This window comes from Procambarus clarkii, chromosome 78 (genome assembly GCF_040958095.1).
Source record: "Procambarus clarkii isolate CNS0578487 chromosome 78, FALCON_Pclarkii_2.0, whole genome shotgun sequence".
In the NCBI taxonomy this organism is placed as follows: domain Eukaryota; kingdom Metazoa; phylum Arthropoda; class Malacostraca; order Decapoda; family Cambaridae; genus Procambarus; species Procambarus clarkii.
This window is the reverse complement of record NC_091227.1, coordinates 8,142,201-8,213,686: the sequence shown is the minus strand read 5'-3', so window position 1 is coordinate 8,213,686 and position 71,486 is coordinate 8,142,201. Positions and strand designations below refer to the sequence as shown.

At 44.5% G+C, this 71,486-nt stretch overlaps 4 protein-coding genes across 14 annotated transcripts in view; 3 read left to right on the top strand and 1 right to left on the bottom strand.

The window, feature by feature from the left end:
- inc (BTB/POZ domain-containing protein inc) overlaps positions 1-2,609 on the top strand; it is a 42,988-nt gene extending 40,379 nt beyond the window's left edge. Inside the window, exon 5 of the mRNA XM_045727471.2 lies at positions 1-2,609. This exon is cut by the window's left edge and continues 1,210 nt beyond it. The gene's annotated coding sequence lies outside the window, so the exon portion shown is untranslated.
- Positions 1-8,072, bottom strand: part of cold (coiled) — an 11,263-nt gene extending 3,191 nt beyond the window's left edge. The window contains exons 1-4 of the mRNA XM_045727473.2: positions 7,791-8,072; positions 3,632-3,754; positions 2,948-3,126; positions 1-2,793 (exon numbers count right to left, since the gene is read on the bottom strand). The exon at positions 1-2,793 is cut by the window's left edge and continues 3,191 nt beyond it. Of these exons, the coding sequence (XP_045583429.1) occupies positions 2,710-2,793; positions 2,948-3,126; positions 3,632-3,754; positions 7,791-7,842 (438 nt within the window). The 5' untranslated portion in view covers positions 7,843-8,072 and the 3' untranslated portion in view covers positions 1-2,709. The remainder of the gene's footprint in view (positions 2,794-2,947; positions 3,127-3,631; positions 3,755-7,790) is intronic.
- An 8,992-nt stretch (positions 8,073-17,064) lies between these two features.
- Nf-YA (nuclear factor Y-box A) lies at positions 17,065-40,999 on the top strand. 11 transcript variants are annotated; one of them, XM_045727463.2, is made up of 12 exons: positions 17,065-17,216; positions 18,330-18,405; positions 23,916-23,975; positions 25,562-25,699; positions 26,081-26,216; positions 27,826-27,938; positions 29,097-29,264; positions 29,427-29,503; positions 32,190-32,237; positions 32,927-32,966; positions 37,118-37,220; positions 39,540-40,999. In XM_045727463.2, exons 2-11 carry the CDS (start codon positions 18,376-18,378, stop codon positions 37,190-37,192), a joined length of 885 nt encoding a protein of 294 aa, XP_045583419.1. In that variant the 5' UTR covers positions 17,065-17,216; positions 18,330-18,375; the 3' UTR covers positions 37,193-37,220; positions 39,540-40,999. The 11 variants fall into 11 exon arrangements, with proteins under 11 accessions (XP_045583419.1, XP_045583416.1, XP_045583421.1 ...); XM_045727460.2 differs by having other exon boundaries at positions 17,066-17,216; positions 27,811-27,938; XM_045727461.2 differs by lacking the exon at positions 17,065-17,216 and adding an exon at positions 17,227-17,382 and having other exon boundaries at positions 27,811-27,938.
- Positions 41,000-47,315: 6,316 nt separating this feature from the next.
- On the top strand, positions 47,316-48,077 carry LOC138357436 (spore coat protein SP85-like). Its single transcript, XM_069314288.1, has one exon. The coding sequence runs from the start codon at positions 47,316-47,318 to the stop codon at positions 48,075-48,077; it is 762 nt and encodes a 253-aa protein (XP_069170389.1).
- Positions 48,078-71,486: the final 23,409 nt, after the last annotated feature.

The following is a 71,486-nucleotide window of genomic DNA, read 5'->3' as shown; positions in this document are numbered from 1 at the left end:
ATTAAGAATTTTGACATTTCATCTCTTATTTGCATGGCATATATGCATTGAGTTGGCCACTGTGACTGTCAGAGATTTGTTTATTGTGATGTTCACTGTTACGGATTCATAAGTGTAAACAACACAAGAGAATGTATGGAAGGTGTTTAAGTTTGACACTTGTAGGAATTTGAAGAGCGGAGCTGTATGTTATCTGAAGACGTAATTTGTTATAGTTCAGATAGCAGATTTTTTGCTGGATGACAACGGGTTGGACAGAGGGTATGGTATGTTAACCCTTTAGATGCCATGTATGACCATAAGGTTTATATATCTGATAACATTTTGCCTTTCCAATTTAACACAATTATTTTTTAATATTTAATTATTGTTCCTAATTTACTGTTAATAAATACATTTTCAATGGGTGTTGGGTTGCTGCTGTAGTGTATTCATGTCTTTTTTTAATGCTTGGTGCTATACTGTACTGTATTATGAATGATGTAATGAGTGTACAACTAATATTTTTTTTTTTTTTATTTAAAATCGGTAACCTTTATTCTCTTCTTTGGGCCGATGCCACCACACTCCACGTGTGAGAAGGAAGGTAATGATAAAGTACTTTATGTATGTACAGTATGTGTAAATTTTAGGTACTATACTATGTTTAAATTAGTAGACAGCACAACTTCTAGCAATTTCATAAAACTATATATTACTTAAATATATGGTACAATGTACAGTACAGTATCTGGTACTGGTATATTTTCCTTGACAGACAAGTCAGGTGGTAAATGAGGAACACCATCCTGTACATTTATACAATTTAAAATATGATATTGCTGAAGTGAAAATAATTACCAAACACTTACAGACTCGATTGTTTCTCCTTCATATGGGGTAAACCCTAGTATGGAATTACACACATAAAGCTCTCTTATTTGGGCAATAGTAAAATGCCCTCCAGAGAATTACAGGTGAGCTTAATGCACATTTCAACATTCGATAATTTTAGTGACCAAAAAAAAAAAAGATACAAATACCCAATGATTTTTCTACTTCTCTAGATCAAAGTCAAATTAAGCCCCAAGTGGAACTCAAATGCCATTCAACAAGTTGCATTAGGCAGCAAAAAGGTTAAAATGTTAATTCACTAACATATTATATACCAATTGTTAAAGTATTGCATTAAAAAAAGCCCAGAAAAACCTAAATTAAAAATTATCATATACATTCTTAGAGTATCACTTTGGTAATTGCAAATCACTTTCACATGTGTAACATAAGATAAGAATCAAGTTAGCGAGGTAATCACACACTATACCACACAGGTGACCACCTAAACACCCATTTATCCCATGTTTGAAGATAAGAGGTTTATGTTATCAGCCAAATTTTCAGACTCAAAAAGTACAATATGCACAAAACTATAATTAAATTTTTTGTCGATGCAAGAGAAAATACCAGATGCTAATACTGAATGTATATACTATATTATTTATTGGTCAGAAAATGCTAATATAAAATACATTTACAGCACAGGTCTTAATATTAATCAGAAAAGTTATTATAGTTAATATAACCATCCAATTTTCTGAGACAATACTTAACATATGGACAGTACATAGTTTTCCCTCTAAAATATGACTCTCAATTATTATAAACCCAAGTGTTAATTATGGTACAAGTTAGAGGGTGCCCACTTTTACTACAAGTCATAACTTACATATTTAGAACAAACTTCACGTGCACATTTAGTATTCACATCATACTTTAAACTGCAATAAGTGATGAGATTCCTATCACTGGAACAACAAATAAAATCACTGTAGCCAACATGCAGAAGCTACCTATGAAACCTCCATGTCTTGCTGCCTCTATTGAACAATTTTCACAATTTCAAAATCAATTCTTTACTCGGATATAAACAAATGTTTATAATAAGGAACAAATATAGTGTAGCTAGATCTATACACTCACTATCAAATGTATCCTTCATTTGATGTTTAAATATAACTCTTCTAATTTTTAAGTAGAAATAATTAGTAATTCACATTATATTATTTCACTCCTCTGCTTCTCAGATAAAATAATTAAAAAAAATTAATTTACATATATTATTAGTTTTATAAATTTCATTAACAGTTACTTTGAAGTTCTATAACAGTTAAGTGCAGTTCAGTACAGTATATCCATTAAAGGCATTAATATATCAAGATAATTAAATTGGAAATTTGGAAATTATCATTATTTTTGCAATTTTCATTATAAGAAAAAAACAAGATATGCATATTTATATATTTTAACCCCAATATATCCATTATCATATATTAAGAATGGTGTAGCAATGATGATGATAACAGTACTGTATTTGTTATACTGTACATCATTATGGAAATCTTAGTTAAGCATTTAATAGAAAATACCATATACTGTACTACATTGTTTATATTTGATAAACATTAAAACATCTGTTATAAAAATATCTCTAAATTCAAATGAACACTTGAGAACATTTGCAATACAAACACAAAAATATTAACTTATACTTAATATGTACACCAGAATGCTGGACGGAAATGGTTGTAAATCACAATGTGTCCCTGAATAAATCTATCTAATGGAAGGTATATATGCAGCTTTTTTCTTACAAGTTACATCACATTTTCTTAGCAGATCTGGTAACTTTTTCACACGCCTGCCAAAGGAGAGTTATATGAAGGCTGCTGCTCACGTAATCAAAGGAAGGGCAGCTGTCAACACGCCAGCCACCAGTATTAAAATCGCATTAGAGGTTGGTACAGCCGCGTCCAACTGTAAATCCATCAAAAGATTATTACTAAATAAAAGAAACAAGGGTAGAATAAACTATCAAAATTTAAAACAGACTTTCATAACTAGCAATTGCTGTCTCAAGATACTTTTCAAACATCTCATATTTAAAACAAATTTTTTTAATTAAACAAACCGTGATGTAGTAGTTGCAGCGATCTCCCTTGCAGCACTCTGCACAGGTCCAATCTTTCCACCAAATTCGCAAGCAGTTAGGCATATACCTTTTTATGGTTTCAACACAGTCCTCTTTAGTAGCACAACGCTTGCTGATGTAGTGCTGCATGGGAACACCAATTTGCCAATATGGTGTGCCTGTAAAATTGTATTTTTATGTAACAGATTTTAATGCAAGCATCAAACAATTACAGTACAGTATTTAACTTTAAGGTATAAGAGTGTTGAAAATCTAAAGTTTGACAGTCTGAAAACTAACAAAACCCTAAAATGAATCCTAAATCAGAATTAAATTTTAAAATTTTAAATTTTTGTACTTTTTGTTTACACCAATACAGGCATCACGAACAATTAAATACCTTAGTGAGGTGAAAGGTTGGAGTAAGAAAGGTGGGTGAGGGGTTGGAGGAGGACAAGGAGAGAGAGAACAGGGAAGAGCAAGTGAGAGGTGTTCCGCTTCCCTTCCCACTTCAAAGCTAGAGAATATCAAATTTATTACTAAATCAAACAAAATCAATATACTGTACTGTAGTGAAGTTAAAAAAATTAAATAATGAAAAATCTGAAAAGAACCTGACTAACCATTTTAGATTTGTTATGCTCAACTGCATCAACACTTTTCCATGACAAATAATCTACTCACTTCCCCATTTAATTTCTGAAAGGCAGTAATCTTCACCAAAGTTGCAAGATTCCACAGTGGTTGCACACTTTCCTGTGTTCTCGTCTTGATCCTTACATACATAACATTTTTGTCCCATAACACCTGAAATAAACAAGAATGCTCTATTAATTGCATAACATTTAGTAGGTTTTTGTTACATTGAGAAGCAGCAAAGATTATACCCATTCTTTCATTACTGTGTGACCATATCTTAACTAAAAGGTCTAAGAGATTGCTACCATAATAGCAAACACATCTTGCCCCATTATCTCAGTGGCCTTGTAATTACAGTATATTAACCCTTGCACTGCTCACCTATTTTCGGCAAAAACGTTTTGGTGCAATTGACAAGGACATATTTTTGTTATTTTTACAAATGTTCAGGTAAATTTAATGTCAAAATGTTTCCAAAGTCAACTATTTCCATTTCAAAACACAAATAGTAATGAAAACATTAAAAAACATTAAAATATAGCCAAATTAAAAAACAAAAAGCACAACTCTCTGAGCGCCTAAAGGCGCTTTGCGCAGTGCAGTGGTTAATTATGGTGAAACACTGGTAAAGGGACTTAAAATGGTTTATTTTAAAGTTTAAAGTTTATTAGCACAGACAGGACTAAAAATTAACACTGAGTAGGATTTTTTGAGGTTCAGTTCCTGAGCCCATTATGTCTAACAGTTTATACTGTGCCACCCTCAGGATGGGTATGGGGTCCACTACTGCCCACTGGTTGTGTATGGGGTCCACTTCTGCCCACTGGTTGTGTATGGGGTCCACTACTGCCCACTGGTTGTGTATGGGGTCCACTACTGCCCACTGGTTGTGTATGAGGTCCACTACTGCCCACTGGTTGTGTATGGGGTTCACTACTGCCCACTGGTTGTGCATGGGGTCCACTACTGCCCACTGGTTGTGTATGGGGTCCACTACTGCCCACTGGTTGTGTATGGGGTCCACTACTGCCCACTGGTTGTGTATGGGGTTCACTACTGCCCACTGGTTGTGCATGGGGTCCACTACTGCCCACTGGTTGTGTATGGGGTCCACTACTGCCCACTGGTTGTGTATGGGGTCCACTACTGCCCACTGGTTGTGTATGGGGTTCACTACTGCCCACTGGTTGTGCATGGGGTCCACAACTGCCCACTGGTTGTGTATGGGGTCCACTACTGCCCACTGGTTGTGTATGGGGTCCACTACTGCCCACTGGTTGTGTATGGGGTTCACTACTGCCCACTGGTTGTGCATGGGGTCCACTACTGCCCACTGGTTGTGTATGGGGTCCACTACTGCCCACTGGTTGTGTATGGGGTTCACTACTGCCCACTGGTTGTGCATGGGGTCCACTACTGCCCACTGGTTGTGTATGGGGTCCACTACTGCCCACTGGTTGTGTATGGGGTCCACTACTGCCCACTGGTTGTGTATGGGGTCCACTGGTTGTGTATGGGGTCCACTACTGCCCACTGGTTGTGTATGGGGTCCACTACTGCCCACTGGTTGTGTATGGGGTTCACTGGTTGTGTATGGGGTCCACTACTGCCCACTGGTTGTGTATGGGGTCCACTACTGCCCACTGGTTGTGTATGGGGCCCACTACTGCCCACTGGTTGTGTATGGGGTCCACTACTGCCCACTGGTTGTGTATGGGGTCCACTACTGCCCACTGGTTGTGTATGGGGTCCACTACTGCCCACTGGTTGTGTATGGGGTCCACTACGCCCACTGGTTGTGTATGGGGTCCACTACTGCCCACTGGTTGTGTATGGGGTCCACTACTGCCCACTGGTTGTGTATGGGGTCCACTACTGCCCACTGGTTGTGTATGGGGTCCACTACTGCCCACTGGTTGTGTATGGGGTCCACTACTGCCCACTGGTTGTGTATGGGGTCCACTACTGCCCACTGGTTGTGTATGGGGTCCACTACTGCCCACTGGTTGTGTATGGGGTCCACTACTGCCCACTGGTTGTGTATGGGGTCCACTACTGCCCACGGGTTGTGTATGGGGTCCACTACTGCCCACTGGTTGTGTATGGGGTCCACTACTGCCCACTGGTTGTGTATGGGGTCCACTACTGCCCACTGGTTGTGTATGGGGTCCACTACTGCCCACTGGTTGTGTATGGGGTCCACTACTGCCCACTGGTTGTGTATGGGGTCCACTACTGCCCACTGGTTGTGTATGGGGTCCACTACTACCCACGCGTCCGTCTAATTACCACAAGCTACCACAAGCTACACAAGCTTCGGAAAGCTTCCTAGCAATACGTTAGTAATGAATAAATATGATATGTTAGGTTAGGCTAACCTAACCTAACCTAACCTAACCTAACCTAACCGACGCTTGGATCGTCGACTTGATTTGGCGTCACCAGCTTTTTATTTTCGCCTAATTTCTTTATAAAAAGATACTTTTTCAGATTAAAATTATGTTTTTTCGTGTTGTACATTCAGCACCAACAATATGGATTAGGGCATGGCTATACCAAAGGAAACAGAGAGCTAGTATAAATGGAATCAAGTCAGAGTGGGAAAATGTTGTAAGTGGAGTGCCTCAAGGCTCTGTCCTGGGACCTCTGTTGTTTATAATATATATAAATGATTTAGATTCAGGGTCGAGTAGCAACATTTGCAAATTTGCCGATGATACGAAAATCGGTAGGGAAATTAATTCGGAGGAGGACTCACTATCACTTCAAGTTGATCTAGATAGGGTTTTGAAATGGTCAAAGGATTGGCTGATGCAGTTTAATGCTGATAAATGTAAAGTTCTGAGGTTAGGTAATGATGATAGAGTTACAAGATACGAGCTAGATGGTGTTGTGATTGCGAAGTCGGATTGCGAAAGGGATCTGGGAGTTATGATTAGTAAGAATTTAAAACAAAAGGATCAATGCATAAATGTTCGTAATAAGGCAAATCGGACACTTGGATTTATTAATCGCAGCGTTAGTAACAAGACACCTGGTGTGGTTCTCAAGCTATATCTTGCTCTAGTTAGGCCCCATTTAGATTATGCAGTTCAGTTTTGGTCGCCATATTATAGAATGGATATAAATTCACTTGAACGTGTCCAGCGTAGGATGACTAAGTTAATTCCCCAAATTAGAAATCTTTCATATGAAGAAAGATTAACAAAGCTTAAGTTGCATTCACTGGAAAGGCGAAGAGTTAGGGGTGACATGATAGAGGTTTACAAGTGGATGAATGGACATAACCGGGGGGATATTAATAGGGTATTAAAAGTATCAACACAGGACAGAACACGAAACAATGGGTATAAATTGGATAAGTTTAGATTTAGGAAAGACTTGGGTAAATACTGGTTCAGTAACAGGGTTGTTGATTTGTGGAACCAATTGCCGCGTAACATTGTAGAGGTGGGGTCCCTCGATTGTTTCAAGCACGGGTTGGACAAGTATATGAGTGGGATTGGGTGGTTATAGAATAGGAGCTGCCTCGTATGGGCCAATAGGCCTTCTGCAGTTACCTTTGTTCTTATGTTCTTATGTTCTTATAATGAGTAAATATATCATATTTATTCATTACTAACGTATTGCCAGGAAGCTTTCTGAAGCTTGTGTAGCTTGTGGTAATTAGACGGACCGCTGCCCACTGGTTGTGTATGGGGTCCACTACTGCCCACTGGTTGTGTATGGGGTCCACTACCACCCTCAGGATGGGTGTGGGGTCCACAACTGCCCACTGGTTGTGTATGGGGTCCACTACCACCCTCAGGATGGGTATGGGGTCCACTACTGCCCACTGGTTGCGTTTGGGGCCCACTCCCACCCTCAGGATGGGTGTGGGGTCCACTACTGCCCACTGGTTGCGTTTGGGGCCCACTCCCACCCTCAGGATGGGTGTGGGGTCCACTACTGCCCACTGGTTGCGTTTGGGGCCCACTCCCACCCTCAGGATGGGTGTGGGGTCCACTACTGCCCACTGGTTGTGTTTGGGGTCCACTCCCACCCTCAGGATGGGTGTGGGGTCCACTACTGCCCACTGGTTGTGTTTGGGGTCCACTTCCACCCTCAGGATGGGTGTGGGGTCCACTACTGCCCACTGGTTGCGTTTGGGGCCCACTTAAGTCATTCCTGGCTGCCACATTTAACTTGTATAGATTAACAATACCTGACAGAAACAGGACCGCCAATATCAAACTTGAAAAGGGCGTTTTCGCCATTGTTAGCAACTTCAATGCTGATGCTCTTAGCTCCTAATTTGGGGTCCTCTGTACCGAGAGCGTTTCAGTGTATTCTTGTAACACAATCTTCTTATCGGTTACTTTTGTATCCGTTAAGTCTGTTGAAAAGACAGCACACTTCCTACGTTATATCTTTACACGGTAATTGCACGAGAACCAACGTCTTTTGTTGTTACGTGACCTGAGGCTAGCGACCACTACTAGCAACCACTTCCAGCGACCACTGCTGCAGCGTACTGCTCCCCAGCCTAATTTGGGTTTAATAATACAGTAATTCCTGTTATTGGATACAGTGTATTCCTGAAGTTGTCACATTGCTGAAAGAAAGAAAGAAGCCAAGTGTTCCACGAGACCCTACATAAATATATATATACCTGTATATGATAGTGTCAAACCACGGAGGAAGAATTGAAACAGGAATTTCCTTAAGTACTTTTGTATTTCCTTAAGTACTTTCGTATTTAATAATACTGTACATCTTCAGAAGGGGTGAAGACCCTTCTGAAGGTTATGTCCAAAATGTTGCGCGTAGGCTTTATTGAATATACAGATACTGTACCTTCTGAAAAACAACTAGTATATTATCTGATTCTTTGAATATCTCATAAAGTATTAATGACTATTTCTTTTAACTAAAAAATACTTTTGACGAGAGCCCAGTTTTAACAATAATAATAACACATTGATTTAAATAATAATTTATTAAATACGTTTCAATAATACATTTTTTATTGTTAAATAATATAAAGTATATATAAGTATTATACGTTGGTAAGAATGTTCGCTGGGGAATCCTCACGGTTTATTAAAACTGCCACACCTTGGGCGAGTCCAAGGTCAAGATTACAGGGGAGTCTTCCTGACGAATTACAGCATTTGTTTATAGATTTTTAATATTTTATTTATATATACAAGAGTTCTTACATTCTTGTAAAGACACTAGCACGCATAGCGTTTCGGACAGGTTCTTAATCCTAATTTTCCCAGGGAGTACGATCCGCCAAAGAGGTTTTCTCGGCTGTAGGTGAGGATATTTCCTTGCTCTATTGTAATGTACATATTGTATTTTTTTGTATTTTAAATAAAAGAGAGAAAAAGTATCGTTTAACAACCAGGTACCCATTCACTGCTGGGTGAACAGAGGCGTACAGTTAAGGACTGGCGCCTAGTCAATCCTCCCTGGCCAAATCGCTTGAGATGCGCGGGGCGAGTGTCATGCCACTCCGCCTAGGGGACTGACTAAAAAAATTACATTATTTATTTATTTATTATTTTTTGTTTTGTTTTTTCATTTATATATACAAGAGTTCTTACACTCTTGCACTCTTACATTATATTAATGCGCTGCACGTCACACTTATGCCCTTAGTCCTGTGTCAAGTTCAAGAAATCAAGTTCAAGTTCAAGTTCAAGAAAGAAATACATCTCAAAGGGATAGAGTAGCTTAGGCTATTTCTACCCCCCCCCCCCCCCTCTACTTCAAGTCCCTCAAGGGGCGCACAAATTCAATGAGTACAAATAGACAATAACAGTACAAGAATCCCATTAACCATTGCAGGTTATTATAGTAAGCACCGCATATAATTAAAATTAAGTGTTACACTCTTGGGGGAAGTATACCTAGGTCATAAAAGTATTTGTGTGTACGTCTGATAACATACTACTTGTGAGGGAGGAAATGTAAGAACATAAGAACATAAGAACAAAGGTAACTGCAGAAGGCCTATTGGCCCATACGAGGCAGCTCCTATTCTATAACCACCCAATCCCACTCATATACTTGTCCAACCCGTGCTTGAAACAATCGAGGGACCCCACCTCCACAATGTTACGCGGCAATTGGTTCCACAAATCAACAACCCTGTTACTGAACCAGTATTTACCCAAGTCTTTCCTAAATCTAAACTTATCCAATTTATATCCATTGTTTCGTGTTCTGTCCTGTGTTGATACTTTTAATACCCTATTGATATCCCCCCGGTTATGTCCATTCATCCACTTGTAAACCTCTATCATGTCACCCCTAACTCTTCGCCTTTCCAGTGAATGCAACTTAAGCTTTGTTAATCTTTCTTCATATGAAAGATTTCTAATTTGGGGAATTAACTTAGTCATCCTACGCTGGACACGTTCAAGTGAATTTATATCCATTCTATAATATGGTGACCAAAACTGAACTGCATAATCTAAATGGGGCCTAACTAGAGCAAGATATAGCTTGAGAACCACACCAGGTGTCTTGTTACTAACGCTGCGATTAATAAATCCAAGTGTCCGATTTGCCTTATTACGAACATTTATGCATTGATCCTTTTGTTTTAAATTCTTACTAATCATAACTCCCAGATCCCTTTCGCAATCCGACTTCGCAATCACAACACCATCTAGCTCGTATCTTGTAACTCTATCATCATTACCTAACCTCAGAACTTTACATTTATCAGCATTAAACTGCATCTGCCAATCCTTTGACCATTTCAAAACCCTATCTAGATCAACTTGAAGTGATAGTGAGTCCTCCTCCGAATTAATTTCCCTACCGATTTTCGTATCATCGGCAAATTTGCAAATGTTGCTACTCAAACCTGAATCTAAATCATTTATATATATTATAAACAACAGAGGTCCCAGGACAGAGCCTTGAGGCACTCCACTTACAACATTTTCCCACTCTGACTTGATTCCATTTATACTAACTCTCTGTTTCCTTTGGTATAGCCATGCCCTAATCCAGCTTAATATAGCACCCCCAATACCATGAGACTCTATTTTTTTAATCAGTCTTTCATGTGGCACTGTATCAAAAGCTTTGCTAAAGTCAAGGTATACAACATCGCAATCCTTACCACTATCAACTGCCTCAACAATGCTAGAATAAAAAGATAACAAATTTGTTAAACATGAACGGCCATTTATAAAACCATGTTGCGACTCAATTATTAATTTATGTTTTTCAAGATGAAGACGAATTTTATTTGCTATTATAGATTCGAGTAACTTTCCCACAATAGACGTTAGGCTAATTGGTCGATAGTTAGACGCAAGTGATCTATCTCCTTTCTTAAAAACTGGTATCACATTAGCAACTTTCCAAAACTCTGGCACTCTGCCTGACTCTATTGATTTATTAAATATGGTTGACAGTGGGTCACAAAGCTCCTCTTTGCATTCTTTAAGCACCCTAGCAAACACTTCATCCGGCCCTGGGGATTTGTTTGGTTTGAGTTTTACTATTTGTTTAAGAACATCCTCCCTGGTAACTGCTAAACTCGTCAACCTGTCCTCGTCCCCACCCACATAGACTTGTTCGGCTGAAGGCATATTGTTAAGTTCCTCTTTAGTAAATACAGATACAAAATATTTATTAAAAATACTACTCATCTCTTCATCACTATCTGTTATTTGACCTGTCTCAGTTTTTAATGGACCTATCCTTTCCCTAGTCTTAGTACGATATAACTGAAAAAACCCTTTAGGATTTGTCTTTGCTTGCCCTGCTATGCGAACTTCATAGTTTCTTTTTGCTTTCCTTATCTCTTTTTTAACATTTCTAACCAGTTGTACGAATTCCTGTTCTAAAGTGACCTCCCCATTTTTAATCCTTTTGTACCAAGCTCTCTTTTTACCTATAAGGTTCTTCAAATTCTTTGTTATCCACTTTGGGTCATTAGTATACGATCTATTCAATTTGTATGGTATACTACGTTCCTGTGCTTTGTTTAGAATATTCTTAAATAAGTTATATATTGAATCCACCTCGAAATCCCCATTTAAGTCACCTATCGCTGGGTTCATGTCTCGCTCCAAGACCGGCCCACACCCCATACCCAAGCCATTCCAATCAATTTGACCCAAAAAATTTCTTAGGCTATTAAAATCAGCTTTTCGAAAATCTGGCACTTTAACAGAATTTTCTCCTACTGGTCTATTCCATTCTATGCTAAATCTGATTTCTTTGTGATCACTGCTCCCTAGCTCACTCCCTATTTCGATGTCATTAATTTGCGTTTCCCTGTTAGTTAACACTAAATCTAAAATATTATTTTCCCGTGTTGGTTCCTTAATGTGTTGCGTAAGAAAGCAATCGTCAATTAATTCTAGAAAATCTTCTGCTTCACTATTCCCTGTTTTGTTCAACCAGTTTATTCCGCTAAAATTAAAGTCACCCATGACATAAATACTGTTAGATCTAGATGCTCTAGATATTTCATCCCATAGATGCTTTGCTTCCATTCTGTCTAAATTTGGTGGCCTATATATTACTCCTATTATAATATTATTAGCTTTTTCGTTTAATTCAATCCAAATAGTTTCTGTGTGTGGCTCTGTTTTGATTCCCTCTTTGAGACTACATTTCAAATTGTCCCTAACATATATGGCTACTCCACTCTACAATAAACTTATTTCAATTTCAATTTCAATCTCTTGGGGGAAAATTCTTGTAGCTCCTAAGTATACTGTCTATCATACCATTATTACACATCCAAACAATTTGATGTGGTACACTACTTATATTTCCTTATTTCTACAGTTATCAATAAGTTGACACTCTAATACATAATGTTCTAAGGTGTGGGCGTGCGGCATATACTACATAATTTACACTCCTTATCTTTTTCACTGACATCAACACCGTATTGCCAAATATATTTGTATCCTAATTTTAATCTCATGTAAATTGAATCCTTCCAAGTAGATTTTCCTCAACCATAGGTGAAGGACGAGTTTATATTTATTATTGAATAATTCTTAAGTGTTACTACTGTCCACCATCGCCATTCTCTTTACCATTTCTTCACCCTCTTGGATCATCTTGATTCTTGTTTTTATTTGTTTCAAGGTTATCTGACATACAACATCAACAAGAGGTTTTTTCCGTGGCTCTCTTCGCTATGTCATCAACTACCTCATTCAACAGTATTCCCACATGTGAAGGGATTCACATGAATCTTACTTTATACCCAGTTTTTATCATTTCTTAACATTCTCTCTACACTCTATCACAATATTCTGGTATACTGGGCGTCTGCTATTTAAAGACTCTAACGCTCCCCTGCTGTCAATAAAGAAGCAAGAATTTTTACCACATTTGACTACTTCCTGTAATCTTGCTAATACACCTTGGAGTTCAGCCTGCGTTGAAGAGACATTGTCAGTTAAGCGGCGTCCAATAACAGTATCTACAGTGCCGATGTCAGTGTACTCCCTGATCAAGACTCCACATCCTGCCTTCCCATCCCTAGCTACTGACCCATCACAATATACATGTAGAGTGTTTTCTGTAGGTAATTTTTTAATTATACAATCATATGTTGCCCTCAGCTCTCCTATTTCAGACATATTGTTTTTCTTTTGCAAGGGAGTAATTACTACATCTACATTACAATCCTCCCGTGGTGGTGTAAATTGTCTCTTGGGCACAGCAATACACTGTGTAATAACATCATACTTTATAACATTAGAACATAAGGTACTCATATATGCTCTCTTCTTCGTCATACATTGCTCATTACTTCCCACCTTTTGAACCGAGAGGATTACTTCATTAGCTCCCCCACCTCTCATTAATCTAATTTTTTTTTTATAGATTCAGCTACTCGGAACAAGTTCCAAGTAGCACGGGCTATGGTGAGCCCGTAACTTACCTGGCACAGGAGCGGGGCAAATAGCACGGGCTATGGTGAGCCCGTAGTGGACTTACCTGGCACAGGTACGGTGCCGTCTGTCATTAATCTAATTGATTGATGATTGATGAAGATTAAGCCATCCAAAAGGTGGCACGGGCATGAATAGCCCGTAAGTGGTGGCCCTTTTGAGCCATAACCAGTATCAGTAGATGATACTGTAGATCTGTGGAGGTGCGACTGCACCCTGCGTGACGGGAGATGTCCCCCGTCATTAATCTAATGGCAGTGGCTACATTTATCTCTGAAATTCTATCCCCAATACTCTGCAGATTCAACTCCATCCTCATTATCTCAAGCATTTCTTGGGCATCCTAAGATAATTCTCATGGCTTCATTTTGTGTGATTTGTTGCTTCCATGTACCAGTAATTGGTCAATTATTTAAGGTTGGCGAATAAGCCTATGCATTTCTCCTGAAACTTAATTTCAGGAAAAGATGGCGTCTTTGATGCTGAGAAAAGCTATTTTTATTTTTTTATTATTAACAAGCTTGTGTATGTAATAACATAGACGACGTTCGTCTCGTTTAATAGACGTTTCTTTTGGTGTATGGAGAACTCTTCGTGGGTAAGTTAGCAGTATTCTTGCTCTTGTTGTAGATTGTGAACTACTGTACGTACATCTTCTGATTAGTGTCGGTTGGGGTCACGTTTCTGTAGGTCACTACAGGCGGAAAGCTATGACCTGGAATGGACATGGAGCCTCTATTGCCGTGCTCAAAATGATGTACACAGCCTATGTGCGCTCCGTCATAGACTATGCCGCACCAGTACTGTGCACCTACTCCCAAAGCGATATGAAAAGGCTTGAAAGCATTCAAAATGAAGCCATGACAATCATTCTTGGAGTCCCAAGAACTGCCAAAACGTCTAATCTACGAGAGGAGTTGTCCCTTCCCAGTATTAAAAGCAGAATTCAGGAGCTGAATGCTAAGCTTGCAATTAGGATAGCCAGAGATCCCCATTACAATGATATTGCCAAGAAAAAACTGAGCTCTGTGCTACTTTCAGGGGGAAACAGGAGAAGCAAAAAATGGCATCACAGATCAGTCTGCTACCTTGAAGAGCTTCACCTGCTTGAGCAAGCCCGTGAGCTCCTGCCTGTAGAGAGGTTACCTCCCTGGGAGGATGACTCGTGCAAGATCATCATCAATGAAATGGCAATGAAAAAATCCAACATGATACCACAAGAAATGAGGCACAAGTATCTCGAGGACATTTATAAAGAAGCCGGAGATGAATTAGATCAAATCTACACTGACGGGTCAACTAATCCTATCAATGGCAGGGCTGGTGCAGCATACACGGTAATCAAGGATAATACCTTCCAACGCAGAAATGAAGAAAAAGCACGTATTGAGAACTATGCCTCTTCAACGCAAGCAGAGCTAACTGCCATTGTTATGGCGTTAAGGTTTCTTGAACGGAACACTAATGGTGCAGTGATTTGCACCGATTCAAAAGCAGCACTGCAAAGCCTAAGTAAAAATCAGCGCTGAAATCAAGAGAGCTGTGAGAGTACTTACCAACCAGGGAAGAGTCATCAAGTTTCTGTGGATCCCCTCCCATGTTGGAATATGTGGGAATGAACGAGCAGATGTGCTGGCTGCTGAAGGAGACCATATTGAATACTTCATACCCAAGACTCAACTACAAATTAGAGGTATTATCAGGCAACATCACCGTGACAAGGTAACTGAGGAAAGGAGGATAGAAGCACAAACCAGTGAATCTGTACGATGGTACAACATGGTTGCAGCTGGCAATCCCAATCAGTATGGCCGAAGAGGACGACGAGGGAGAGAATCTGTAATAGCGAGAATCCGTCTTGGATACAAATATCCATGGAGATTTGGAATGGAAACAACAGTTGATCAGCGAAGTTGCAGAATCTGTGGTGAGAGTGATAGACACCGCCTTGACCACTATCTACGTGAATGTGAACACCTGAGAGACATTAGGAATAACTGTAGAATAATAAACCCCACATTGTTTGAGTTAGGAAAACACTTTTTGTCAAATGTTGATACTGTTCTTAAAAGATTTCCCCATTTTGCACCCGCAAGATAACGTAAGCTTTTAAGGGTTGATAAATGTTAATCTTCTTTCCTTCCTTCCTTCTTTAGCAGTCTCCGTGGCGCAGTGGTAAGACACTCGCCTGGCGTTTCGCAAGCGCCTTGCCTTAATTGGGTTCGAATCCTGGCCGGGGAGGATTGACCGGGCGCCAATCCTTAACTGTAGCCTCTGTTCACCCAGCAGTGAATGGGTACCTGGTTGTTAAACGATTCGGCGGGGTCGTATTCCGGGGAAATTAGGGTTAAGGACCTTGCCCGAAACGCTACGCGTAATAGTGGCTTTACAAGAATGTATGTAAACTCTTGTATTCTTGTTTGAGGAGCTGTTCACTTGAGACAGTTAAGCAAGTCCCAGCTGTGTCTGGGTACAAGTGACAGGATGAACAACCTAGCGGGGTTTCTTCCTATTGGGGAGTGTTGTACATTCTGCTATGGCGGTATGTTCACTCACAAGATGAGTGGCGCTGCCCAATAAACTCGCCCCTCGGGGCAAAATTTAAAAATTTAATTTAGCATTTTTAATTTTATGAATGCGTCTTTGGGGTCGACTGCTGGATGGAATGGACTTGGTCTGATGACGGGCTACCGAAACGCTATGCATACTAGTGGCTTTACAAGAATGTAAGAACTCATGTATATATAAATAAATAAATAAATAAATAAATAAAATTATAATAATTGTACGGCGTTTCGAACAGAAGTGGAATAGCTAGTGTAAATTTTATTTTGTCTCAGTTCTACAAGGCATTTGTTGCCGTTCTCGGTGTATCATTGGTCTCAGGCTGCTAAATAAGTAATCGCAGGTTTTTGTTACATTGTTCATATTTGGCGGGTGTTGTGTTGCCAGCAGCCGGCCTCCTTGTGGTCCTTGGTAACACTGCGCGGGAGGTTGAGCAGCTGGGCCGCCGTGACAATGACACTATTGATTTTTTTATAACTTTTTTGATTTGGACTAAGCTCATTAAGGAACACTGATAAATATTTTTTCCAATTTACTATAAGCGTGATATAAAAACTCTTTTCAGGGATAGTAAACATAATTTTCTTAACAAAATGAGGATTCTGGAAGTTTTATTTTGTTTTGAAGATACTTTTCTTTTAAAATAGGTAAAGCAAGTAGATTAAAGCCACAAAGTTGGCCGTATATGGCAGAAAGTAGCTAATTAAGGTAATATACGCCAGGAATGCGAGATGTGGCACCGCTGAAAAATCGCCACGCCTGGTCTTGTCTCATTTGCTGGAGCTCGAAAGCGCTTTTGTTGATGATTTCTTCAAGATTTAAATATGTTTCGTTTCAAAATAAACATTTATGACCTTGGTATTAGTGGCGATGAGAATGATCCGCCCTAATACTCCGCAAACAAAATTAAAATATAGAAAAGGCAGGTTGCTTATTGTTAAAATTGAAGTAAGTTGGAGGGAAGATACATATTGAGGGGAGATGTGAGCGAAGGTTGTGGGAGCGTGAGCGAGGTGGCGAGGGCGGCCGAGGCGAGGCGGCCTCGGCTGGACCAATGCGGAGCGGCGGAGGGAGGCTCGGCGTTCATTGGTGTCGCACTACCAATCATCGGAAACTGCTCGCTAATACCCAATGTAAGTCCACAAATTATACTCTATTGCTTCTTCCCGCTCACGTTTGATTGGGATTCGACATCAACCGGGCTAGAAGAGTCCCAGATTAGGCGAGACGCTACGAGTGAAGATATGTCGGGACGTCATCTGCATTTACCAGACAAAGAAAAGGAAGCCATGTTGAGATGTAAGTTATGTGAGAAGTGAAGTGCGCGGGCTTTCTTCCCTCACCTGTGTTTACATGGATCAGCTGGACTTGACACGGGGAAATGAATTTACTAGGAAATGCGCACCCATCTTGAGCTATACTAGTGATTTCAGTATTGGTGGGCTAATTAAGACTGGTGTGTTGGCAGGCGTGTTCCTTGGGTGATCCAGCCCTGGAATAGCTATGAATAGTGGGTGCCAGTCCCATTTACTTGCTAATGTTGTTAAATTAGTTTTGTGTAATCTGTGGCTCCAGAGGTCATGCAGTTGTATACAAGTTTAATCATTGGTTTATCAGTGTGTGTGAAAATTTCTGACCGTTTTTGAGGTAATTGTTCATGTTTATGTCAGCTTGTCCAGTCTACTCCTTGCTAATCATACAAGTCGGTCAGGTCTTGTCATTACATTGTGTAGATTAAGATAAATGTGTTTGGGCTTAACATTTAATTTCATGATTTAATGGTTTACACTTAAGGGGACAAAATTGAACACACTCGCTTAAACAAATTAAGTGCCTATAAAAAGCATAAGATAGAGGTAAGATTGTGATCCACAGAGGTGTGGATCACAATTTTTATTATCTCTTAAAGAGTGTAACATTCCAAGATGTTCCACAATAATCCTAGGTCCACTAATTACAATTTACCTCTTCCCAAGTGTACAACTAATTAGTTAATCTCTTCCCACCTTGCTACATTTTGGTCAGTTTGGCTAGGTGAGAAGCTATATAAGCTGTCTACAGCAAGGCATTATCAGTCGGTCTAAACTATACAACAATAGCTACAAGAATAACTCTGTATGAAACGCTTGTAAGATGTGCATTACCAATATAAGATGAAGATAGAATAAACATTTTGATGTAGTATTAGTGGACATGCAAAAGTTATAACATTTTTGTATGGCATTCAATTAATTTTGTCTTTTCAGTTGTTATTGAAGACACGGGTGAAAGCAGTCTTGGCATCAGGGCAGGATGCAGGCTGTTCAACAGGCTGCAACGCAGGTTAGTCTAACTTTTGGGGTTTATAATACAGTAATTGTATCTTATGTTAAATCTTTTGTGTGAAGCGCTGAAAATGGTTAGGCAAATTTGGTCAAAAACTGAGTGGAGGAGAACCTGGAGCTACATTGCTTTTTCCCAGCGGACTGGCTGCACCATTAAACTTGATTAACCTAAACATTTAATTCTGCTTTGAAAGGTCACTTTCATGCACTGTAATTTCAGTTGTGCAGAAAAACGGTATGTAAAAAAAAATCTGAAGCACAATGCAATCTTGCTTGAATTGAAATTGGTAGACTGTAATCCTTTGTGGCCCAGAAAGAATGTTATTTGACACTTGGCAAATCTGAATATGGTGTCTGGTCAGAGCGGTCTTGGTAGACTGGCTAGCTTGATTGTTGCAAGAGGCTCATCTGATTAAAGACTCCTTTGAACCTTTATCTCGGGAAAACCGAGGGTTACACAGAAATGTTGCATTTGATTATTTTTAATGCTATGTTTTTCCCATTGTTGTGCATATTGATTTTGTTGTATGCATGGAGACTGCATGCCATCTTGATTATTATTTTTAACATAGCTCCCACTTCTAATTTTGAAACCATTTTGTTTACCTTGGTAATATCCACATACAGTATGTTCTCTATTCAGTGTAGCAGCCAAATCTAGTTTTATACAATAAAATAAACTGGTTTATTTTATCTACACTATTCAACTAACATTTATTGGAAGTAGTGTGTCCATAAATGCTTCACTGACCTTCTGAAGAGTTTTGACCTAAAAAATACAAAAATACCGTAGTTCCTAGAGCATCTTGGTGGGCAACTATTCCCAATTTGAAAGCTAAGGTACTACAAAAATTTTCAAACCTTGATAAACAAGACTGGCTGAATCTGAACCTGGTCTAGCAAGGTTCTGGGGCATCTTAATAGATATGTACAGTATGTAGATGTCAAATTTCAGAAAGAATTTTGTCCTGCTTGAACTGCCATTCTTATGTCTAATATTTGTAAAAATCTACTCTATAGACCCAACATTTAGATCTCTCCCTTGAGCAACATATTAACACTTTTTCGCTGTGAGATAATGATATTTTCGTCCTAAAATCAATATACTGTACGTAGGTCTGGGGAGGCCGATAATGCCGTCCAAAATTTAAATATTTGTGAAAATTCCATTTGTCTGATTACTATGGGACTTGTTTTAATATGCGCTCCGTCTTCCCGTTATCTCTCTACCCCACGTAGCATCACTACACCACTGCATGGGTGGCCACTGACCCATCCTACCCTAGTCAAAAACGTGTGCCCGTTCTGGTTGTTTTACCTCTGGTATTTTTTTTGTTACTTTATAAACAAGAAATAACACAAACGAATGATAGTGTAACAAATAATGTCGGGAATGAATAACGACTAAAAAAAAATGATAAAAAGCCTTTTTTTTTTTTTTAAAAGACTATGTACTTTATCTTATTTTATTGGTGGTGATCTTATATTTGCCTTATATGCATATATGCCTTTAGAGCATTCTGGTGTGAATAATTTGATACCAAAATGAACGACGTAGCATGAAAATTGAGGGGGAGAAAATCGTAAAAAGTATAAACATTGAAGTGTGGTTGTCTGCTCGGGCAACTCGGCCTACCTTGCGGAACGCTGTGGGTGGCCCGCTGGGCCGGGCAAAGTGTTAAGGGGTGACAACAGCAGGTCCCCATGGTGCAGTGGTAAGACACTCACCCAGTGCTTCATGGGTGCTTTGGTCTGGGTTCGTATTCTGGCCGGAGAAGATTGACCGGGTGCCAATCCTTAACTGTAACCTTTGTTCACCTAGCAGTGAATGAGTGCCTGGTTGTTAAATGATTTAGCCGGGTCATATTCCAGGGCGAATTAGGATTAAGGACCTGCCCGAAATGCTATGCGTGCTAGTGACTCTACAAGAATGTAAGAACTCTTGTATATTTGAATAAAATTGAACAAAAAAAGTTTCTCCAGGAGAGAGACATCACAACACAAACCTTTCACTTTCAAACTTTAACCTCTTCCCTATGTACCCTATATCCTTTCGTATACAGTAATGTTCCACTGTTTCCTGTCAATATACTGGTTATCTGTATCTATGATGTAATCTTGTTCATCTTTGAACGTGCTTTCTGTTAAAATGTGTCGTCCAACTAATATGTCCGTATGAAATTATTATTTTTACTGTCACCACTCCACCACTTGATATTTAATTCTCACCTCTCACAAATATCACACTTATTGTATACTGTACTTCCCTTATTATACTCATCCCACATAATTATGTCGGTGGCTTTTCTAACAACAAAGTAAAATAACACATTACGGCTTTAAGTCTTCAGCATGATCTCTTTCCCCGATTCAGTTTCGCCTAAATATTTCTGGTCTGAGAGTAATATACAGTACAGTGTTCTTTCTTAACTTCCATACTAAGATCACCTACATATTAACACTTTCGCGCTCTCCGCAAAGGTCACTCAGCCAACCGAATGTGCGCGCTGCGTTTTTATCGCTTAAGCGTAAAAACAAAAATGTGTATACTCTTTTTACTCTTCTGACCTTAGTTCTCATGCTACGTATTTCATTTTGGTACCAACGTGTTCGCAATAAAATTCTCTAGAAGAACATTAGTAAAATAAGTCACGAAACATATAGGGATACCAGCACCAAATAAATAACTACGTAGATGACTCGCCGTGAGCGCCCATCAGCAACAAAATGTTTTTACTCTTGGGATTGTAATCACCTCCACACTTGTTCTACAGCGTTAATTTTGGTATCAATGGACTCGCAATGAAAGTCCCAACACGGTGATATGAATATAAGCGTAGAATAATGATGCAGCCCGCCCGCAAGAGTGTGGGAAGTGGTGAAATTGTTACCCGGTATCGGTGACGGGACGACGCACGGCGCTTTGAAAGTTTATACTTATTTCACTCTCATGACATTAATTTTCTATGTACGTCATTCATTTTTATGTCAATGTGTTTGCAATAGAATGTTCTATGTGCCCATAGGTAAAAAATATCAACAAAGCGTAAGTTAGAATAGCGACAAATATAAAACAACGCTGGAACATATCAGTGAGCGTCAAACACACACGAAATATTTTTACTTTTGTTATGTTTGTCAAGATTATACTTGTTGCACACAGTTATTTTTGGTTGTATATTGATCGGAATAAAATTCCCTAAACAGACATATGCATATAATACATGATATGGGGGAAGAATTACCAGTATAAACGGCTAAAGTCACCCACCTGCAACCCGTTTGGGACAAAATACCATTTGATCGAAGTTATCCACACCTTTCATGAACTTATTGTACCATGCAGCCTAGTGGTGAGAAAGAGAGCCTCATAGCGCGCAGTTTGAAACAAACCCAAAGTAAATCGGATAAAAATTGAATTTTATACAAATATTTTAAAAGTTGACATAACTTTATGTCCACTATGCGTTTACGTTAGACGAAACCGAACGCGCCGGCGCGTCCAGATAGCGCGAAAGTGTTAATTAGAACATAAGCTTAATTTTCAATCAAATTGGCTTCTCTGTTCAGGTGCTAGTGCAACCCGTCCTCTTAACACTTTGGCGCTTTCCAGCAGACCGTCGTTGTCACCAATATTATTAATCACACCGCACGCGTGCCCCTCTCAGGAGTCACGAGCAAAAATATTTGTATAAAATCCATTTATTATCCGATCAACTTGGAAATAGTTTACAAATGTTTGCCATGAAATGTACGTTTTCTCTAATAGCCGAACAGCTTATTAAAGAGAACGGCGTGGCAGTGAATCATCGTGGTAAAACAATTGTATTATTGACACGACGAGTATAATCGACGTAGTTTTTATATATGTTGCCGGTCGAACGCATCCTTATGTGACCTTTAATACTTATGTTCTTATAGAACATTCTATTGCAAGCACATTGGTACTAAAATGAAATACATACATAGACAAATAATGTCAGGACAGTGAATTGAGTATACACTTTTCAAAGCAAGTTTCGTCGATATGCCGCCGCGGGTAACACTTCGGCCACTTCCCACACTGTTTTGGGTGGGCTACGACATTGAATCTATATTTATATGCATATGTCCGTGTAGAGAATTTTATTGCGATTCCAATGATACCACAATTAGCGATGTAGGACAACTGTAGGCTTCGCAACCATTAAGAGAGTGGAAACATTTTGTTACTGTTTGGCGCTCTCGGCTAGTGATCTGAATAGTTTTTTATTTGGTGTTGATAATCCTTATGCTTTGGCGGCATTTTATAGATATGTTCTTATAGACAATTTTATTGCGAACACAGTGATACCAAATTTAAATACGTGCGCCTTCAAATATTGTCAGGACAGTCAAAAGAGTGTACACTTTTTTGGTCTTACCGCGTAGGTGCGCGAAGCGCCGAAAGCATCTAGGGTATGATTTTTTTTTTGAACGCCGAGAGCGCGAAAGTGTTAATTAAAAATAATGTCGCTTTTCACTCGTATGTGAGCTATGACCAAAAATGGACGTAATTTGAAATTAAATTGGCTCACAAAAGCGATGTACAGTCCTGTCCCGTTTTCTGTTTCAGTCCTCTGGCTTACTCGATAAGGTTAGGAGAGGAACTTTCAATTAACGTTTTTCATGATGTTTTGAAACATTAGAATTTTTTGCCCTCTTAACCAACCAGAGGACCCTAGGAGGATTTTTTGCCCTCTTAACCTACCAGAGGACCCTTAACTTACTGTTTTGAAAAAAAAAAAAAATCCAAATTTATTTTCAATTTTTTTCATGTTCAAATTATGTCCATTTTTGGCCAGACGGGCAAACGGCCAAATTCAGATGTAATTTGTAAGAGGACAGGTTGGCTAGTGATCTTAGACTCAAGGACATGCAGACAGTTACTAAGATGCACTATTCATAGTTCAGTGTTTGAAATCATAAAACTGACAATTTGCCGCACAGTATCGACACCTCAGTCATTTTTATTGTATAAAACTTAAAAGTAAAAATATCAAACTAATTACACAACTTCATTGTGAGTTTTGAGGAGGGATTTGGCATTTATAATGTTACAAGGATGGGTTTTTAAGTGGGGATAACTTTCTTCAGTTAAAGCCACTTAAAACCTACCGAATTAATTGCTTCTTAATCATCATCTAATAGAGCAAATGAAATGGCTTTTAATTATTGTATAGGCAATACTGTACAATTAGTAACAACTGACTATACAGTACAGTTAGTTTTTATTACCAAAGGCTGTCTTGATAAAATTTGTTAAAAAGTAGCACTTTTTTCTTTTGGTTTTGTTGAGCCTGCCATAGATTTTTTCTTCCACAACATAATTTTAATCTCATTTGTACTAGAATATAATTTTTCCTAATGTATCTTATAATTAAGATTACTATCAAAATGATGGCATCCAGTCTTTGTTCTTTAACTTGGTCTCTTTCTGCTTATACTGTAATAATCATATTTTGGCAAAACTTCATATTTATTCTACAGTACTTGACTTTTGGTACTGAAGCACCAGATTCAGGATGGATGTGCATTCACACTCCAAAGGTAGACTTTCAACATTTGTTTACTATTCCTTTTATCAGTGCAGCAATATTAGATACAGTCCATTCACCTGGGGCCAGATTCGCAAAGCAGTTACGCAAGCACTTACGAACCTGTACATCTTTTCTCAATCTTTGGCAAATTTGTTTACAATTATTAAACAGTTATTGAGCTCCAAAGCACTAGGTGGTGGTTTATAACAATAAAAGTTGATTGGGAAGCTTTCATGCTTGTAAACTGTTTAATAAATGTAACCAAAGCTGTCAAAGATTGAGGAAAAATGTACACGTTCGTAAGCACTTGTGTAACTGCTTCGTGAATCTGGCCCCAGGGCTGTATGGGTCTCGATCTGTGGACCCTATGCATGCGAGGCCAACACTGTATCCCCACGTGTGGGGGGTCCACGAATAGACCCATACAGCCTAAGTGAATGGAATGTTTATATCCACGGAAATGTGAATGACAATTTATTAGATACAGTATCTTGCTCACAATTTAATCAATTGCAGGGATGTAATTTTCTTGTTCTGAATTTAATATGGCTAACTTAATCAAGAGTATTCATACAAACTTGAGTGAAATGTAGACTTTGTAATTTTAACATAGATTATCAAATGATATATGGGGCTATAATGCTCTTAGTAGTGTTGGGCTACCGCACATGACACTTTGGTTTTACAGGCTCTTTTGCTTATATTCTGTACTTGATAGTGTACCGTATTTTTAGTTAGAAATTGTAGAGAACATTAAAATATTAATGTTTAAAATGTAGAGATTGAAAAAAAGTTTACCTCTGGCCTTCTCTGGTACATAGCCCTATTTTTTTTGTTCTGTACTTTCTATCCTTTCAGTTTTATTTGCATGGTTTTTGTTTTTACAAGTTTCTAAAAGGTACATAACCCTCATGAAATTGAAGGCTGCCTGTGCAGTACTTCAATTTAAAAAATGAAATATAAATATTAATTGAAAGGTGCTTTTGTTGTATATATGTTTGTAATATTAAAAAAGATTTTTTTTTTTTTTTTTTTTTTAGGCATAATCAGGGGTATAAAAAATAGTCCTAAAGAGTCGAGGATTGTCATCTACTCCATCGAGTTTAGGATTGTCATCTCTTTCCGCTAAGCTTCCAGCATTGGGAACGAGTGACATTTATGTTGACACCTTTCCATTCTGGAAACCTTTTGACTCCATCGACTCGTACATTTAATACCAGATAAAGATATTAAAAAGAAAACAATAGCCCTGGTCAAGAGCTATTATAGAAGTTAATGTTATCCCATTGTTTTGTGTAAACCGAAACAAAATTTATAGATGATAGGGGCAAGTAGTCTGGGTTCTGGATTTGCCTTTCCTGAGTATGTAGGAACTGTACTAGCAGGTGCTATATTTTTGTATGTATGATTTTTTCTTTTGCAACAACATAAGTCTTGTATATTTTGACTTAAAATTATCAGTGTTGACAAATTTTTCCATGAAAATATTACTGTGTTTAGAACATTGGCAATTGGTTTAGAAACGTAAAGTAAGGCTGGTTAAATTAGTCCCAACAAAGTTATTCGTATTTGTAAGCTTCTTTTTATTTATTATAGGGTGCACACATCATCCAGACAGCCAATGGGCAGTTGATGCTACAGACAGTGGGTGGTTCAGGTTCTATACAGGTGGCACAAGCTGGGGGCACCCAGCAATTACAGCAGCTTCAAGTTGTTCCTGCCTCTGGACTACAAGTGAGTCTCTTTTGTGTTAAAATGTTCTGCTAAAACTCTGAAGTTTTATTTATTTATATTACAAATTTACTTCTCCATTTGAGTTTGGTTTTCTCTCATTTATTAACAAAAACGTATGTGGTAAAGTATGGCATAAATAAAGTGCAACAGAGTCATGTGTAGTGGGAGGGTCTGAAACCAAATATTCTGTTCGACCAAGAATAATCTTTTAAAAAGGTAATAAGATGTTTAAATTAAAATTGTTAGTAATAAAAGCAAAAAACAAGTGGAAACTAGTCCACTTTACATCAAATATCATTCATGAAGTTCCATTTTCAAAGCACAAAATGACAGTAATGAAATGTAACTGCTTTAGAATCCTCATGTTTATTATTTCTTCAGGGAAGTAACCATGTAGTGAGTGTGCCTGCTGGGTCGGCACAGCAAGCCCAGATCATCCAGACTGCAGATGGTCAAGCACTGGTCTATCCTATACAGCTGGATAGTCAAGGAAATGTTATTCAACAACAACCCACAAGTGAGATATCCTAATTGTTATTTGCAGCAAATGTAGATATTGGCATATCTTGTCATATATCAGCAGTGATGTTACATGCACCCATACAATTTGTTCTTTTAGCAGAGTGGCTTGAGCATCCTCTACCAATTGCAGCATGTATTAAGCTTTGTCAGTTGCCCATGCTATTTGTCATACAGATTATTAGTGACTTTCCATTCCACTGTCATTGTTTCCTAGTTTACCTTTTCCTTTGTCCAAATTAAGGAGTGGGTTTCTTCCATGATATATTTCCATTTAACAATGTTAAAGTTGCTAGTCATAGAACAAGAGCCTGTAAACAGACAAGCCTGAATGATGGGTGAATATAGGGAATATTAAAGTTGTTGAGGAGTGGCGCTGCACAAACTGGTAAAAGAATGAGACTTTCTCGAAGGTATGAAAGTATCCGATTACATATTAATTGGGCTAGGAACATGTCTTCCCAAAAGTTTCTTCCTATTGATATTAAAACATGCTCTGATTTTTGTCTGGAACCTGCACAGGCCCCGAAAGAAAAGAAAATTCGGGTCAATACAATTGGCGAATGAAATGGGAATAAATATGGAACAGATGTTGAAAGTGGCAAAAGCTTTTATGGAATGAAGTTTTGTGTGGTGGGTTTGCAAGACAAATGTAAAGGTGGTGATAATGGAGAGGGAGGTAGTAAAGTAACAAGAAAAAATGAATGAAAGGTGATGTAAGGTAGGAATATATCTGTTTAGAATAGTGTGGAGTGGGCCTGGGTTCAAATGATTGGTTGTCCTAGTATACTGTACTTCATTACAACTGTATAGTTGTGAAAACCATGTGAACATTATCAGTATATACACGTAATAATTATGGAATTTTATATCATGGCAGTTGTCACATTGGCATTTAACATTTGCGACAATAACTGCATTTGCATAGTATGCAATCGTTAATTTATAGGAGGATTTTTTCATGGGCCAAGGTAAACTCCACTACATGCATATAGAGCTATCCATACTAGCATAATTGTATAAAACTCGGACCATAATAGTTTAAATCGGTGTATGTTGATAACAGCACTTTGAGGGTTAGTGTTTTTAAGACAATCATCATGCTTGGAGGTGGTTCTTGTATTTGGGTAAACTTTTCTCAGTGACACAAGGAAGAAATGTGCTTCAAGGAAAGGATTATCACTATAGATAGAACTTAGTTTTTATAATGTAAAAAGAAAATAGTACAAATGGTTTTTCAATACAGTAGATGTAATCCTTTTAAACTTGTGGCTCCTATCATGTTGTAAATGTTTCTCCTGAAGATGTCATTTTAATGGTGTTTGTCCATATTCAGTGAGTTGAAGTGTAAAATGCAATGAAGTTAATAATCATGCATAAAGATGATGGCATGCTTGTGCTAGAAGTAACCGTGTTTCTATCAGATTTTGTGGTAACCTCATTTGGAAGAGAATCTGAGCAGCTCTGCTAATAATTATTAGAAATGATACTGAATGTGTTTGAATATATTATTTGGCAATATTTTTTGTATTAATATTGAACATAACTTTTCTCATCCAAATCGTACACTAATCTTAGTTTTGTGTGTGAAGTTCTGAATGTTTCAGGTAACCTAATTCAGCTAGCAACATCACAAGGAGGGACTGTGCAACAGAGCCAAAGTCAAACAGCTCAACAGACGGCGCAAACTCAACAGACTAACCTTGCAAATGTAGTCATGGTAAGTCAGACTTTCAGTGTTAGCAGCAAATTCTTTAAATGTTATCTTTTGAGGAAAACCTATAGTTAAATAGGATTTCAGTTTAGGACAGGTTTCCCTTTTCCTTGGAGAATATTGATGGCATACAAGAGGCTACTACACAGCTGATTGACCATAACACAAAGGCAGGCATGGTGAGATGTGAGGTTGATAATGTGCACAGGGCTAGTGGGTCGAGACAGTTCTTTAATTTGTCACGTTAACTTTGGTGTTGTATCCATTATATCTGAGAAATGGTTAAATAGTGGAAAAAGTTAAACTAAAGACTTGCTACAGTTTTAGCAATTACCACCTTAGCAATTAAGGATGTGCTAGATGTCTCAGATTTTTAGGTCTAGCCATTTTTATGTAATTTAAGTTTTTCTTGTTACTCCCCTAGTTGTGCTTGCAGGAGTTGAGCTTTGGCTTTATGGTCCTTTATAAATGTATGTGACTGTTTATAAATACACCCACTCAATGACTTGAAAGTTGTAGGGGAATTGTACTCCATTTATCATCTACACTGGATGTTTAAAGACTATAGCAGTCACACAGTTTGCTTTCTCTACTTGATCTTCCCTCTGGTGTGGGATGGATAAAGTGCATGCTCAACATTATCAGTGAACATTGTTCAAATGCTCCACTCTTATTCATTACATGTTGGTTTACATGAAGCCTGCTCTGCCATTTGCTTTCATCCTTTACCACTTGGAGATTCCAATGTTCGTGGACAGTTGTTCTTGCAAAGACTCTCTTGCAACTGTGGATTTCACTAGTCCAAGTTCTATTTTGTATAGAGAATGGGAGAAATTCCAAGGTGGGAATATTTATATGGCTAGATTCCTAGATGTGTTCTTGATTATTTCAAAGTGAAGAAATGATGTAATTCTGTTATTGATACTTATAATTTTACTTTATCAAGCTTTGATGTTTAAAAGGATGTATGTCATAGAGGCTTGCTCAGAGGAAGAATCAAAATATAAAGAAAATTATCACAAGATTAAATGTTGATTTTTTAAATGAAGCTGTTAAATCTTAGTACTGTACTGTATTGTATCTTTAAGTCACCCCAAAATTTTTAATATTAAAAATTATTGCTATTGCATATAATACAATATATTTTGGTAATTGTCATTTCAGGTTGGTAATGGAGGTGTAGCCCAATTACAAAGAATACCACTTCCGGGACCTGAATTATTGGAGGAGGAGCCCTTGTATGTAAATGCTAAACAATACCACAGAATTCTTAAAAGACGCCAAGCCAGAGCAAAGCTAGAAGGTGAAGGCCGGATACCTAAGGAACGCAAAGTAAATTCACTCATATTCCAGTATACTGTATATTTTTAAAGCATGAAAATGCAATGCCCTCCCATTGTAGAATTATACAATGCTATATATTACTAATGGGGATAAAATATTCTTGGTGAATGTTAAGGATACTAGAGTACAAAATAGCAATGTCTTCTTCAGAAATACCTTCACGAGTCAAGACATCGGCATGCAATGAACAGAGTGAGAGGGGAAGGAGGCCGGTTCCATAAAGGACAGTAAGTATACTTGTACCTGATTTTTATTTGAGATAAGAACTTGGGTAGAATCAGTTTAATGCCATTTAAGTAAATTGAAAGACCCACATGCAAATAACATTTTAAGTATAAATTAAATGTCATAAAGTAGGGCTAATCATATTTTGGGAAATAGCTTAATATGCACATAAACAAACATTGGTAGTATTTGGGAGTTGGTATAAATATCGAGTTGAATCTGTTTATACATTGAATACAATCTTTTGAATACAGTTTACACATGGCAGAACTGATTGTATTAAAATTACTTATCTAAGGTTTAGGCTAATTTTTAAATAAAAGGACACGGTAAAAACGAGGACAGTAGGTTATTATAAGGTGACAAATTTGGTCTTGGACTATTGGCCCACATGAGGCAGCTACTATTATATTTTCTTTATTTTTAAACCTTTATTTATCATTCCCTTGTTATCCTTATTGTTGGCTTTCATCCATTTATATAGGTCCATCGTGCCACCCCTTAGTCTTCATCTTTTTAGAGAATGTTAATGATTTTTAACAAGGAAAGCTTTTAAATTCCTGGGATTAACTTTGTCATCCTTCTATTTGTGTGTTAAAGTGGATTAATGTCCATTGTATAGTACAGTGACCAAAACTAAACTGCATAATCTAAATTAGCCTTAATAAGTGCAAGATAATGTGAAAGTGTTTTATTTGCCTTATTCCATCATTTATACATTGACTTTTAGGCTTTAGATCCTGCTAATCATAACTCTCAAAACAAACCTTTCACATTCTGATTTTGAGATTACAACACTGTCCAGCCAATATCCAGTAACACACTTATTATTACCTAGGCTCAGCACTTGACTGCATCTGCCAATATTTCATCCATTTTAAATTGTCTTGAAGCAATTTAATCTTAATTTATTTCCCTCCATATGTGCGCATCTCCAAATTTGCAAACATTTCTGCCTAAATTGTTTAAATATTAGAATTTTTTTTTTTTTTTTTTTTTTTTTTTTTTTTTTTTTTTTTTTTTTTTTTTTTTTTTTTTTTTACCTCTTGTTTTCTTAGCTTGAATCTGTGTCTTCTTCACGAAGTTGATGGTTTCAGGAATTCTCTTTGTGAATTTGGTCTAGTCCTGTTAGTTTTGTTAGTGGTGATCATATTGCCTTTCTTCAATCTTCTAGTTATGGCATGTTTAACGCCTCTAGTCTCTCCTCACAACTGTTTTTCCAGTTCCAGAATCCATTTTGTAGCATGCCATTGCACACTTCCAGTTTATTTATGTGCTTCTCGAGATTTGGGCACCATACAACTGCTGCATATTCAAATTTTGGACTCGCAATAGTCATGAACAGTTTCTTTAGTATTTCACCATCCAAATAATTGAAAGGAAGTTAAAGTTGGAAAGTGACGCATATGCTCCTCTCACAATGTTCTTTGTGTTTCTCTGGCACCAGTTTACTATCCAAAACCACCCCTAGGTCTCGTTCTTTATTAGTTCTGTAATTCCTTAACATAATTTTCAAGTTGTATGTGGTCTATTTTCTTTGATTCCACATTCCATAATATGGCATTTTATTCACATTGAATTCCATTTGCCACTTGATGCTCCAAGCACTTATTTTATCTAGATAAATTTGAAGGGCATTACAATCATCTGCATCTCCTATCTTCCCCAGTATCTTGGCATTATCTGCACACATGCTCATATAATGCTGTATTCCTTCCGATAGATCGTTTATGTAGACAAGGAACATTACTGGTGCAAGAACTGAACCCTGTGGTACTCTGCTAGTAACACTTTTCTCATGTTTTCTGCTGCTCTGTCCACCCTAGATGGTATTTCCTTTTCTAAACTCCCAAAAATTATTATGGACTTGCTTCTATCTGCAGTGTTTTGTACTAATTTACTGTTGGTAACCAGTTCTTTCCTAATTGTGTGTCTAACTTCTGCTTCTTTTTGGTCATTTTTGGTTTTGACTTCCAAACACGCTTCCTTGATCATCTCTCTTTTACAGCTTGCGCATATGTCTGTGTATTTACTATTTGTATCTGCAGAATCGAGCTATTAACTCTCGGATTCTGCCTTTCTAACCAATATATTTTTCCTCTTATGTCTACCACATAAATTACTCTTGCGTGCTCACGCACACATGTGCACGCACGCGCGCACACACACACATCCCAGGAAACCGCCTGTAGCATCTGTCTAACTCCCAGGTATTTAGTGCTAGGTGAAAAGAGGCACCAGGGTGAAAGAAACTCTGCCCACTTGTTTCTGCCTCTGCTAGGAATTCAACTTGGGCCTAAGGACAACGACCCCAGAGCGCTGTCCACTCAGCTGCGAGGCCCCTTGTGTTTTTTTTATTTTTTTTTAAATAATTATATTTTGATTTTAAATTATGACATTGTTATTGGGAATGGAAAATAATTCGAAGTCGGCAGAGCTTGCACATACATTTCCAAAATACTTTAGTTTAATTTGCATTAAGTTTTCTAGTAACACATCCATTGTATAAATTTGTGTGTGTGGAGGGGGAGGGGTTATATGCAAATCATATATTCTTGTTAGAACAATAAAGATGGTTTATGGCATCATTTTCATATTGTTATAAAAATAGACCAAAAATTTCAATATACAAAAAATTGTTTAAATTGTAGACATCACTTCCACAAGTGGATTTTTTCCTTTTTACAGCACCAATAACAACTGCAATAATAACTTCTCAGACAGAAACCACTCGAGGTGAGTTGTCGAGTAGTGTATACTGGTTAGACTAACTTTGAGGCAAAAGGGTTACTGGGCTGTTTTTGTGTTCCCCCTTTCCTTTTAACCCCCTTAGGCCCTGTGTATTTTCACTAGGGTGTTCATGGGACACCTTACTGTTGTAGCTGAAATGATATACATTTCATATTTATAAATAGTGATGAATAAGGATGTGTTTCATGGTGGGTAATGAGACCTACCTACTTGCGATGGTGTGTAATAAATGGTATTACACCTGGTGTTCTTTATCACAAGATGTATTGTATCTTAATGCATTAATACTTTTAGTACTGTACTGTGCCATCATGCACAAAGGAAAACATAGCCTTACTGTAGTCATTTATCAAAATGATAGTTTTACATTGTCATAATGATTCAAGAAGTACAGTATTTTGCTTTATTCTGATGTATTAATGCATTTTTTATTTTGGCAAATAGTTTTACCATTAATGCTAGATGGTTTTCAATATTTAACTTTTAGTATAAATGTTTAAATTTAACTTTTAATGCCATTATTGACAGTTATATGTAGTACAGTATAAACCTTAAATTTGGTTCTTGCAATGGAATTAATATTAATATGCTCAACATTGAAGTTTTCTTGAATTAAGACTTACATGAGCAAGTAATTATGCATGTTTGTTGCTGATGTAGTTTTCCTTTTGCAGAGAAGATATGATGGACAACTTAGGAGGACTTGGTCTACAGGTGAGCAATTATTTTCAGAATTATTTTTTTTCATTTGGTTTGACTATCATTCATTAACCCTTTAACTGCGCAATGCGCCTGCAGGCCCACATCTGGGGTGCACTACGTGCCTCCGGGTATTTGTATTTTTCACGTTCTATTCAAAACTCTCGCGGCTACATGGGGTTAACATCAGGTTCCTCAGGGCTCTTGTAAACAGACGTCATTTTAAAAAAAAATCGTGGTCCACATTCACAGGCGTGGGAGCCTCAGTAGTGAGTGAGCAACCAAGGCTGGCACTCGCAGTATGAGCGCACAGCACTGCTGTTCAGTGTGTGACCACAGCATTGCCTAATGTCAGAATACAGTATATATATAATCTGTTATTTAGCCATGATAGTATTATAGAAGAGCCTGAGTGTGATAATGACTGGGTACAATGTTCAAATATCAGTGATTCAATGCTGTTTACGATGCTCACAGCGCTAGCCACAGCACCACAGCATTATTTCGTCCATCTAGGAATCTTTAAACGACTTTTTAGGTTCCTTTTCAAAATAAACTTGTGGTCAATTATTCATTTACAGGAATTAGTGACCAGGATTGTGGTTATAATTAGCATTGTGCATAGTATTGTGGAAGGAGGAATTTTGGTGAGGAAGGGAGAGAATTGAGGGAGCCTCATTGTGTGGCAGTCACTCTTGTTTTGCTCATCACACTAGCTTCGTGGAACGAACTATGGGGAACACACATGTACATGGGTATATACAGTGTGTGTGTATAGTGTAATAACAGCATCAGGAGTATGTTGAGAGGAGTTATTTTGGCGAGGGAGGCGACGACATAATCGTAGCGTTGTCTGCTGTGTGATTTCTCATGCAGTGTATGGTGGCCACTACTGTTTGGACACAATACTGGCTTACTTGCATAGTTCTGGTAAATAAAACATGTAGATAGGTATATATAACATGTGTAAATAGTGTAATAAAAACAATAACAGTATGGTGGGAGGAGGAATGTTGGCGAGTAAGATGTTGGAGTGAGGGAGACTGGCTGGGTGTGGCTGCTCACACTCGCGGTGTTCTGAGTGTTGATGGTGAATGTATATAGTGTGTGACAGTGTATAGTGTGTACATATGTTGTAAATATACATGAAACATTGGTGTGAATAACTGTATGATGGGAGGAGCAATGTTGGTGAATACAATGTTGGAGGAGTGAGGGAGGGCTGGCTGGGTGTGGCTGCTCACACTTGCGGTGTTCTGAATGTGTTGATGGTGAATGTATATAGTGTGTGACAGTGACAGCCTGTAAATAGATTGCATATATACATAAATTAGCATGAAACATGGTAAATGTGTGTAACATGTGTACACAAGTGTCATGCACGTAACAGTGTCCTCGGACAGTACGGATGTTTTACTGCCATAATATAGAGTACGTGTTCATTATACATAGGATTAGCATGTAAAAACACACACAATATATTTGGAACTGTGCGCAAAAAATGAACAAAAATATATTTGCGGCAACTCACCCGCCCCGCCCCGGGCGCCCTACTGGCCCCGGGAGCATACGTCACGGGCGAACGGGAAATGATGACGTCACGCGCCAACTTACGGACCCCCATAGCAGCCAAAGTACAAGTTCAAATTTTTTTTTGACATACCCACACTGAGGGAAGGGTTTTTGACACTTTAAAAAAACAAAAGAATTTTTTCAATAGAATTTATTTCCTGCACACTGGGGGGGGGGGGGTGGTGTTATATTTAGAGGCGGCACAGTTAAAGGGTTAATGCTGTAGAATGACTTTGAGAGTGATTCAAGTTGGTTGTTAAGCGTGTATTTATAGGTATTGATATGGTATGCTTTGTTTTTGGCTGATGGTGTCTTCAGGTTGTAATAAATTGTCAGGTTCCTCTAACAGATTGATACTACTGTATTATAAGCAAGCGTGTAACACGCTTGCTTATAAAGTTAATATCAGTTACCGAAAGTAAATTGGGCAGAACCTGCCATAGTTGACTTCATTATAGGTACCTAGAAAAGTTTCACAATGTGATGTTCAACTATGTCCTCTGGCCTTCGAAACTAGCATTTGGACTCTGTATATGCTACCATCAGTTGGCAATGGAAGAAAAAGTTCCCCAAGCCATAGCACTTAAAACTGGCAAACGTACATTTCACAAATCATGATTGCACCCTTTTGGAAATGGGTAATTCCTGTGTTTGGCTACAATGCATGACATGTAAAGAGATGTAGGCCTTTAGTTGTTGTAGAGGTCAAAAATAGGTGTGTGTTGGGAGAGAATATAAGAGGACATGGAGTAACTTGGTGTATATTTTTATTTCTTTGTAGTGGCATTTGTACATTAACTCCCATCAGTGCCTTGTGTTTTTTGTTTAATCTTGTCAACTCCTATCTACAGTGTTTTGAGAACACAGGGAATGTCTGCCTTCAGTGAGTGGTATGTCAAAGTGGAAACATTTTGTACTACACATTGTGAAAAAATAAAATCAGAAGTGTGAGAGCAGCATCCTCAAGTCATTCATTTGAGCTGTGTATGGCAAAACAAGGACAACTGAATGATGAAGAATTAAGGAATGATTGAGGTAGTGAATTATAAAAAATGGGGCGAGTAGAAGAGCTTGGCTGAAGGAAAATACAAAGCCAACCTGAAGTGAAGTGTTGATGTTGCAATTTGGGCATGGTGGCACAGATAAGATATAAGCCATAATTGGTGTCAGAAGGGTTTCCTGTGGGGGGGGGGGGGGACCAGGTTTTTCTTTGGGAAAAAAATGTACATAACTGTATCATGCTTGTATACCAGATCAGGTGGTAGGGGAGAGACAGTCTGCCAACACCGCTGCTATACTAGTGTATGAAGACATCTTTCTAGAGGTCATTAGAACCTTCATCTCCAGAACAAATTTACAGTGCCAGTGAAATTGGAACAAAATTGTGGGTTGTATCCAGATATGCTCTGGTTCAATGACAAAACTGATTCTACTACTTACAACAAAGTAAAGAAAGATTATCTGTTCTGTTATGTACTAATGCTGCAGGAATGTACTAGTACAAGCAACTGGTATTTGGAAAAAAATCAAAAGCACTTTGTTCATTCAACGAAGTTAAACCTTTACCTGTTATATATAGGCTCCAACTATTTGTTGATGAGCAAGTGATCTTCCAAGACTGGTTAATTTTTTGTGTGCTTTGTGTGAAAGCTCACTTGGAAAATAGTAGGTTTCCAGAAAATGGCAAATGCATGAATTTTAAATTACTTGCCAACCAATGCATATCTTTACCAATTAGGAAGTGGAAATATCACTGCCAGCTGCCCTCTTCCGAATGCAAATTTTTTTATCCAACTAGTTGATCAAGGCTTAATTAATAACTTTGAAAACAACTAAAAGTAATATTATGGATGCAGTATCTGTGAAGATGGTGAGGATTGTGGAATTTATTGAAATGGAATAAGATCAATCACATAGATGTTGGGTAAGGATTAGGAAGATGTACAAAGTTAAACCCTTAGGGATTCTTGGAAAAAACTGGACTACAGCACCAATGTTTTTTAAAGTTCCTATTGTGGTTGATAATGATGATTATTATGGTTCTAAAGGGTTTGAAATGGATACAGATGAAAGAAGAATTGAGGCCTCTCAATTTTGGTATTACTATAGTTGCAAACCTCTGAATTTTCTCAAGTTTGTGTTTGTTTCACAAGGTGTGGGTGCCATGCTGGAGCTGCACAGCTGAGTAATGGTCTTGCATAGGCAGTGTGTATGAACTTGAAAGGCTTCTTAGTTTAGATTTATAAATGATCTTATGTTTACTGACTTCCCATATGTTTTTCTCAAAGTGCAATAGGTGTTGTTCATACAACCAAAGATAAAGAAATTTTTGTGATATGTGATTGAATTAACCATGCTTGTGTGTTTATCTTTATCAATGTTAAGTTAATCTTTTTTCAAGGAGTGGTGGGGTTTGTGCCCAATGTTTAAAGGTAAAGTGATACAAGAAAGGTTAACTCCTACTTTACACAGAAAATGAGTGTTTCTCACTGGGCACGAGGAGTCTGGGAAAGTCGGATATATATATGTAGAAAAGGTTTGAGAGTAATTGCAGTACTGTAACTCTATATTAACATTTTTTGTTTTGTTTTCAGAATGGTATGGATGAACTAATAACAGGTGATCCTGTACAGTCCAGAGTAACAGAAACAAAAGTGTTTGTTAGCTGAGGCATATCGGGTTGTTCTCCAGAATTTGGTAAGCTTTGGCTTTTGTTGTTGCAATGTTTTTATTTTTTTTATTTATATATATAAAAAAGTTCTTACATTCTTGTACAGCCACTGGCACGCATAGTGTTTCACGCAGGTCCTTAATCCTAATTTTCCCTGGAATACGACCTGCCGAATCATTTAACCACCAGGTACCACTGTCCTCTGCCTGGTAAACAGAGGCTACAGTTAAGGATTAGCTCAAAGTAAATCCTCCCCGGCCAGGATACGAACCCAGGTCGAAGTGCTTGCGAAGCGCCGAGGAAGTGATTTACCACTACGCCATGGGGCCTGCAAATATCTTATTTTCATTGTAATGGAGCTAGGGACGTGGATTGTGTATATGACACTCAAGGTATTTCTTTAATTTAAAGCGTGTTAAAGTAGTTTAGTGTTAATTTTTTATATTGCCTAAAATAAGGTGATCTAAAGAAAAAATACTGTAGATATAGTATTGATTGGAAGTGCCAATTATCTAAAATGTACTGTACATCACTTTTATGCTGCAAGTATATAAATATAAAGTATTATTGTCTGGATTTTATACCAGTGATGGTAATGTGGATATAATATTCATATTACCTCATATCGATAGACAAGAATACAAAAATGTGGTACCAGTAGTGTATCATCCAATGCAGATATCACTAGAATTTTCATGAGTATATAATATAGAGGACACAGCAACCCTCCAATCTAATATTAATGAAGTTTTTCAAGGCCACACAAAATAACATGTTTAATGATTATAAGTTCTAATTACTGCACCATGGAAAAACAAAAATAGCACGTATAAAATCGTATAAAAGTCGAGCCACACTATTGTAAGAAAAGCAATGTAAAAGATTTAGGAATAATTATGTCCAAAGACCTAACTTTTAAAGAACAGAACAAATTTGGTGTAAACTGCAAGAAAAATGACAGGCTGTATAACAAGAACCTTCCAAACGAGATGTGATGCCAATGGCACTTTTTAAGACATTACTGTTTTCTAGCGTGGAATAATGTTGCAGAGAGAGCCCCATTTAAAGGTGGAGAAATTGCTGACTTTATGAGCATGTGAAGCTCTTTTACTGCTAGAATAGACTTCATAAAATTTATTGGAGACTGGCTAAAAAATTTAAATGTATTCTCTAGAGTGCAGGCGGGAGATGCATAATAATTTACACTTGGGAAAAATTAGGAGGACTGGTTCCAAATCTGCATACAGATATAACACCACACGAGACCAGAAGGCATGGCAGGATGTGAAAAATAGCCCCACAGAAAAGGAGAGGTGCAATAAGCGCGTTGAGGGAGAACGTGATTAACATTAAAGGGCCCCAAGACCTTTCAACACTCGCCTTGCACAGATAAGGGGCATAACTGGCCAATGTCTTGCAGTGTTAGAGAGAACTTGCCAGGCACCTTCAAAGAATGCCTGATCAACCAGGCTGTGACTTGCACATCAAGCTGTGAGCAGCTGCACTGAGCAGCCTGAGTGCAGGCTGACCAACTGCAGGCAGGCTGCAGCCTGACCATCAACCAGGAAGCCTAGTTAAAGACCGGGCTGTGGGGACATTGATCCTCGGAATCGACAACAGGTTGAACAAGTCGGTAATGTTTATTTCTGTTTATAAATGTTAACACTTTGACTTGGCGGCGCCGCATTCTGCAACGCATAATCATCTTACGGATTTCCGACGGTGACACGGTTTGCGTCTGGAATTAAAATTTGTTAACATTCCATTTATTGTTCGATTATTATGGCACTAGATTTAAAAAGCGCGCCTTTAGATTGCGAACAATTTGATACCAAACTGAATGACATAGCTCAGAAATTAATCAGAACACTGGAAAGAGTTCGTGTTAGTGTGGGTGGGCACTCCCGGGAGCACTCACAGGAACTGTCAGGTTCAGCTAGGGGTGGGTTAGGGTGCTCGCGCCAAGAGCGGGGAAAGTGATAATATTATTGCCATTATGAACATGTAGGTACCTAAACAGGTGAACTATTTGGGTTCCTATCCACCACCACCTATAGGAACTATAGGTGGCAATGTTTTAATAGGTTTTGGCATTTTCATATTTGGGCTGCTTAGTTGTATATGAAATACATACAGTAAATATTGTTAGTTCAATGTCAGATTGTTGGGGATTTGAGAACAGTAATATATAGTACTGTTTGTCCTTGTTAATTAAGCCAGGGGTTGGTATGGTAATACTGTAGTTAAAATCTGTTTGAGGTAATGAATTATAATTACTGATGATAATACAGGTAAATATTGGTTAACAAAATGTTTGTAATTAGAAAATTTTTAATTTTCCTCAGAGGAAGGTTAACAAGTGCCAAGCAAGAGATGTGCAGAGTTGGGTGTGAAGTGGACCAGTATCGGCATCATGTGAGCTATACTTCAGTAGATATTAAGCTACTGAAATTTGTGGGCGACTTTGCGAGTCGGGATGCGGGCATTATATTGTATGGTTTGTTCCACTCTTGGCACTTTTACTTTCCACAGGAGAACCACCCTGATAATTTGGTTTGTGTGAAGTGTGAACTAAATCAGTGGCATGACATCACCAGAAAAAGACAGTGTAATGAATTTGTGGTGGCCTCAAAAGGAAAGAATGATTTTGTTTAAATTATAAAAACCAGTATGGAAGGATGAGCAAATTGGTGTAAAACCATGAAAATTTGTCCCACTTTAAAAGTCAAATTAATTTTATGTATATTTTGATTTGTTATTAGTGTTGAATATAGAATATATTTGAATTGGCATTGAAGTAGGAAACAAAAGCAAATATTGGACATCTTGAAAGAGGTGGAAGATAATTGTGTGTAGCGCTGGAAACCTGAAAAATCTTATTATGTACCTCTTTGTAATATGTTTTAAGTTTATCTTGGTACTTAATTAGGTTGTATTCATTGTATACAAATGTTTATATATTATATGAAATTTAGAATTTCTAAACTTCCATGGCAAGCATCAACCATATGCACATACAGTACTTAAATTTGTTCGCTTTTTCATTGTGTAATAATGATTATTATAGTTTTATGTTGCACCTTAAGAGATCTTGAATATTAAAATACAACTTTTCCTCTAATCTCATAGTTTAGGTTTCGGTGTTATTATTTCAAATTATTGGGAGTTCAGCACATTTCATGTAGCACGGAATTTTGATTACAAAGTTTGCCGTGAGAATAACTATTAAACTTTCCATAAATAGCTTTAACAAAGAATCATTGTGAAACCAAATTCAATGTTTTTTGTATTAAAATATCTTTAATTGCTTAATGATACTTTACCCAATATCAAATTTTAATTGTTGACACATGAGCCATTAAAATGTTGCTAAACGCTTACATAATGGGAAAGTTCAGGATTGTGCGTCACATAATAATTGTGTATTGAATTAATGTTACTTGGTACATAACCTTTACATTGATGTCAGATCGGAAGGTAATAATGTTTACTAAAAATCGGGTAGGACAGCGTGTGTAAAGATGGAAGTATCCTGCTGTTATCACAATCCAGTAATGTCAAGTGTCTTAAGAATTCAGTCTGAAGTATATTGATACAAAATAATTAATAATAATAATAATAATAATAATAATAATAAATAATAATAATGATGAAGCAGCAGATTTAGAGCAATGTTGAATAGTCTTGAGCCAATATGTATGATCAGTGCCAATGATAACTTTGTAGATATGATTAATACCAATTCATTCTTTTATGTAATTTTATTGTTACAAAAGTTTGTAATAAAAGTTGATTGGGTTTATAATATGATTGTATGATTGATTTATAATAATTATCATCATTGCTGCTGTAATGGACCTATACATAGGTTTGGTAAGGAAAGACCAACACACCATTTGTAAACTTGTACCATCTGTGAATATGGGAATGAAGTGCAAGTATGAAGGAAAATGTATAAGGAAAAAGCATTTCATAACATAGAGGAGAGAGGGTTATGGACTGTTACCGTGTGGGACCCACCATGGGCGGAAGGACGAAATGACACTAGCAGATATTGCAAATGTGACCAGAGAGAATCTTCCAAGTGAGACATCCTTACAGAAAAAGGATGGGGTCCAGCTTGAGGTTTTATCACTCATGTGATAAAGGCTTTTACCCCTCTTGTTCTGAAATGGCTTTTCTTTAAACATTTGTCTTTGCACCCCCTCCCTTTCCGGCCCGTTGTTGCCGTGAGGGGGCTTGGTGGGTGGCTGCGGGAGTGTGATGCTCCATGGGACAGTCCTCTGTCCTATTGTAGCCTCCTGCTGCTGTCTTCGCGAATTGTGCCAGATAACTTTTCCTTATGTTTAGTTCCCCCCTCTTCTCCTTTCTCATTGTCATTTCCCCGCCAACCTTTTGCCTGTTTGGATTATTCTTTTGGCCTTCTTCTGTTTTGACGCCCGGGTGTTTGAGGAGGAATACTCTCTCTCACCCATAGAACTGTGGTACCCAACGTCTCGAGTGAGGGGACTCTTTTTATTGTCAATCCTCATTTTGTACACTCATGACGCACCCCTAAGTGGCCCCGGCAAGACTGGCAACATGTCTCTTGTTGGGTATCCTCTAATTGTGGCTCCGTGGTGGGTGTGGGGGCACATTCGTGAATGAAAGTCTTTCCTCTCGTATTTGTTAAATTCTGTTTCTCTTGTACCCTCTCAGGTTCGTGGGGTGGGCAACCAAGACCCCGAGTCTGACTCACCTCGGCTCCCCTCCCTCACTCCCTCTGAGGTTGGGTCGGGCTACAAGCCCCCAGTGGTGACTACCACGTCCCCTGGCACGGCTCGGTCTCTCATTGTGACTACTGCGCCTTTTAACCCCCTCTCTCTGGGGGATCTCAAAGCCGTCCACGCCACGGCTGTACTCGCACAATTCCTTCCCGTACTAATGCGTACCAAGCTTTGTTTGGTCCCGCTTCGTGGGCCAAATACTTTGATCTCCTCCCTCTGGATTCTACACCTGACGATTTCTCCCTCCATAGGCCCCTTGTTGATTCGGTAGATGCCTCTGTTACTTTCAACCCCACCTGTCTCGGTATACGTGTCGTTGCTGCTCCTTTTCAGGATGCAGCCACCCGCTTGGCTGCCTTATCCTGCCTTGGCGAGACCCCTGTTCGGGTCTCCAAGAACGCTCGGCTGAAGGCCAGTGTTGGCACTGTTCTCCTCCTACCCCATGTTGCAATTAGTGTTAGGAATCTACAGGATTGCCACGAAGATATTCAGCATATCCTCGAAGCCCAGGGCCATTCTTTCCTGTAGGTGGACACGTTTACTCGTCCCCCTCGTGGTCGTCGCCATCAGCCTCTTCGGGTTGTGAAGATTACCTTTGATGGTAGGATCCTTTTGCCCTCTGTCATTCTTGCTGGTGCTACGTGCTCCGTCCAGGAGTACATTCCATCTCCTCGGCTCTGTAATAAGTGCTGGAGGTTTGGGCATGGTGCCCTTCGATGCTCCAGTACACTCTCTCTCTGTCCCACGTGTGGGGACAAAGGTCACCAAGTCGGAGCGCACTTCTTCCCGAGCTCGCTGCCTTAATTGCAGTGAAGCCCGCCTTCTCCCACGCGTGTATACATTACTGTACAAACTTGAGGCAGCCGTCCTCACCTTGAAGCACCAGGAACGTTTGTCTTTTTCCTGAGGCGAGGCGCCAAGTTCGCCGTCTCCACCCTTTCGCTGGCGTCTCTTATGCTCGTGTGTTGCACTCTTCCTCTCGTCGTCCTTCCCACCTTCCTCAGTCACTCAACCATTTCCATGCCTTAGATCCAGACACGCCCACCGCCGCCACCTCTGTTCCTTTAAGTTCTGTCCCGAAGTGTCCCCCCTCATGGTTCTCTGTCTGGGGTTCTCCTCCTTTCTACCAGTCTGTCATGTCTCCTGTGTTCTTCCTCGTCTACCTCCGATCCTCCTTCCAATCCTTCTTCTCCGGCTCATAGCTCTCCATGCCGCCTGTCTGTGCGGGCTGATGTCCATTACTCTCCCAGTGGTCATCGTGTTGTTTGCTCTCGTTCTTCTCCTGTTGAGTCGCTTGAATCTCTTGCTTGGTACGTTGCTGCTGGGACACCTGTCTCTTTGAGTCAGCAGCGAAAGCTGGCATGTCTCCTTTCTCCTCCCCACCTGGTAAGAAGGCTTCGCTTTCTTCCTCGCCCCCTAACTCTGACACCCTTGCTCCATCCCCTCTCGTTTCGGTGGTCACCCTTGCTCCATCCCCTCCCGTTTCGGTGGTCGCGCCCCGTTCCTGCTATGGAGGTTTCTTTAGCCCCCGCTTCCCTTTCTGTTGCTGCCCTTGCTGAGGTGCGCTCCCTGCTTTTTGCCCCTCCTGCTGCTGTCCTTGACCCTTGGTTGTCTCCTTCTCCACCAGGCCCTTCTCGTCCGTCTCCAGTCAGTCCTCCCACTCCATTCCCTCAATCCTTACTCAGTTTAACCCTGACTTCACTAACCCTGATTCCGGACATGCGCTTCTTTAATGGGCTGTGTTCCTTTTTCACCTTCGTTTCTTCATTGTTCTCTGTTGCTGTCCTTTTTCTTCTTGTCGATATCTATTCTTCAATGGAATATTTGTGGATATTACGCCAATTTCCATGAACTCCCACTTCTGATTTCAGTTTTTGCCCGTGTCTGTTTTCAGGAGCCAATGCTTGGTGCTCGTCCTGGTCGCTTCCGTGGCTATTCCTTCCTCCCTCCCATCCCCTGGCTTTTGCTGGGGCCCCTTTCTCTTCTGCTCTCTTGATTTGTTCTGATGTTCCCTTCGTGCCCCCTACTTTTTCCGTTGCCTCTCCACTGTTCTGCTGCGCGTGTCTTTGTGCGTAAATGGTACGCAGTTTGTTTCATTTATCTCCCTCCAAATGTCCCGCTTTCTCTTCCCGATCTTCAACACCCACTGGACTCATTGCCAAAGCCTGTGATCCTGCTGGGCGATTTCAATTGTCGTCATACCCTCTGGGGTGATGTTCTGACAAACACCCGGGGTCGCCTTCTCGAACCGTTCATCCTCTCCTCTTCCCTGTCTCTTCTGACTTTTGGCGAGCCCACTCATTTGGATTCTCGGACTCGCACCCTTTTCTGTCTTGATCTTTCTCTCTGCTTGTCGTCTCTCTACTTGGATTTCATGTGGCAGGTCCTTGATCTCCATGGCAGTGACCATTTCCCCATCCTTGTTACCTTTTTCTCTTTTTGCCCTCCCCTATCCTTCTCTAGGTGGCAGTTTACCAAGGCAGACTGGAACCTATTTACCCTTTGTGCTGCTCTCTCCGATCTCTCCATTCTGCCTCTCCCTCGCGCCCTCCTCCTTTATCATGATACCATCTTTGACGCTGCCTTTCGCTCTATTCCTTGCTCTTCCTCTCGGGGACCACGGAAGTGCGTGCCCTGGTGGAATGTGGACTGTGCTCTGGCTGTCTACTGTAAGTGTGCAGCCTGGAAGAGACACCACTACCGGCAAACGGCTGATTCTTTTGTTTTGATTCAGAAGGCGCGTGTGGTGGCCAGTAGGGCCATCCGTACAGCTAAGCGTGAGTGTTGGAAGTCTTGTGTGCACCATTACGTCCGAAACTCCTCTGCTGCAGATCTGGAAGTGTATCCACAAGATAGCGGGGAAGTTCGTTCCTAATGTCTCGCCGGTCCTTCACCTCCATGGCACTCTTGTGGCAGACATGTTGCAGGTCGCAACCGAACTGGGTTCCCACTTTTCTTCTGTTAGCTCTGGTTCTCATATTCCTTAATCTTTCCTTCTTCGTAAACCTGTTATTGAATCTCGTCCTGTAGATTTCTGCACCCATCTCAGACTTTTCTATAACGATCTCTTTCTCTCTCTCTCTCCTCTCTCTCTCTGTACTCCAGTCTTCCCTGGCTCGCTGCGGTTCTATCGCAGCGAGCTCCGATGGCATTCATTACAAGATGCTTCGCCTTCTCCCTCAGTGCACGTCTCGGAACTGTATTTACAGAGTGTATAATCAGGTCTGAGAGTCGTCGTCAGTCCCTGAGAGCTGGCTCAATGCCGTTGTCCTCCCTATTCGGAAACTAGGGTCTTTTGGGACATCCCCCAAGGACTTCCGCCCTCTTGCCCTCACAAGTTGTCTGCAAACTCTTTGAACTTTGAATTTGAAAATGAAAATAGGTGCAGAGAGTCAGAATGCGGATCAAAAATCGCACTCGGGAGTCAAATTTCCGACTTTTCAGATATTTTGAAAACTGCAGGGTGCTTTGGGCAAAATATGACCCCTATACCAGCCCCTGAATACCTCCTACCAGCCCACAATGGCTCCTACCAGCCCCTCCATGCCTCCTACCTGCCCACCATGGCTCCTACCAGCCCCACAATGCCTCTTACCAGCCCTCCATGGCTCCTACCAACACACCATGGTTCCTACTAGCCCCACAATGCCTCTTACCAGCCCTCCATGGCTCCTACCAGCCCATCATGCCTCCTACTAGCCCATCACGCCTCCTACCAGCCCACCATGGCTCCTACCAGCCCCTCCATACCTCCTACCAGACCACAATGCCTCGTACCTGCCTACCATGGTTTCTACCAGTACATCATGCCTCCTACTAGCCCACAATGGCTCCTACTAGTACCCTACATGCCTCCTACCAGCCCACCATGCCTCCTCCCAGCCCACCATGGCTGCTACCAGTACATCATGCCTCCTACCAGCCTTCCATTCCTCCTACCAGCCCAACATGGCTCCTACGAGCCCACCCTGCCTCCTACCAGACCACCATGGCTCCAACTAGCCCATCATGCATCCAACGAGCCCCTCCATGCCACCTACTAGTCCCTCCATGCCTCCTACCAGCCCCTCTATGCCTACAAATAGGCCACCATGCCTCCTACCAGCACATAATGGCTCCTACCAACCCACAATGCCTTCTACCAGCCCCTCTATGCCTTCAAATGGCCCACCATGCCTCCTACGAGCCCTCCATGGCTCCTACTAGCCCATTATGCCTCCTCCTAGCCCACAATGGATCCTACCAGCCCATTATGCCTCCTCCTAGCCCACAATGACACCTACAAGCCCACCATGCCCCTTATGAACCCCTCCATGCCCCTTATGAACCCCTCCGACCAGCCCGCCATGCCTCCGACCAGCCCACCATGGTTGGCTGGAAGGAGGCATGGAGGGGGCTGGTAGGAGCCATGGTTGGCAATAGGCACAAGGTGCCATAGGCACAATCAGAGAACACTGTATAAACATCAGAGGTCCGCGGTTGTTCAACGTCCTCCCAGCAAGCATAAGAAATATTGCCGGAACAACCGTGGACATTTTCAAGAGGAAACTAGATTTATTCCTCCAAGGAGTGCCGGACCAACCGGGCTGTGGTGGGTATGTGGGCTTGCGGGCCGCTCCAAGCAACAGCCTGGTGGACCAAACTCTCACAAGTCGAGCCTGGCCTCGGGCCGGGCTTGGGGAGTAGAAGAACTCCCAGAACCCCATCAACCAGGTATCAACCAACCATGCTTCCTAACAGCCCACAATGGCTCCTTCCAGCCCATCAAGCCTCCTACTAGCCCACCATGGCTTCTACCAGCCCCTAAATGCCTCCTACCATCACCTTCATGCATCCTACCAGCCCACCAAGGCTCCTACCAGCACCTCCATGACTCCTTCGATCCCACCATGGCTCCTACTAGCCCCTCAATGCCTCCTACCAGCCCACCATGGCTTCTACTAGCCCACCATGGCTCCTACCACCTCTCCATGGCTCCTACCACCCCACCATGGCTCCTACCAGCCCCTCCATACCTCCTACGAGCCCACCATGGCTCCTACTAGCCCCTCCATGCCTCCTACCAGCCCACCATAGCTCCTACCAGCCCATCACGCCTCCTATTAGCCCACAATGGCTCCTACCAGCTTCTCCATGCCTCCTACCAGCCCACCATGGCTCCTACTAGCCCCTCCATAACTCCTACTAGCCCACCATGGCTTCTACCAGCCCACCATGGCTCCTACCAGGCCTCCATGGCTCCTACCAGCCCATCATGCCTCCTACCAGCCCCTCCATGCCTCCTACCAGCCTACTATGACTCCTACCATACCACCATGGCTCTTACCAGCCAACAATGGCTCCTACTAGCCCACCATGGCTCTTACCAGCCCACCATGGCTCCTACTAGGCCACCATGGCTCCTTCCAGTCCACCATGGCTCCTACCAGCCCCTCCATGCCTCCTGCAGCCCACCATGGCTCCTACCAGCCCCTCCATTCCTCCTACCAATCCACCATGGCTCCTACTAGCCAACCATGGCTCCAACCAGCCCACCATGCCTGCGACCAGCCCTCCATGCCTCCTACCAGTCCACCATGGCTCCTTCCAGTCCACCATGGCTCCTACAAGCCCACCATGCCTCCTACCCGAAAACCAAGGCTCCGACCAGACCACCATTTCTCCTACCAGACCACCATGGCTCCTACCAGACCACCATGGCTCCTATCAGCCGACCATGGCTCCTATCAGCGAACCATGGCTCCTACCAGCCCACCATGGCACCTACCAGCTCCACCATGCCTTCTACCAGCCCCTATTATGCCTCCGAATAGCCCACAATGCCTCCTAACAGCCCATAATGGCTCCTACGAGTCCCTCTATGCCTTCTACCAGCCCACCATGGCTCTTACTAGCACACAATGGCTCCTACCAGCCCCATACATGCCTCCTAGCAACCCACCATGGCTCCTACCAGCCCACTATGGCTCCTACCAACCCACCATGCCTCCTACCAGGCCCTGCATGCCTCCGACAAGCCCACCATGCCTCCTAACAGCCCACAATGGCTCCTTCCAGCCCATCATGCCTCCTACCAGCCCGTCATGCCTCCTACTAGCCCTCCATGGCTCCTACTAGCCCATCACGCCTCCTATTAGCCCACAATGGCTCCTGCCAGCTTCTCCATGCCTCCTACCAGCCCACCATGGTTCCTATCAGCCCACCATGGCTCCTACTAGCCCCTCCATAACACCTACCAGCCCACCATGCCTCTAACCAGCTCACCATGCCTCCTACCAGCCCACCATGGCTCCTACTAGGCCACCATTGCTCCTTCCAGCCCATCATGGCTCCAAACAACCCACTATGGCTCCTACCAACCCCTCGATGCCTCCTACTAGCCCCCTCGATGCCTCCTACAAGCCCCCTCCATGCCTTCTACAAGCCACTATGGCTGCTACCAGCCAACAATGACTCCTACCAGCCCACCATGCCTCTAACCAGCCCACCATGCGTACTACCATCCCACAATGGCTGCTACCAGCCCACCATGCCCCCTACCAGCCCACAATGGTTTTCGCCGCTAGCGGCCAAAAATCGTGCGAATTTCGCCGCTAGCGGCCAAAAATCGGGCGATTTTTGCGGCTAACGGCCGAAAACCGCGCTATTTTCGACGCTAGCGGCCAGAAACTATGCGATTTTTGCAGCTGGCGGGCAAAAATCGCGCGATTTTCGCCGCTACCGGCCAACAACCGCGCGATTTTCGCCGCTAGCGGCCAAAAACCATGCGATTTTCGCAGCTGGCGGGCAAAAATCGCGATTTTCGCCGCTACCGGCCAAAAATACCGCGATTTTCGCCGCTAGCGGCCAAAAACCGTGCGATTTTCGCCGCTAGCGGCCAAAAATCGGGCGATTTTTGCGGCTAACGGCCGAAAACCGCGCTATTTTCGACGCTAGCGGCCAGAAACCATGCGATTTTTGCAGGTTGCGGGCAAAAATCGCCCGAGTTTCGCCGCTACCTGCCAAAAATCGACCGATTTTCGCCGCTAGCGGCCAAAAAAGAGGCTATTTTCGCCGCTAGCGGCAAAAAATAGGGCGATTTTCGCCGCTAGCGGCCAAAAATCGTGCAAATTTCGCCGCTAGCGGCCAAAAATCGTGCGAATTTCGCCGCTAGCGGCCAAAAATCGGGCGATTTTTGCGGCTAACGACCGAAAACCGCGCTATTTTCGACGATAGCGGCCAGAAACCATGCGATTTTTGCAGCTGGCGGGCAAAAATCGCGCGATTTTCGCCGCTACCGGCCAACAACCGCGCGATTTTCGCCGCTAGCGGCCAAAAACCATGCGATTTTCGCAGCTGGCGGGCAAAAATCGCGATTTTCGCCGCTACCGGCCAAAAATAGCGCGATTTTCGCCTTTAGCGGCCAAAAACCGTGCGATTTTCACAGGTGGCGGGTAAAAATCGCGCGATTTAAGCCGCTAGCGGCCAAAAATCGTGCAAATTTCGCCGCTAGCGGCCAAAAATCGTGCGAATTTCGCCGCTAGCGGCCAAAAACCATGCGATTTTCGCAGCTGGCGGGCAAAAATCGCGATTTTCAACGCTACCGGCCAAAAATAGCGCGATTTTCGCCACTAGCGGCCAAAAAACACTGCGATTTTCGCCGCTAGCGGCCAAAAATCGGGCGATTTTTGCAGCTAACGGCCAAAAACCGCGCTATTTTCGCCGCTACCTGCCAAAAATCGACCGATTTTCGCCGCTAGCGGCCCAAAAAAGGGGCTATTTTCGCCGCTAGCGGCCAAAAATGGGGCGATTTTCGCCGTTAGCGGCCAAAAATCGTGCAAATTTCGCCGCTAGCGGCCAAAAATCGTGCGAATTTCGCCGCTAGCGGCCAAAAATCGCGCGATTTTCGCCGCTAGCGGCCAGAAACTATGCGATTTTTGCAGCTGGCGGGCAAAAATAGCGCGATTTTCGCCGCTACCGGCCAAAAACCGCGCGAATTTCGCCGCTAGCGGCCAAAAACAATGCGATTTTCGCAGCTGGCGGGCAAAAATCGCGTGATTTTCGCCGCTACCGGCCAAAAACCGCGTGATTTTCGCCGCTAGCGGCCAAAAACCGTGCGATTTTCATAGCTATCAGGCAAAAATCGCGCGATTTAAGCCGCTACCGGCCAAAAATCGTGCAAATTTTGCCGCTAGCGGCCAAAAACCGTGCGATTTTCACAGCTGGCGGGCAAAAATCGCGCGATTTAAGCCGCTACCGGCCAAAAATTTCGCGATTTAAGCCGCTAGCGGCCAAAAATCGTGCAAATTTCGCCGCTAGCGGCCAAAAATCGTGCGAATTTCGCTGATAGCTGCCAAAAATCGCACGATTTTCACCGCTAGCGGCCAGAAACTATGCGATTTTTGCAGGTTGCGGGCAAAAATCGCCCGAGTTTCGCCGCTACCTGCCAAAAATCGACCGATTTTCGCCGCTAGCGGCCAAAAAAGAGGCTATTTTCGCCGCTAGCGGCAAAAAATAGGGCGATTTTCGCCGCTAGCGGCCAAAAATCGTGCAAATTTCGCCGCTAGCGGCCAAAAATCGTGCGAATTTCGCCGCTAGCGGCCAAAAATCGGGCGATTTTTGCGGCTAACGACCGAAAACCGCGCTATTTTCGACGATAGCGGCCAGAAACCATGCGATTTTTGCAGCTGGCGGGCAAAAATCGCGCGATTTTCGCCGCTACCGGCCAACAACCGCGCGATTTTCGCCGCTAGCGGCCAAAAACCATGCGATTTTCGCAGCTGGCGGGCAAAAATCGCGATTTTCGCCGCTACCGGCCAAAAATACCGCGATTTTCGCCGCTAGCGGCCAAAAACCGTGCGATTTTCGCCGCTAGCGGCCAAAAATCGGGCGATTTTTGCGGCTAACGGCCGAAAACCGCGCTATTTTCGACGCTAGCGGCCAGAAACCATGCGATTTTTGCAGGTTGCGGGCAAAAATCGCCCGAGTTTCGCCGCTACCTGCCAAAAATCGACCGATTTTCGCCGCTAGCGGCCAAAAAAGAGGCTATTTTCGCCGCTAGCGGCAAAAAATAGGGCGATTTTCGCCGCTAGCGGCCAAAAATCGTGCAAATTTCGCCGCTAGCGGCCAAAAATCGTGCGAATTTCGCCGCTAGCGGCCAAAAATCGGGCGATTTTTGCGGCTAACGACCGAAAACCGCGCTATTTTCGACGATAGCGGCCAGAAACCATGCGATTTTTGCAGCTGGCGGGCAAAAATCGCGCGAATTTCGCCGCTACCTGCCAAAACCGCGCGATTTTCGCCGCTAGCGGCCAAAAATCGCGCGATTTTTGCCGCTAACGGCCGAAAACCGCGCGATTTTTGCCGCTAACGGCCGAAAACCGCGCTATTTTCGCCGCTAGCGGCCAAAAACAATGCGATTTTCGCAGCTGGCGGGCAAAAATCGCGTGATTTTCGCCGCTACCGGCCAAAAACCGCGTGATTTTCGCCGCTACCGGCCAAAAACCGCGTGATTTTCGCCGCTAGCGGCCAAAAACCGTGCGATTTTCATAGCTATCAGGCAAAAATCGCGCGATTTAAGCCGCTACCGGCCAAAAATCGTGCAAATTTTGCCGCTAGCGGCCAAAAACCGTGCGATTTTCACAGCTGGCGGGCAAAAATCGCGCGATTTAAGCCGCTACCGGCCAAAAATTTCGCGATTTAAGCCGCTAGCGGCCAAAAATCGTGCAAATTTCGCCGCTAGCGGCCAAAAATCGTGCGAATTTCGCTGATAGCCGCCAAAAATCGCACGATTTTCGCCGCTAGCGGCCAGAAACTATGCGATTTTTGCAGTTGGCGGGAAAAAATTGCGCGATTTTCGCCGCTACCGGCCAAAAACCGCGCGATTTTCGCCGCTAGCGGCCAAAAACCATGCGATTTTCGCAGCTGGCGGGCAAAAATCGCGATTTTCGCCGCTACCGGCCAAAAATAGCGCGATTTTCGCCGCAAGCGGCCAAAAACCGTGCGATTTTCGCAGCTAGCGGCCAAAAATCGGGCAATTTTTGCCGCTAACGGCCGAAAACCGAGCTATTTTCGACGCTAGCGGCCAAAAAAGGGGTTATTTTTGCCGCTAGCGGCCAAAAATGGGGCAATTTTCGCCGCTAGCGGCCAAAAATCGTGCAAATTTCGCCGCAAGCGGCCAAAAATCGTGCGAATTTCGCCGCTAGCGGCCAAAAATCGCGCGATTTTCGCCGCTAGCGGCCAGAAACTATGCGATTTTTGCAGCTGGCGGGCAAAAATAGCGCGATTTTCGCCGCTGCAGGCCAAAAACCGAGCGATTTTCGCCGCTAGGGGCCGAAAACCCTGCGATTTTCGCAGCTGGCGGACAAAAATCGCGATTTTTGCCGCAACCGGCCAAAAACCGCGTGATTTTCGCATCTAGCGGCCAAAAACCGTGCGATTTTCACAGCTGGCGGGCAAAAATCGCGCGATTTAAGCAGCTACCGGCCAAAAACCGCGTGATTTTCGCGGCTAGCGGCCAAAAACCGTGCGATTTTCATAGCTATCAGGCAAAAATCGCGCGATTTAAGCCGCTACCGGCCAAAAATCGTGCAAATTTTGCCGCTAGCGGCCAAAAATCGTGTGAATTTTGCCGCTAGCGGTCACAAATCGCACGATTTTCGCCGCTAGCAGACAGAAACTGCGATTTTTGCAGCTGGCGGGCAAAAATAGCGAGATTTTCGCCGCTACCGGCCAAAAACCGCGCGATTTTCGCCGCGAGCGGCCAAAAACCATGCGATTTTCGCAGCTGGCGGGCAAAAATCGCGATTTTCGACGCTACCGGCCAAAAATAGCGCGATTTTCGCCGCTAGCGGCCAAAAACCGTGCGATTTTCGTCGCTAGCGGCCAAAAATCGGGCGATTTTTGCCGCTAACGACCGAAAACCGCGCTATTTTCGACGCTAGCGGCCAGAAACCATGTGATTCTTGCAGCTGGCGGGCAAAAATCGCGCGAATTTCGCCGCTACCTGCCAAAAATCGACCGATTTTCGCCGCTAGCGGCCAAAAAAGGGGCTATTTTCGCCGCTATCGGCCAAAAATGAGGCGATTTTTGCCGCTAGCGGCCAAAAATCGTGCAAATTTCGCCGCTAGCGGCCAGAAACTATGCGATTTTTGCAGCTGGCGGGCAAAAATAGCGCGATATTCGCCGCTACCGGCCAAAAACCGCGCGATTTTTGCCGCTACCGGCCAAAAACCGCGCGATTTTCGCCGCTAGCGGCCAAAAACTATGCGATTTTCGCAGCTGGCGGGCAAAAATCGCAATATCCCCGCTACCGGCCAAAAATCGCGCGATTTAAGCCGGTAGCGGCTTAAATCGCGCGATTTTTGCCCGCCAGCTGTGAAAATCGCACGGTTTTTGGCCGCTAGAGGCGAAAATCGCGCTATTTTTGGCCGGTAGCGGCGAAAATCGCGATTTTTGCCCACCAGCTGCGAAAATCGCATGGTTTTTGGCCGCTAGCGGCGAAAATCGCATGGTTTTTGGCCGCTAGCGGCGAAATTTGCACGATATTTGGCCGCTTGCGGCGAAAATCGCGCTATTTTTGGCCGGTAGCGGCGAAAATCGCGATTTTTGCCCGCCAGCTGCGAAAATCGCATGGTTTTTGGCCGCTAGCGGCGAAAATCGCGCGGTTTTTGGCCGGTAGCGGCGAAAATCGCGCAATTTTTTCCCGCCAACTGCAAAAATCGCATAGTTTCTGGCCGCTAGCGGCGAAAATCGTGCGATTTTTGGCGGCTATCAGCGAAATTCGCACGATTTTTGGCCGCTAGCGGCGAAATTTGCACGATTTTTGGCCGCTAGCGGCTTAAATCGCGAAATTTTTGGCCGGTAGCGGCTTAAATCGCGCGATTTTTGTCCGCCAGCTGTGAAAATCGCACGGTTTTTGGCCGCTAGCGGCAAAATTTGCACGATTTTTGGCCGGTAGCGGCTTAAATCGCGCGATTTTTGCCTGATAGCTATGAAAATCGCACGGTTTTTGGCCGCTAGCGGCGAAAATCACGCGGTTTTTGGCCGGTAGCGGCGAAAATCACGCGATTTTTGCCCGCCAGCTGCGAAAATCACATTGTTTTTGGCCGCTAGCGGCGAAAATCGCGCGGTTTTTGGCCGGTAGCGGCGAAAATCGCGCTATTTTTGCCCGCCAGCTGCAAAAATCGCATAGTTTCTGGCCGCTAGCGGCGAAAATCGCGCGATTTTTGGCCGCTAGCGGCCAGAAACTATGCGATTTTTGCAGTTGGCGGGAAAAAAATTGCGCGATTTTCGCCGCTACCGGCCAAAAACCGCGCGATTTTCGCCGCTAGCGGCCAAAAACCATGCGATTTTCGCAGCTGGCGGGCAAAAATCGCGATTTTCGCCGCTACCGGCCAAAAATAGCGCGATTTTCGCCGCAAGCGGCCAAAAACCGTGCGATTTTCGCAGCTAGCGGCCAAAAATCGGGCAATTTTTGCCGCTAACGGCCGAAAACCGAGCTATTTTCGACGCTAGCGGCCAAAAAAGGGGTTATTTTTGCCGCTAGCGGCCAAAAATGGGGCAATTTTCGCCGCTAGCGGCCAAAAATCGTGCAAATTTCGCCGCAAGCGGCCAAAAATCGTGCGAATTTCGCCGCTAGCGGCCAAAAATCGCGCGATTTTCGCCGCTAGCGGCCAGAAACTATGCGATTTTTGCAGCTGGCGGGCAAAAATAGCGCGATTTTCGCCGCTGCAGGCCAAAAACCGCGCGATTTTCGCCGCTAGGGGCCGAAAACCCTGCGATTTTCGCAGCTGGCGGACAAAAATCGCGATTTTTGCCGCTACCGGCCAAAAACCGCGTGATTTTCGCATCTAGCGGCCAAAAACCGTGCGATTTTCACAGCTGGCGGGCAAAAATCGCGCGATTTAAGCAGCTACCGGCCAAAAACCGCGTGATTTTCGCGGCTAGCGGCCAAAAACCGTGCGATTTTCATAGCTATCAGGCAAAAATCGCGCGATTTAAGCCGCTACCGGCCAAAAATCGTGCAAATTTTGCCGCTAGCGGCCAAAAATCGTGTGAATTTTGCCGCTAGCGGTCACAAATCGCACGATTTTCGCCGCTAGCAGACAGAAACTGCGATTTTTGCAGCTGGCGGGCAAAAATAGCGAGATTTTCGCCGCTACCGGCCAAAAACCGCGCGATTTTCGCCGCGAGCGGCCAAAAACCATGCGATTTTCGCAGCTGGCGGGCAAAAATCGCGATTTTCGCCGCTACCGGCCAAAAATAGCGCGATTTTCGCCGCTAGCGGCCAAAAACCGTGCGATTTTCGTCGCTAGCGGCCAAAAATCGGGCGATTTTTGCCGCTAACGACCGAAAACCGCGCTATTTTCGACGCTAGCGGCCAGAAACCATGTGATTCTTGCAGCTGGCGGGCAAAAATCGCGCGAATTTCGCCGCTACCTGCCAAAAATCGACCGATTTTCGCCGCTAGCGGCCAAAAAAGGGGCTATTTTCGCCGCTATCGGCCAAAAATGAGGCGATTTTTGCCGCTAGCGGCCAAAAATCGTGCAAATTTCGCCGCTAGCGGCCAGAAACTATGCGATTTTTGCAGCTGGCGGGCAAAAATAGCGCGATATTCGCCGCTACCGGCCAAAAACCGCGCGATTTTTGCCGCTACCGGCCAAAAACCGCGCGATTTTCGCCGCTAGCGGCCAAAAACTATGCGATTTTCGCAGCTGGCGGGCAAAAATCGCAATATCCCCGCTACCGGCCAAAAATCGCGCGATTTAAGCCGGTAGCGGCTTAAATCGCGCGATTTTTGCCCGCCAGCTGTGAAAATCGCACGGTTTTTGGCCGCTAGAGGCGAAAATCGCGCTATTTTTGGCCGGTAGCGGCGAAAATCGCGATTTTTGCCCACCAGCTGCGAAAATCGCATGGTTTTTGGCCGCTAGCGGCGAAAATCGCATGGTTTTTGGCCGCTAGCGGCGAAATTTGCACGATATTTGGCCGCTTGCGGCGAAAATCGCGCTATTTTTGGCCGGTAGCGGCGAAAATCGCGATTTTTGCCCGCCAGCTGCGAAAATCGCATGGTTTTTGGCCGCTAGCGGCGAAAATCGCGCGGTTTTTGGCCGGTAGCGGCGAAAATCGCGCAATTTTTTCCCGCCAACTGCAAAAATCGCATAGTTTCTGGCCGCTAGCGGCGAAAATCGTGCGATTTTTGGCAGCTATCAGCGAAATTCGCACGATTTTTGGCCGCTAGCGGCGAAATTTGCACGATTTTTGGCCGCTAGCGGCTTAAATCGCGAAATTTTTGGCCGGTAGCGGCTTAAATCGCGCGATTTTTGTCCGCCAGCTGTGAAAATCGCACGGTTTTTGGCCGCTAGCGGCAAAATTTGCACGATTTTTGGCCGGTAGCGGCTTAAATCGCGCGATTTTTGCCTGATAGCTATGAAAATCGCACGGTTTTTGGCCGCTAGCGGCGAAAATCACGCGGTTTTTGGCCGGTAGCGGCGAAAATCACGCGATTTTTGCCCGCCAGCTGCGAAAATCGCATTGTTTTTGGCCGCTAGCGGCGAAAATCGCGCGGTTTTTGGCCGGTAGCGGCGAAAATCGCGCTATTTTTGCCCGCCAGCTGCAAAAATCGCATAGTTTCTGGCCGCTAGCGGCGAAAATCGCGCGATTTTTGGCCGCTAGCGGCCAGAAACTATGCGATTTTTGCAGTTGGCGGGAAAAAATTGCGCGATTTTCGCCGCTACCGGCCAAAAACCGCGCGATTTTCGCCGCTAGCGGCCAAAAACCATGCGATTTTCGCAGCTGGCGGGCAAAAATCGCGATTTTCGCCGCTACCGGCCAAAAATAGCGCGATTTTCGCCGCAAGCGGCCAAAAACCGTGCGATTTTCGCAGCTAGCGGCCAAAAATCGGGCAATTTTTGCCGCTAACGGCCGAAAACCGAGCTATTTTCGACGCTAGCGGCCAAAAAAGGGGTTATTTTTGCCGCTAGCGGCCAAAAATGGGGCAATTTTCGCCGCTAGCGGCCAAAAATCGTGCAAATTTCGCCGCAAGCGGCCAAAAATCGTGCGAATTTCGCCGCTAGCGGCCAAAAATCGCGCGATTTTCGCTGCTAGCGGCCAGAAACTATGCGATTTTTGCAGCTGGCGGGCAAAAATAGCGCGATTTTCGCCGCTGCAGGCCAAAAATTTCGCGATTTAAGCCGCTAGCGGCCAAAATCGTGCAAATTTCGCCGCTAGCGGCCAAAATCGTGCAAATTTCGCCGCTAACGGCCAAAAATCGTGCGAATTTCGCCGCTAGCCGCCAAAAATCGCGATTTTCGCCACTCCCGGCCAAAAATAGCGCGATTTTCGACGCTAGCGGCCGAAAACCGTGCGATTTTCGCCGCTAGCGGCCAAGAATCGGGCGATTTTTGCCGCTAACGGCCGAAAACCGCGCTATTTTCGACGCTAGCGGCCAGAAACTATGCGATTTTTGCAGCTGGCGGGCAAAAATAGCGCGAATTTCGCCGCTACCTGCCAAAAACCGCGCGATTTTCGCCGCTAAGCTGCCAAAAACAATGCGATTTTCGCAGCTGGCGGGCAAAAATCGCGTGATTTTCGCCGCTACCGGCCAAAAACCGCGTGATTTTCGCATCTAGCGGCCAAAAACCGTGCGATTTTCACAGCTGGCGGGCAAAAATCGCGCGATTTAAGCAGCTACCGGCCAAAAACCGCGTGATTTTCGCGGCTAGCGGCCAAAAACCGTGCGATTTTCATAGCTATCAGGCAAAAATCGCGCGATTTAAGCCGCTACCGGCCAAAAATCGTGCAAATTTTGCCGCTAGCGGCCAAAAATCATGTGAATTTTGCCGCAAGCGGTCACCAATCGCACGATTTTCGCCGCTAGCAGACAGAAACTGCGATTTTTGCAGCTGGCGGGCAAAAATAGCGAGATTTTCGCCGCTACCGGCCAAAAACCGCGCGATTTTCGCCGCGAGCGGCCAAAAACCATGCGATTTTCGCAGCTGGCGGGCAAAAATCGCGATTTTCGCCGCTACCGGCCAAAAATAGCGCGATTTTCGCAGCTAGCGGCCAAAAACCGTGCGATTTTCGTCGCTAGCGGCCAAAAATCGGGCGATTTTTGCCGCTAACGACCGAAAACCGCGCTATTTTCGACGCTAGCGGCCAGAAACCATGCGATTCTTGCAGCTGGCGGGCAAAAATCGCGCGAATTTCGCCGCTACCTGCCAAAAATCGACCGATTTTCGCCGCTAGCGGCCAAAAAAGGGGCTATTTTCGCCGCTATCAGCCAAAAATGAGGCGATTTTTGCCGCTAGCGGCCAAAAATCGTGCAAATTTCGCCGCTAGCGGCCAGAAACTATGCGATTTTTGCAGCTGGCGGGCAAAAATAGCGCGATATTCGCCGCTACCGGCCAAAAACCGCGCGATTTTTGCCGCTACCGGCCAAAAACCGCGCGATTTTCGCCGCTAGCGGCCAAAAACTATGCGATTTTCGCAGCTGGCGGGCAAAAATCGCAATTTCCCCGCTACCGGCCAAAAATCGCGCGATTTAAGCCGGTAGCGGCTTAAATCGCGCGATTTTTGCCCGCCAGCTGTGAAAATCGCACGGTTTTTGGCCGCTAGAGGCGAAAATCGCGCAATTTTTGGCCGGTAGCGGCGAAAATCGCGATTTTTGCCCACCAGCTGCGAAAATCGCATGGTTTTTGGCCGCTACCGGCCGAAAACCGCGCGATTTTCGCCGCTAGCGGCCAAAAACCATGCGATTTTTGCAGCTGGCGGGCAAAAATCGCGCGAATTTCGCCGCTACCTGCCAAAAATCGACCGATTTTCGCCGCTAGCGGCCAAAAAAGAGGCTATTTTCGCCGCTAGCGGCCAAAAATGGGGCGATTTTTGCCGCTAGCGGCCAAAAATCGTTCAAATTTCGCCGCTAGCGGCCAAAAATCGCGCGATTTTCCCCGCTATCGGCCAGAAACTATGCGATTTTTTTTAGCTGGCTGGCAAAAATAGCGATATTTTCGCCGCTACCGGCCAAAAACCGCGCGATTTAAGCCGCTAGCGACCAAAAACCATGCGATTTTCGAAGCTGGCGGGCAAAAATCGCAATTTTCGCCGCTCCCGGCCAAAAATAGCGCGATTTTCGCCGCTAGCGGCCAAAAACGGTGCGATTTTCGCCGCTAGCGGCCAAAAATCGGGCGATTTTTGCCGCTAAAGGCCGAAAACCGCGCTATTTTTGACGCTAGCGGCCAGAAACCATGCGATTTTCCCCGCTATCGGCCAGAAACTATGCGATTTTTTTTAGCTGGCTGGCAAAAATAGCGATATTTTCGCCGCTACCGGCCAAAAACCGCGCGATTTAAGCCGCTAGCGACCAAAAACCATGCGATTTTCGAAGCTGGCGGGCAAAAATCGCAATTTTCGCCGCTCCCGGCCAAAAATAGCGCGAATTTCGCCGCTACCTGCCAAAAATCGACCGATTTTCGCCGCTAGCGGCCAAAAAAGGGGCTATTTTCGCCGCTAGCGGCCAAAAATGGGGCGATTTTTGCCGCTAACGGCCGAAAACCGAGCTATTTTCGACGCTAGCGGCCAAAAAAGGGGTTATTTTTGCCGCTAGCGGCCAAAAATGGGGCAATTTTCGCCGCTAGCGGCCAAAAATCGTGCAAATTTCGCCGCTAGCGGCCAAAAATCGTGCAAATTTCGCCGCTAGCGGCCAAAAATCGTGCGAATTTCGCCGCTTGCGGCCAAAAATCGCGCGATTTTCGCCGCTATTGGTCAGAAAGTATGCGATTTTTGCAGCTGGCTGGCAAAAATAGCGCAATTTTCGCCGCTACCGGCCAAAAACCGCGCGATTTTCGCCGCTAGCGGCCAAAAACCATGCGATTTTCGCAGGTGGCAGGCAAAAATCGCGATTTTCGCCGCTCCCGGCCAAAAATAGCGCGATTTTCGACGCTAGCGGCCAAAAACCGTACGATTTTCACAGCTGGCGGGCAAAAATCGCGCGATTTAAGCCGCTACCGGCCAAAATCCGCGTGATTTTCGCGGCTAGCGGCCAAAAACCGTGCGATTTTCATAGCTATCAGGCAAAAATAGCGCGATTTAAGCCGCTACCGGCCAAAAATCGTGCGATTTAAGCCGCTACCGGCCAAAAATCGTGCGATTTAAGCCGCTAGCGGCCAAAAATCGCGCAAATTTTGCCGCTAGTGGCCAAAAAACGTGCGAATTTCGCCGCTAGCGGTCACAAATCGCACGATTTTCGCCGCTAGCGGCCAGAAACTGCGATTTTTGCAGCTGGCGGGCAAAAATAGCGAGATTTTCGCCGCTACTGGCCAAAAACCGCGCGATTTTCGCCGCGAGCGGCCAAAAACCATGCGATTTTCGCAGCTGGCGGGCAAAAATCGCGATTTTCGCCGCTACCGGCCAAAAATAGCGCGATTTTCGCCGCTAGCGGCCAAAAACCGTGCGATTTTCGCCGCTAGCGGCCAAAAATCGGGCGATTTTTGCCGCTAACGACCGAAAACCGCGCTATTTTCGACGCTAGCGGCCAGAAACCATGCGATTCTTGCAGCTTGCGGGCAAAAATCGCGCGAATTTCGCCGCTACCTGCCAAAAATCGACCAATTTTCGCTGCTAGCGCCCAAAAAAGGGGCTATTTTCGCCGCTATCGGCCAAAAATGGGGCGATTTTTCCCGCTAGCGGCTAAAAATCGTGCAAATTTCGCCGCTAGCGGCCAAAAATCGTGCGAATTTCGCCGCTACCGGCCAAAAATCGCGCGATTTTCGGCGCTAGCGGCCAGAAACTATGCGATTTTTGCAGCTGGCGGGCAAAAATAGCGCGATTTTCGCCGCTACCGGCCAAAAACCGCGCGATTTTTGCCGCTACCGGCCAAAAACCGCGCGATTTTCGCCGCTTGCGGCCAAAAACCATGCGATTTTCGCAGCTGGCGGGCAAAAATCGCAATTTTCGCCACTACCGGCCAAAAATAGCGCGATTTTCGCCTCTAGCGGCCAAAAACCGTGCGATTTTCACAGCTGGCGGGCAAAAATCGCGCGATTTAAGCCGCTACCGGCCAAAAATCGCGCGATTTAAGCCGCTAGCGGCCAAAAATCGTGCGAATTTCGCCGCTAGCGGCCAAAAACTATGCGATTTTCGCAGCTGGCGGGCAAAAATCACGATTTTCGCCGCTACCGGCCAAAAATAGCGCGATTTTAGCCGCTAGCGGCCAAAAACCCTGCGATTTTCGCCGCTAGCGGCCAGAAACCATGCGATTTTTGCAGCTTGCGGGCAAAAATCGCGCGAGTTTCGCCGCTACCTGCCAAAAATCGACCGATTTTCGCCGCTAGCGGCCAAAAATAGGGCGATTTTCGCCGCTAGCAGCCAAAAATCGTGCAAATTTTGCCGTTAGCGGCCAAAAATCGTGCGAATTTCGCCGCTAGCGGGCAAAAATCGCGCGATTTTCGCCGCAAGCGGCCAGAAACTATGCGATTTTTGCAGCTAGCGGGCAAAAATAGCGCGATTTTCGCCACTACCGGCCAAAAACCACGCGATTTTCGCTGCTAGCGGGCAAAAACCATGCGATTTTCGAAGCTGGCGGGCAAAAATCGCGATTTTCGCCGCTACCGGCCAAAAATAGCGCGATTTTCGCCTCTAGCGGCCAAAAACCGTGCGATTTTCACAGCTGGCGTGCAAAAATCGCGCGATTTTTGGCCGGTAGCGGCTTAAATCGCGCGATTTTTGCCCGCCAGCTGTGAAAAGCGCACGGTTTATGGCCGCTTGAGGCGAAAATCGCGCTATTTTTGGCCGGTAGCGGCGAAAATCGCGATTTTTGCCCGCCAGCTGCGAAAATCGCATGGTTTTTGGCCGCTAGCGGCGAGAATCGCATGGTTTTTGGCCGCTAGCGGCGAAATTTGCACGATATTTGGCCGCTAGCGGCGAAATTTGCACGATATTTGGCCGCTAATGGCGAAAATCGCCCCATTTTTGGCCGCTAGCGGCGGAAATAGCCCCTTTTTTGGGCGCTAGCGGCGAAAATCGGTCGATTTTTGGCAGGTAGCGGCGAAATTCGCGCCATTTTTGCCCGCCAGCTGCAAAAATCGCATGATTTCTTGCAGCTAGCGTCGAAAATAGCGCGGTTTTCGGCCGTTAGCGGCAAAAATCGCCCGATTTTTGGCCGCTAGCGGCGAAAATCGCGCTATTTTTGGCCGGTAGCAGCGAAAATCGCGATTTTTGCCCGCCAGCTGCGAAAATCGCATGGTTTTTGGCCGCTAGCGGCGAAAATCGCGCTATTTTTGCCGCTACCGGCCAAAAATAGCGCGATTTTCGCCTTTAGCGGCCAAAAACCGTGCGATTTTCACAGGTGGCGGGTAAAAATCGCGCGATTTAAGCCGCTAGCCGCCAAAAATCGTGCAAATTTCGCCGCAAGCGGCCAAAAATCGTGCGAATTTCGCCGCTAGCGGCCAAAAACCATGCGATTTTCGCAGCTGGCGGGCAAAAATCGCGATTTTCGCCGCTACCGGCCAAAAATAGCGCGATTTTCGCCACTAGCGGCCAAAAACTGCGATTTTCGCCGCTAGCGGCCAAAAATCGGGCGATTTTTGCAGCTAACGGCCAAAAACCGCGCTATTTTCGCCGCTACCTGCCAAAAATCGACCGATTTTCGCCGCTAGCGGCCCAAAAAAGGGGCTATTTTCGCCGCTAGCGGCCAAAAATGGGGCGATTTTCGCCGTTAGCGGCCAAAAATCGTGCAAATTTCGCCGCTAGCGGCCAAAAATCGTGCGAATTTCGCCGCTAGCGGCCAAAAATCGCGCGATTTTCGCCGCTAGCGGCCAGAAACTATGCGATTTTTGCAGCTGGCGGGCAAAAATAGCGCGATTTTCGCCGCTACCGGCCAAAAACCGCGCGATTTTCGCCGCTAGCGGCCAAAAACAATGCGATTTTCGCAGCTGGCGGGCAAAAATCGCGTGATTTTCGCCGCTACCGGCCAAAAACCGCGTGATTTTCGCCGCTAGCGGCCAAAAACCGTGCGATTTTCATAGCTATCAGGCAAAAATCGCGCGATTTAAGCCGCTACCGGCCAAAAATCGTGCAAATTTTGCCGCTAGCGGCCAAAAACCGTGCGATTTTCACAGCTGGCGGGCAAAAATCGCGCGATTTAAGCCGCTACCGGCCAAAAATTTCGCGATTTAAGCCGCTAGCGGCCAAAAATCGTGCAAATTTCGCCGCTAGCGGCCAAAAATCGTGCGAATTTCGCTGATAGCCGCCAAAAATCGCACGATTTTCGCCGCTACCGGCCAAAAACCGCGCGATTTTCGCCGCTAGCGGCCAAAAACCATGCGATTTTCGCAGCTGGCGGGCAAAAATCGCGATTTTCGCCGCTACCGGCCAAAAATAGCGCGATTTTCGCCGCAAGCGACCAAAAACCGTGCGATTTTCGCAGCTAGCGGCCAAAAATCGGGCAATTTTTGCCGCTAACGGCCGAAAACCGAGCTATTTTCGACGCTAGCGGCCAAAAAAGGGGTTATTTTTGCCGCTAGCGGCCAAAAATGGGGCAATTTTCGCCGCTAGCGGCCAAAAATCGTGCAAATTTCGCCGCAAGCGGCCAAAAATCGTGCGAATTTCGCCGCTAGCGGCCAAAAATCGCGCGATTTTCGCCGCTAGCGGCCAGAAACTATGCGATTTTTGCAGCTGGCGGGCAAAAATAGCGCGATTTTCGCCGCTGCAGGCCAAAAACCGCGCGATTTTCGCCGCTAGGGGCCGAAAACCCTGCGATTTTCGCAGCTGGCGGACAAAAATCGCGATTTTTGCCGCTACCGGCCAAAAATTTCGCGATTTAAGCCGCTAGCGGCCAAAATCGTGCAAATTTCGCCGCTAGCGGCCAAAATCGTGCAAATTTCGCCGCTAACGGCCAAAAATCGTGCGAATTTCGCCGCTAGCCGCCAAAAATCGCGATTTTCGCCACTCCCGGCCAAAAATAGCGCGATTTTCGACGCTAGCGGCCAAAAACCGTGCGATTTTCGCCGCTAGCGGCCAAGAATCGGGCGATTTTTGCCGCTTACGGCCGAAAACCGCGCTATTTTCGACGCTAGCGGCCAGAAACTATGCGATTTTTGCAGCTGGCGGGCAAAAATAGCGCGAATTTCGCCGCTACCTGCCAAAAACCGCGCGATTTTCGCCGCTAAGCTGCCAAAAACAATGCGATTTTCGCAGCTGGCGGGCAAAAATCGCGTGATTTTCGCCGCTACCGGCCAAAAACCGCGTGATTTTTGCATCTAGCGGCCAAAAACCGTGCGATTTTCACAGCTGGCGGGCAAAAATCGCGCGATTTAAGCAGCTACCGGCCAAAAACCGCGTGATTTTTGCGGCTAGCGGCCAAAAACCGTGCGATTTTCATAGCTATCAGGCAAAAATCGCGCGATTTAAGCCGCTACCGGCCAAAAATCGTGCAAATTTTGCCGCTAGCGGCCAAAAATCGTGTGAATTTTGCCGCTAGCGGTCACAAATCGCACGATTTTCGCCGCTAGCAGACAGAAACTGCGATTTTTGCAGCTGGCGGGCAAAAATAGCGAGATTTTCGCCGCTACCGGCCAAAAACCGCGCGATTTTCGCCGCGAGCGGCCAAAAACCATGCGATTTTCGCAGCTGGCGGGCAAAAATCGCGATTTTCGCCGCTACCGGCCAAAAATAGCGCGATTTTCGCCGCTAGCGGCCAAAAACCGTGCGATTTTCGTCGCTAGCGGCCAAAAATCGGGCGATTTTTGCCGCTAACGACCGAAAACCGCGCTATTTTCGACGCTAGCGGCCAGAAACCATGTGATTCTTGCAGCTGGCGGGCAAAAATCGCGCGAATTTCGCCGCTACCTGCCAAAAATCGACCGATTTTCGCCGCTAGCGGCCAAAAAAGGGGCTATTTTCGCCGCTATCGGCCAAAAATGAGGCGATTTTTGCCGCTAGCGGCCAAAAATCGTGCAAATTTCGCCGCTAGCGGCCAGAAACTATGCGATTTTTGCAGCTGGCGGGCAAAAATAGCGCGATATTCGCCGCTACCGGCCAAAAACCGCGCGATTTTTGCCGCTACCGGCCAAAAACCGCGCGATTTTCGCCGCTAGCGGCCAAAAACTATGCGATTTTCGCAGCTGGCGGGCAAAAATCGCAATATCCCCGCTACCGGCCAAAAATCGCGCGATTTAAGCCGGTAGCGGCTTAAATCGCGCGATTTTTGCCCGCCAGCTGTGAAAATCGCACGGTTTTTGGCCGCTAGAGGCGAAAATCGCGCTATTTTTGGCCGGTAGCGGCGAAAATCGCGATTTTTGCCCACCAGCTGCGAAAATCGCATGGTTTTTGGCCGCTAGCGGCGAAAATCGCATGGTTTTTGGCCGCTAGCGGCGAAATTTGCACGATATTTGGCCGCTAGCGGCGAAATTTGCACGATATTTGGCCGCTAATGGCGAAAATCGCCCCATTTTTGGCCGCTAGCGGCGGAAATAGCCCCTTTTTTGGGCGCTAGCGGCGAAAATCGGTCGATTTTTGGCAGGTAGCGGCGAAATTCCTGCGATTTTTGCCCGCCAGCTGCAAAAATCGCATGATTTCTTGCAGCTAGCGTCGAAAATAGCGCGGTTTTCGGCCGTTAGCGGCAAAAATCGCCCGATTTTTGGCCGCTAGCGGCGAAAATTGCGCTATTTTTGGCCGGTAGCAGCGAAAATCGCGATTTTTGCCCGCCAGCTGCGAAAATCGCATGGTTTTTGGCCGCTAGCGGCGAAAATCGCGCTATTTTTGCCGTTACCGGCCAAAAATAGCGCGATTTTCGCCTTTAGCGGCCAAAAACCGTGCGATTTTCACAGGTGGCGGGTAAAAATCGCGCGATTTAAGCCGCTAGCCGCCAAAAATCGTGCAAATTTCGCCGCTAGCGGCCAAAAATCGTGCGAATTTCGCCGCTAGCGGCCAAAAACCATGCGATTTTCGCAGCTGGCGGGCAAAAATTGCGATTTTCGCCGCTACCGCCCAAAAATAGCGCGATTTTCGCCACTAGCGGCCAAAAACACTGCGATTTTCGCCGCTAGCGGCCAAAAATCGGGCGATTTTTGCAGCTAACGGCCAAAAAACCGCGCTATTTTCGCCGCTACCTGCCAAAAATCGACCGATTTTCGCCGCTAGCGGCCCAAAAAAGGGGCTATTTTCGCCGCTAGCGGCCAAAAATGGGGCGATTTTCGCCGTTAGCGGCCAAAAATCGTGCAAATTTCGCCGCTAGCGGCCAAAAATCGTGCGAATTTCGCCGCTAGCGGCCAAAAATCGCGCGATTTTCGCCGCTAGCGGCCAGAAACTATGCGATTTTTGCAGCTGGCGGGCAAAAATAGCGCGATTTTCGCCGCTACCGGCCAAAAACCGCGCGATTTTCGCCGCTAGCGGCCAAAAACAATGCGATTTTCGCAGCTGGCGGGCAAAAATCGCGTGATTTTCGCCGCTACCGGCCAAAAACCGCGTGATTTTCGCCGCTAGCGGCCAAAAACCGTGCGATTTTCATAGCTATCAGGCAAAAATCGCGCGATTTAAGCCGCTACCGGCCAAAAATCGTGCAAATTTTGCCGCTAGCGGCCAAAAACCGTGCGATTTTCACAGCTGGCGGGCAAAAATCGCGCGATTTAAGCCGCTACCGGCCAAAAATTTCGCGATTTAAGCCGCTAGCGGCCAAAAATCGTGCAAATTTCGCCGCTAGCGGCCAAAAATCGTGCGAATTTCGCTGATAGCCACCAAAAATCGCACGATTTTCGCCGCTAGCGGCCAGAAACTATGCGATTTTTGCAGTTGGCGGGAAAAAATTGCGCGATTTTCGCCGCTACCGGCCAAAAACCGCGCGATTTTCGCCGCTAGCGGCCAAAAACCATGCGATTTTCGCAGCTGGCGGGCAAAAATCGCGATTTTCGCCGCTACCGGCCAAAAATAGCGCGATTTTCGCCGCAAGCAGCCAAAAACCGTGCGATTTTCGCAGCTAGCGGCCAAAAATCGGGCAATTTTTGCCGCTAACGGCCGAAAACCGAGCTATTTTCGACGCTAGCGGCCAAAAAAGGGGTTATTTTTGCCGCTAGCGGCCAAAAATGGGGCAATTTTCGCCGCTAGCGGCCAAAAATCGTGCAAATTTCGCCGCAAGCGGCCAAAAATCGTGCGAATTTCGCCGCTAGCGGCCAAAAATCGCGCGATTTTCGCCGCTAGCGGCCAGAAACTATGCGATTTTTGCAGCTGGCGGGCAAAAATAGCGCGATTTTCGCCGCTGCCGGCCAAAAACCGCGCGATTTTCGCCGCTGCCGGCCAAAAACCGCGCGATTTTCGCCGCTAGGGGCCGAAAACCCTGCGATTTTCGCAGCTGGCGGACAAAAATCGCGATTTTTGCCGCTACCGGCCAAAAATTTCGCGATTTAAGCCGCTAGCGGCCAAAATCGTGCAAATTTCGCCGCTAGCGGCCAAAATCGTGCAAATTTCGCCGCTAACGGCCAAAAATCGTGCGAATTTCGCCGCTAGCCGCCAAAAATCGCGATTTTCGCCACTCCCGGCCAAAAATAGCGCGATTTTCGACGCTAGCGGCCAAAAACCGTGCGATTTTCGCCGCTAGCGGCCAAGAATCGGGCGATTTTTGCCGCTTACGGCCGAAAACCGCGCTATTTTCGACGCTAGCGGCCAGAAACTATGCGATTTTTGCAGCTGGCGGGCAAAAATAGCGCGAATTTCGCCGCTACCTGCCAAAAACCACGCGATTTTCGCCGCTAAGCTGCCAAAAACAATGCGATTTTCGCAGCTGGCGGGCAAAAATCGCGTGATTTTCGCCGCTACCGGCCAAAAACCGCGTGATTTTCGCATCTAGCGGCCAAAAACCGTGCGATTTTCACAGCTGGCGGGCAAAAATCGCGCGATTTAAGCAGCTACCGGCCAAAAACCGCGTGATTTTCGCGGCTAGCGGCCAAAAACCGTGCGATTTTCATAGCTATCAGGCAAAAATCGCGCGATTTAAGCCGCTACCGGCCAAAAATCGTGCAAATTTTGCCGCTAGCGGCCAAAAATCGTGTGAATTTTGACGCTAGCGGTCACAAATCGCACGATTTTCGCCGCTAGCAGACAGAAACTGCGATTTTTGCAGCTGGCGGGCAAAAATAGCGAGATTTTCGCCGCTACCGGCCAAAAACCGCGCGATTTTCGCCGCGAGCGGCCAAAAACCATGCGATTTTCGCAGCTGGCGGGCAAAAATCGCGATTTTCGCCGCTACCGGCCAAAAATAGCGCGATTTTCGCCGCTAGCGGCCAAAAACCGTGCGATTTTCGTCGCTAGCGGCCAAAAATCGGGCGATTTTTGCCGCTAACGACCGAAAACCGCACTATTTTCGACGCTAGCGGCCAGAAACCATGTGATTCTTGCAGCTGGCGGGCAAAAATCGCGCGAATTTCGCCGCTACCTGCCAAAAATCGACCGATTTTCGCCGCTAGCGGCCAAAAAAGGGGCTATTTTCGCCGCTATCGGCCAAAAATGAGGCGATTTTTGCCGCTAGCGGCCAAAAATCGTGCAAATTTCGCCGCTAGCGGCCAGAAACTATGCGATTTTTGCAGCTGGCGGGCAAAAATAGCGCGATATTCGCCGCTACCGGCCAAAAACCGCGCGATTTTTGCCGCTACCGGCCAAAAACCGCGCGATTTTCGCCGCTAGCGGCCAAAAACTATGCGATTTTCGCAGCTGGCGGGCAAAAATCGCAATATCCCCGCTACCGGCCAAAAATCGCGCGATTTAAGCCGGTAGCGGCTTAAATCGCGCGATTTTTGCCCGCCAGCTGTGAAAATCGCACGGTTTTTGGCCGCTAGAGGCGAAAATCGCGCTATTTTTGGCCGGTAGCGGCGAAAATCGCGATTTTTGCCCACCAGCTGCGAAAATCGCATGGTTTTTGGCCGCTACCGGCCGAAAACCGCGCGATTTTCGCCGCTAGCGGCCAAAAACCATGCGATTTTTGCAGCTGGCGGGCAAAAATCGCGCGAATTTCGCCGCTACCTGCCAAAAATCGACCGATTTTCGCCGCTAGCGGCCAAAAAAGAGGCTATTTTCGCCGCTAGCGGCCAAAAATGGGGCGATTTTTGCCGCTAGCGGCCAAAAATCGTTCAAATTTCGCCGCTAGCGGCCAAAAATCGTGCGAATTTTGCCTCTAGCGGCCAAAAATCGCGCGATTTTCCCCGCTATCGGCCAGAAACTATGCGATTTTTTTTAGCTGGCTGGCAAAAATAGCGATATTTTCGCCGCTACCGGCCAAAAACCGCGCGACTTAAGCCGCTAGCGACCAAAAACCATGCGATTTTCGAAGCTGGCGGGCAAAAATCGCAATTTTCGCCGCTCCCGGCCAAAAATAGCGCGAATTTCGCCGCTACCTGCCAAAAATCGACCGATTTTCGCCGCTAGCGGCCAAAAAAGGGGCTATTTTCGCCGCTAGCGGCCAAAAATGGGGCGATTTTTGCCGCTAACGGCCGAAAACCGAGCTATTTTCGACGCTAGCGGCCAAAAAAGGGGTTATTTTTGCCGCTAGCGGCCAAAAATGGGGCAATTTTCGCCGCTAGCGGCCAAAAATCGTGCAAATTTCGCCGCTAGCGGCCAAAAATCGTGCGAATTTCGCCGCTTGCGGCCAAAAATCGCGCGATTTTCGCCGCTATTGGTCAGAAAGTATGCGATGTTTGCAGCTGGCTGGCAAAAATAGCGCAATTTTCGCCGCTACCGGCCAAAAACCGCGCGATTTTCGCCGCTAGCGGCCAAAAACCATGCGATTTTCGCAGCTGGCAGGCAAAAATCGCGATTTTCGCCGCTCCCGGCCAAAAATAGCGCGATTTTCGACGCTAGCGGCCAAAAACCGTACGATTTTCACAGCTGGCGGGCAAAAATCGCGCGATTTAAGCCGCTACCGGCCAAAATCCGCGTGATTTTCGCGGCTAGCGGCCAAAAACCGTGCGATTTTCATAGCTATCAGGCAAAAATAGCGCGATTTAAGCCGCTACCGGCCAAAAATCGTGCGATTTAAGCCGCTAGCGGCCAAAAATCGCGCAAATTTTGCCGCTAGTGGCCAAAAAACGTGCGAATTTCGCCGCTAGCGGTCACAAATCGCACGATTTTCGCCGCTAGCGGCCAGAAACTGCGATTTTTGCAGCTGGCGGGCAAAAATAGCGAGATTTTCGCCGCTACTGGCCAAAAACCGCGCGATTTTCGCCGCGAGCGGCCAAAAACCATGCGATTTTCGCAGCTGGCGGGCAAAAATCGCGATTTTCGCCGCTACCGGCCAAAAATAGCGCGATTTTCGCCGCTAGCGGCCAAAAACCGTGCAATTTTCGCCGCTAGCGGCCAAAAATCGGGCGATTTTTGCCGCTAACGACCGAAAACCGCGCTATTTTCGACGCTAGCGGCCAGAAACCATGCGATTCTTGCAGCTTGCGGGCAAAAATCGCGCGAATTTCGCCGCTACCTGCCAAAAATCGACCAATTTTCGCCGCTAGCGCCCAAAAAAGGGGCTATTTTCGCCGCTATCGGCCAAAAATGGGGCGATTTTTCCCGCTAGCGGCTAAAAATCGTGCAAATTTCGCCGCTAGCGGCCAAAAATCGTGCGAATTTCGCCGCTACCGGCCAAAAATCGCGCGATTTTCGGCGCTAGCGGCCAGAAACTATGCGATTTTTGCAGCTGGCGGGCAAAAATAGCGCGATTTTCGCCGCTACCGGCCAAAAACCGCGCGATTTTTGCCGCTACCGGCCAAAAACCGCGCGATTTTCGCCGCTAGCGGCCAAAAACCATGCGATTTTCGCAGCTGGCGGGCAAAAATCGCAATTTTCGCCACTACCGGCCAAAAATAGCGCGATTTTCGCCTCTATCGGCCAAAAACCGTGCGATTTTCACAGCTGGCGGGCAAAAATCGCGCGATTTAAGCCGCTACCGGCCAAAAATCGCGCGATTTAAGCCGCTAGCGGCCAAAAATCGTGCGAATTTCGCCGCTAGCGGCCAAAAACTATGCGATTTTCGCAGCTGGCGGGCAAAAATCGCGATTTTCGCCGCTACCGGCCAAAAATAGCGCGATTTTAGCCGCTAGCGGCCAAAAACCCTGCGATTTTCGCCGCTAGCGGCCAGAAACCATGCGATTTTTGCAGCTTGCGGGCAAAAATCGCGCGAGTTTCGCCGCTACCTGCCAAAAATCGACCGATTTTCGCCGCTAGCGGCCAAAAATAGGGCGATTTTCGCCGCTAGCAGCCAAAAATCGTGCAAATTTTGCCGTTAGCGGCCAAAAATCGTGCGAATTTCGCCGCTAGCGGGCAAAAATCGCGCGATTTTCGCCGCAAGCGGCCAGAAACTATGCGATTTTTGCAGCTAGCGGGCAAAAATAGCGCGATTTTCGCCACTACCGGCCAAAAACCACGCGATTTTCGCTGCTAGCGGGCAAAAACCATGCGATTTTCGAAGCTGGCGGGCAAAAATCGCGATTTTCGCCGCTACCGGCCAAAAATAGCGCGATTTTCGCCTCTAGCGGCCAAAAACCGTGCGATTTTCACAGCTGGCGTGCAAAAATCGCG

Excerpts from the sequence above, each read along its gene's own strand:
- Nf-YA (XM_045727460.2), top strand. The coding sequence starts at position 18,376 with ATGCAGGCTGTTCAACAGGCTGCAACGCAG. Across the intron at positions 18,406-23,915 it reads TTCAACAGGCTGCAACGCAG|TACTTGACTTTTGGTACTGA; the intron begins GTTAGTCTAACT and ends TTTATTCTACAG. Across the intron at positions 25,700-26,080 it reads TTCCTGCCTCTGGACTACAA|GGAAGTAACCATGTAGTGAG; the intron begins GTGAGTCTCTTT and ends TTATTTCTTCAG.
- LOC138357436 (XM_069314288.1), top strand. The coding sequence starts at position 47,316 with ATGGCTCTTACCAGCCCACCATGGCTCCTACTAGGCCACCATGGCTCC.